The sequence below is a fragment of the Gymnogyps californianus genome, chromosome 19 (assembly GCF_018139145.2).
Source record: "Gymnogyps californianus isolate 813 chromosome 19, ASM1813914v2, whole genome shotgun sequence".
Classification (NCBI taxonomy): Eukaryota; Metazoa; Chordata; class Aves; order Accipitriformes; family Cathartidae; genus Gymnogyps; species Gymnogyps californianus.
Window position 1 is genome coordinate 667264 of NC_059489.1, and position 60948 is coordinate 728211.

The 60948-nt window shown below is 59.0% G+C and overlaps 1 protein-coding gene across 1 annotated transcript; it reads left to right on the top strand.

Moving 5' to 3' along the window:
• The first annotated feature begins 50809 nt into the window (after positions 1–50809).
• ENPP7 (ectonucleotide pyrophosphatase/phosphodiesterase 7) lies at positions 50810–56078 on the top strand. Its single transcript, XM_050908624.1, has 5 exons — positions 50810–51050; positions 52991–53136; positions 53981–54601; positions 55226–55439; positions 55990–56078. Exons 1-5 carry the CDS (start codon positions 50810–50812, stop codon positions 56076–56078), a joined length of 1311 nt encoding a protein of 436 aa, XP_050764581.1.
• Positions 56079–60948: the final 4870 nt, after the last annotated feature.

The window sequence follows — 60948 nt, forward strand, 5'->3', positions numbered from 1 at the left end:
GGGGCGGCCACGGCCACGGCCCCCGGGCATGGGAGATGGGCACAGAGCCCTCCGGCAGTGCCGGGTCCCAGCAGCCCCCCAGCCCTTGGCTGCACCCCCAGTCCCAACAGATGGCTCTGGCCTGCCCTCTGCACCGGGGTCCCTCCATGCTCAGCATCCCGCCGTCCGGGCGCAGGCTGCGCATCGGCTTCAGCCAAGACAGGACTGGGCTGTCCCGATGGGTTTAGGTGCAACCCAAGGAACCGAAGGCAGCAGAAACACCCTCACTCCACTGGCTGCAGTCGCTGCGGGCCCCGAGAGCACACTGCTCCAGGCTGCGTGCAAACACATCAAAAAGCGGTCTCAGCCCCCAAAACCCACTGTAGCGGGGAGAGGGCTGGCAGCGAGGGACGCAGAGGCAGCATTAGCCAATGCGGCAGGCGAGGACGCCAGAGCCTGCAGTGCCGGCCGCGCAGGGTCTCCCGGTGGGCAGCGGGGCATAGGCAGGGCTGCTCCGGCAGCAGCTCAGCAGCACAGGGCAGTGCTCCCATAGCCGCCCGTCCCTGTAAAGCACGCTGCGTGTTTTCCCTTCACTCTGTAATTAGATCCCGGGTTCTCCTCTAAGGACAGAGTCTCATTGACCGCAATGCTTTACTGGTCCTGCCTCCCTCCTCTGACCTACCCTGTCTCCACCACGATTTATGCTCCACATTAGCAGTCTACCAGAGCTGCTTCCCGCGTTGCCGGGGCGAGGTGGCATTGCAGCTGGCTGAGCTGCACCGAGCCCCACCAGTAACCCCAAACCCCATTGAACAGCGTGGGGTGACGCCTGCCCCAGGCACAAACCCCTCCACAGACACGAACCCAGGACATTTCTGCCCAAAATTGAAATGTGGGGGACATGGGGCCAGCGGGGAAAGGCTGAGCGAGCACTTCCAGCAGCAGGGATGCTCCAGGCTGTGCCAGAGGGAACCTGCCCGGGAGAACCGTGCAGGGGACTGGGTGCTCCGGCTGATTTCTGCCTGTAGCGGAGGGAGCAGAGGGGCACCTCCACCATGAAATCACCCCCCAGCAGCTCAATTGCCGCCTTCCCTGCTGGGACAGCCACGCTCCTGCACAGCAAACTAACAAACAGGCTCGTTTTCTCCACTCCGCTCCTAATCGCAGGGCTCTGGCTCTAAGCCTCTAATCCAACGTGCAGCATCTCACTCAATAAATCACCCCGTAAAGGCAAAGCGGCCAAGAGCTATCGGCAGCTGTCAGGAGCCTGCGGGCAGAACCCACCCGCCAGAGCTCGCGACCTCTCCCTTCGCCCCGACAAACGGCTGCTGGGCCACCGGCGCCGCAGCCAGGGATTGCGGCAACGCTGCGCAGCGCAGGCAAGGCCGGGGTATGGAGGCATCCCCAGGGCACAGCGGCATGGGGGGGGGAAGCAGCATCCCTCCCTCCTTGAGCTCGCCCTCTGGAGCCAGCGCAGCCCCGGAGTCGCTCTCTCCCTGTCAGGAGCGTGCCTGTATGATCTTGCTCTCTCTCCTATTTACATGTAAGCTGGGCTGACAACTCCTCTTCATCACAGTGCCAGAGTCTTCCTCGGAGGCCATGCATCTCAAGCAGGACAGCACCATAAATATTGCATAGGAGGTGTTTCTAATCTAGTTATGGGTTCAGCCTCTCATGCTCTTCCATCAGGGAGCCTTGGATTGAAATTGAAGTGTATTAGTATAATTTTATCAGGTTTTATTAAGCCTAGGGTCTTACGTTTTTGATATATAGTTTTAATTAAGTTTTAAGTCAAAGAATGCAGTCGCTCATATTTTATCTTGCCATGTCACATCAGAGGGAGGCAGTTAATCAGCACGTACAAAAACTTCCCATCGCCAGTGATGAACGTTCATGAACTTTGCCTGCAGAGACCATCTTCCCTCCATCGCTCACAGCGGGAGCCCGCAGCCTAACCCACCCCTCTGCCCAGCTCCAGCTCCCCCCTCCCCACACCTGCCCTCCAACGCCAGCACTCCTGCGGGACCGCACGCAGGCAGGGAGGGAAAAGCCTCTGGACAAAGAGGGGAAGACGGAAGGTGGCCCGGAGGCAGCTGGCACTGGGGGCTGCTCCCGGTCGGGCTCAGCAGCAGCAGCTGCCGCTGCCAGCGGGAGAGCGGGCAGCAAACCAAGAGCAGGTACTGGCAAGGCTGGGAGAGGCACCGCCTGCCCACACTGCCACCCCGCCGGGTCCTGCAAGGGGATGGAGCCAAGGGCGATGCTCCAGTTGAGCCCGCTACCCAAAGCTCCCCCCCAGCCCCAGCTCCCACTTCCCCACCGACAGCAGATGGGCAAACCCAGCGTGCAGGGCCGTGCACGGCCGCCCACCGCGCTTACCTGACAGCCAGCCCGTGCACCGCAGTGGCGGGGGGCTGGGGGGAGCGACAGCCAGGAGCAGCTCTGGGGTCGGGTGCTCATCTCTCAGTCAAACCCCTCCGGACCTACAGCACCCCCAGGGCTCTGATGGCCAAGGGGACCCTGCCCCACAGCGCAGCCGTGGACCGAAGGCCACCATCTCAAACCACGCAGCTTTTTGTGCTCAATTTGCTCCGGCCGCAGGCAGGCTGCCTCCTCGGCGTGCGCATGCCAGCCAGCCCTGCCCAGGAAATCAGAAACTGGGAATTTCCCCCCCAGCAGAGCAGCACGGCACCAGTCGCCGGCAGCAAGCACAGAGCCGGACCCGCTCCTTCCAGGCAAGCCCCTTCCCAGCAGGAGCCCTCTCCGGTTTTACAGCTGGGCCCTCCCCAAGTATCCGTACGTCAGTCTGGGGAGAGTTCAGCCATGCACCCATCCCAGCTCCGGGCTGGCTCCCAGTGCCATGATGAATGGTCACCTCTCCCTTGGCACAAACATGGGGCTCCGGGCTGAGCCACGCACTGGAGCCAGGGGCCAAGCCCGGATGGTTCCCTCCAACACGGGAAAAGGGAATCCCAGTCCTCAGCCGTGGGGACTGCCTCGAGCCCACAGCAGGCACCCAGCAGGCGCAACAGCCCCCCAGGGACGGTACAAACCCCGGCAGCTGCCAGCCCCAGCACGTCAGCGCTGCCCGGGCTCCCAGGAGCATCGCCAGCCGGGTGCACTTCTCTCTGGAAAGAGCGGTTTGGGGACATGAGGTCTGTGCCTATCTGCCAGCGAGGGCGGCAGATGGCATCGCAGCTTGCACTGCCACTGCCCTCGCCCTCCATGGCTCCCTGGCCCGGGGAGGGCTGCTTCTCTCCAAGGACCCGAGGCTACGGTGGCAGCAGATCGCTCACGGGTCCTTGGGAAAGGCTGATTCATCCCCGCTGGAAGGAGCTGCAGACGCAAGGCAGAGCAGAGGCTTCCCACCCACCGCTCCGCCTGGGCACCACGACGTGCCTGGCTGCAAGCGCGCCCTCCCCACATGCAGCTGGGGCGACACGGCCCCGGGCGCTCGCTCCACATCGGCCCCCGTGCGCCTTCCCTCGGGTGGGAGCCAACGCGGCCAAGCCAACCTTCCCCCGGCCAAGCTCGGGTCTCCAGAGACCTGACCCAGAGCATCTCCGCACCCCTCAGCAGCACCAGCTCAGGCAGCAGAGCTGGGGGGGACAGGAGCTTTGGGGGGACACACACCCCGCACACACACGTGCCAAGCTTCGCCTTAGCTGGGGGCAGAGACCTCAGAGGATTTCGGAGGACACAGACAGCGACAGTCCGGAAACATTTCAAGTCCTGGAGCTTCTCTCGCACGAGAAGCGAAGGAGCCGAGTGCAGACCTGTCTCTCCAAGTTGAGGTGCTTAAAAATTTATCATCGAACTTGCAGAAATGAACTCAATTAAAAACCATTTTAATAGTATTACATTAAAAAAAAATAACTCATATTTCCCACGTCAAAGTTCCTGTCTGTAAGAGCAGCAGAAACCTCCAAGCATAGCATTACAAATGATGGGGTACGCGCTCTGCCAGTAAAAGCCCATGCCACCGGCCGGTGCGTGCCCTGCCACGCTCCGCTGGCAATGGAAAGACCGAAGGAGCAACGCAGCCACGTAACGCAGTGAGCACAGCCCACGGAGCCCCAGCGAGCCCCACGTCCCACGCAGTTTTGCTCCCGGTTTGCTCGAGCAGCAGGGTCGGAGGAAGGACCGAGCCACCAGCAACAGCAGCAGCACGGGGGGAGCTCACCCTGACCCTCCCGAGGGGCTGCGACGAAGCGAGGACCATTAACGTGGTGGGGAGGGTGTGAGGGGGGCAGGGGGTGCCCACTGCCGGAGCAGCCCAAGACACCGGCCCCGCTCCACCACGGGATGCCCAGGCAGGTCACGCGAGCGGGGACGGGTCTGGGCACCGATCCTGCCTCGCACACTGACCCCGCAGCTACAGCCCGGTCCCCGCAGCAGCACGTCCCCCGCTGCAGGCACAGGCAGTTTCTGTCGATTTTAGGCTGCTCGTGGAGAGCTCTGCTTTCTACCGGAGGAGGAGGGAACCAAGAGAACCCCGGCTGCTGGGCTGCTGCCGCTGCTCACCGTGATTTCAGTCGCTGCTTCCCCAACTACACGGCCCCCATCTCTCAGTGCCCCCGTGCCCAGACCTCTATTGCCGCTGCCCTTTCCTGACCCCCAGCCCAGGCTGGCGCTGGCCCGTGTCCCCGAGCCCCACGGGGCTGGCACCGGCCATGAGACCCCCGCAGCACATCCACGTGCAGAAGGAACAAGGTGGCCCCAGGGAGGGGGTAAGGGACCGCAGGGGCTCTCAGCCCTCGAGCAGAGCCCGCTCCCCTGCGACCTGCTCCAGCATCCCGCTACCTCCCTGGATAACCACCTCTTGTCCTGGGAAACGGCCAAGCGGTGCTTGTGGCTGGCTCGGCAGCACGCGGCTACGACGCCATCAGCAACGACAGCAACTTCTTTCTGAAGAGGAGGGAGGGAATCCCAGGATGAGCAGGAATGGTTCTGCTCATCAGCTGCAAGACTGATAGACTCGGGGGGTGGGGAGCGTATTTTGCATTTCCTTCCTTCTCCTTTGCAAAGAAACAGAGATTTGGGGTTGGATTTGAATTTCATCCAGAAGAAAAGAATTTTCTTTGAAAAGAAAGCAGTCGGATTGCTTAACTCTCTCTGTCCCCACATTCCCATTAAAATGGGATTTGAGGCAAAGAGGGAGCATCAAGTCAAGCGGCCCCACTCCTGCTGAATCACCAGGAGTGGGGGTTCCCCTGGGGCTGCACCATCCCGGCACTGGGGCAGTTGCTCACCCCTCCGCACCCCGCTGGCACCGGGACCCCGACCACAGCGGAGCCGCCTCTCGCCGAACAAGGGGGGCTCAGGGCAAACAAGCAGCAGCCGCGGCGGGGGGAGACGGGCCACATCCCAGAGGAACCGTGTTCCTAAACCCAGCCCGTGGCAGAGGGAGGCTGGGCCGCGCTCCGACCCGCAGCTGCTGCGAGGCACAAGGTGCCGACAGAGCCGCATCCAGGCTGGAGAAGGATTCCCGGGGAGCCCAGGGTGCAGCCTGCTCACGGGCTCCTGACCCTGCAGCGGCTGCAAGCACATTGCCAGCCCTGGGCAGGGCTGCCTGGGGTGCCAGGCTCGTGGGGTGCCAGGCTCCCGCGGTGCCTTTGCATCAGCCCCCCTTTTTCAAAAAAAAAAAAAAAAAAAAAAAAAAGGCAAACTCGGGTGCTTTGCTGGGATGGAGGAGCCCTTTCCACTCCAGCACAGTTAGCCTTGTTTCCTCGCTGCTGGTGCCACAGCCCCTTCCCCTCAGCACAGGCACCTCAGCCCCTTGCTGGACAGGCAGGAGCATCCCTGCCTGCACCCTGCTGCCTGTGCCTGTGCAGCGGGAAGGCCACTTCAGACGGTGCTCAGCTCCAAGGCACCGCACCAGCAAAGGCCGGAGAGGCGGTGGGGAGCAGGGCTTCCCACACACATGGGCTGCAGGCATCGCTGCCCGGGGGCTCCTGCCTCCCCCATGTGCCAGGGACGCCGCTGCCCCGCTGCACCCCGCTCCTCGCAGTGCAGGGAACACCCAAGCCCTTGCACCCGCTGCAGCAGCACGCTGTGCAGCATGCCAGCTGCCCGCCCTGCATCCCCTCCACCCACACCAGCGCCGGGCAGGCACAGCGGTGCTGCCGGGAGGGCCACGGGCGCCTGTGCCGAGGCTGCAGATAAATTTTAACTGGGCAGCAAGAGAGCAGGGGAGAGCGAGCTGGAGAGCGAGCGCACTGCGTGTCATTTCAATGCGTGTATTTATATCCTTCACCGACGCAGCATCCCTTTGTAAAGCCACGGAGCGTGTATAGTCAGGGCTGTCAGTTCAGCGGCATGTTACAAGTGTTTGATATGGAGATTTTGGCAGTGGGAATGGATGTACCTCGCTGAGAGGTTTATGTAAAATGACAGCTTCTGGAAAATGAAGCACTCAGATATTAAAAAAAAAAAAAAAGTGCAAACAAAAGGGAAGAGAGGCCTTCCGCTCGGCGAGTCCAAAACGAATTTCTCCTCCCCGCCGGCCCGCAAGCATCTCCCCACCGCAGCCAGAGGCAGCGCGCAGGCAGCGCGCAGGCAGCGCACCAGCTGCACCAGCCCCACCAGCTCAGCTCCGCTGGTTCAGGCTTCGCACCCGCACTCCCCCGCCTCAGACCGCTGCCCCATTTCCATTTCATCACTCCTCCTCTCCCCCTTGTTTACGGGGCTGAGCCTTTTATCGCTGGCTGCGCGTGGGCGCGCGCGGGCGGGCGGGAGGAGGGTGCCTGGAGAGCGCTGCTGTCAGCAGGCCCGGGGAGATGCTCTGCAACTCCTGCCACCGCAGGGCTCGAAAGCGGGGGATGCTGCGCAAACAGAGCGAGGCAGCGGCCGGTCCCCCCTCCCGCCGTGGCAGGTCCCCCCATGCCGGGGGGACAGATGCTGAGCTCCAGTTGAAGAGCAACTCCAACACCCATGAGGGAGTCTCTGCTGGCAGACACGGCTGGAGGAAGCCCAGCCGAGGCTGGAAGCACCGCAGGAGGAGCGGATGGGATCCCACCCCTGGGGCAGGTCCGGACCCAGGTTTCCTGGGGAGCAGGGGGGTTTGCTCCCCTATCGACTCCCACCAGCCCAGGCACCCACCACCCACCTCGCCTCAACCGGGTCCAGCACCCTGCAGCGGCGGGAGTGAGGGAGGGAGCCAGCCCCCCCGGGCAGGGTTGTCTCAGCTGGGAAGGAAAGCGGTGGCAGCACCCAGCTCTGCGGCGAGGCCAGAGCCCGGCTTGTACCTCCAAAGCCGCGTCTGCCCCAGCGTGCTCTGCCGCAGCCAGCTCACTCCTTCAGCTTTACACCCTCCTCCACCACCTCCGGCCCGGCGGGGATGCGTGCCCATGGCCAGGGTGGAAGCAATTCCTGCTGCAGCTATAATGATCCATAAAGAAGCTGACTTGTTTCTTACCTCTCCGAAATGAAGGATGGTGATTACGCTACATCCCAGTCCACAAAACTTAATCCAAATTGATGGCCTCCCAGAGATTGCTTCTCCTGCCTATCACCCAATCCAATACCCAACTCTCCCCTACCCACGTCTACTCAGTAGCAAAACGTCGGAGTAACTCACGCAGGCTCTGGACGGAAAGGCCATTTATCCTGGAGTGAAAGGCTCCTAGATGAGACATTAAATTAATGGCGCATTAGGGAGAGGTGGCAGCGCCAGCCTTGCCTTCCTACGGGCCCCAAGCAGCAGGGCAGGGGTCTGCTCAGACCCCTTTGGGAAGAAGCCCCTCTGCAACCCCCAGGCTGCTCCTCAGGGTCTTTGCAGCAGATCCAGAGGACGGGAGAGGACCAGGATGCCCCCAAAGCCCGTCTGCCTAAACCCCACCATACACCCCAAATTCTAAGTCACATCTCAGGATAAATGCAGCTCCAGACACACACAAGACCATCACCACTTTGCACAAAGGCTAAAGCAGAAGGAAACAGCAGACCTCAAGTTCTGACCTGGGTTGCGGTCTGAAGCATCCCCCTAACCCTGCGGCTGCCCCCGCACGGAGCAAGCTCAGGAGCAAAAGAACATCTACGGGCTTTGAAGGCTGCAGCAAGTTTCCTCACTAACCACCCGTCAGAGCGGATCACTGCAGGGAAGAGCAAAGCCCTTGCAACAGCACACGCTCTGCAGAGATCCTGGTTATGGCCACAGCCATGCACTTATGCGCCAAGCCAAGCAGTGTCCATGAGGAGCTTTCATTTCTAACAGCCATGCCAGAGACCTCAAAACTCAGTGCCCAGCTACCCCTGGAGCAGGACAAACCAGCCGGCCGCACTGGCCACGCAGCAGGATACAGCCACACGGGATGCCAGCGTGGGTCTGGAGAGCAGCACCGCTGCGTCCACGCACACCTCGGGCTCCAAACCCTGTTTGTCTGCTCAGGCGGTAGCAGAGCCACCACACAGCACCCCGGGGCAGAGTCCCTGCCCCACGCTCCCCCCACACAGTACGGATACGACCCAGCTCCCACCCCGATGGAGAACGTCTCCCCGGTGCCAAGCGATCCACCCCCGAGCAGGAGCCCAGACCCCCCCCGTCAGGGCTGCAGCCCCCGCTCCCCTCCCCGGGCCAGGGTGCGGAGGCACCAACACGCATTGGGAGCAGCGCTGCAAGGCAGGGCGCAGCTCTGGCCAGCTATAAATATCCAGGAGCAGAAGTGACAACAAAGGCTACAGCTGAACTGTGCACCACGTACCACGGGAACACAGCACAGCCACCAAACTTAACTGCCCGGTATTTCCCCGCGCACTTGAGTGAGACCTAGGAGAAAACACTCTCGGATGTCCCATCCGTTGGCAGGATCCGCTGGCACACGTGCGTTTGTCCCTCCGGCGCAGCTGGCTCCTTGGCTACCCGAGCAGCGGGGCTCGCCGGTGACCCGGCAGGCGAGGCAGCGGGGGAGCCTTGGCCACGGGCACCGGGACACAAACCCCCGGGAGGTGGCAGCTCTTTCCCTGGCAGCACCAGGCTCAGGCCACCTGGCTCCCGCAGCTCTAAGCATCGTCATTACCGAGAGCCCCCCGCTGACCTCGGGCATCGCTGAGCAGGAGCCCAGGCGTCCCCAGCTGCCAGCAGCCCCCTCCCCTCGGCCAGCTCTCCCTCGCGCCGGCCAGGCAGCGTGGGCTCCCCCAGCCCCGACCTCAGGCAGGCGAGCTGATGAACACTCACACATCAGCCCTCCCTTTTGCTGCTTAAGATATCCTCATTTCTACTGCACCACAGGTGTGCGCGGCACTTGGAGCCAGAGAAGCCGCCGAGCTCCCTGCCAGGAGAGCTTCCTTTCTAATTAGACAGATAACAGCAAATCATGACAACAGACCACCGTGGGGAATGGCAGGGACTGCTGCTCCACGGACAGCGGGAGCTCTGGGGCCTTTCTGACAGCTCCTCCACTTGCTCCACACTCACTCCCCGCAGCCGGCCGTGGGAACGCAGCGGCAGCCCCCACGGCAGCCACAGCCCCAGAGGAAAAACCAGCAGGAGGAGGAGGGAGAGAGGGGAGCTGCTGGAGGGCAGTGGGGTCACTTCACCAGCTCCCCACCTCAGCCCTTCTCCCCAGGCACCGCAACATGCTCAGCAGCTCCCTGGGCACAGACGAGAAGTCCCATCCACGCTCCCAAAGAGGCAGGTGGGAGGGAAACGCGCTCCGTGCAGGATGAGGCCAAAGCCACAGCTGTGCCACGGGCACTGGTCTGCCCTGCAGAGCACTGCGAGCCACTGCAAGCCCTGCTTGCGTGCGCGGGGAGCACCCCCGGCAGACAGCACCCACTGCAAGTGCCGGGGCAGGGGGTCTGCAGAGCCGGCACACCTCGCCCCAGGGAGGGACACCCCAGCCCGGGTCTCCCCGCCGCTCTGGCACCGACCCAGCACCCATCGCAACCCAAGGGAAACTTCTGTGGGGAGCAGCCGAGGAGCCCCACACCCCTTGGGGCTTGCACAGAGCCGGAGAGTCACCAGGGGAGCCCGGGCAGCCTGACTCACCGGCTGCACGCTCGGCGCTGGCTGCCATCGCTCCCACCGCCGCGGTGGGTGGGCGGCCATGCCGGGAGGGGATGAGCAGGGGTGCGGGAGGAGGCGGGGGGGCTGCAGGGAGGGTGTCCCCGGAGGAACAAGGAAAACAAACCCAAATCCAAGGGATATGCAGGGAGCCGCCCTGGCCAAGGAGCGAGCGCAGCCACGAACGTGCCAACGGGAGGATCCCGGGCAAATCCAAGAGGACCCGAGCGCCGCTCCGCTCCCTCGTCCTCCCCCAAATTCTCCTCAAAACCAGACGTCCCCTCGCAGTGCAAGGCTTCGGTGTGTGCACGCGCATGTGTTTTCATCCCAGTCTTTAAATGAGGTCTTTGCTGAGAATTTACAATTCCCTCGTGGCCTCAATCTTGCAAAGATTGCTTTTTTAACACTGTTGGGCTTTAATTCTAATAAGCCTCCTCTTTATTACGGAACCAGGTCACATTGCCTTGACACTGCAAGAAAATCTTTCATCAGGAAGGAAAACGAAGAAGGGAAAAGAGAAATAAAGAAAGGGAGGGGAGGGAGGAGGAAGAAAGGGGAGACAAACAAATAAAAGCTGCTCACTTCATCCGGGGGACTTTTTGAACCAGGCAAACAGCCAGCGGGCCAGCAGCGGGGCTGCCGGGGAGAGGTGCCTTCCCGCAGCGCCGCTCGCACCCCCGAACGAGCAGAATTATTTCTGGTGCGGCTTCACCTCCCACGCACCCTCCCACCCTCCGCTGCTTAAAAATGCCGAGAGGAGCAGGAGGGGAAGCTTGACAAAACTTTGACAGACATAATGAGGACAGAGTTCAGCCCTGCCCCGGACAGATGGCCGTTATCACCAGCCCGGCGCAGGGCTCCTCGTTACCTGGCCGGCACCGCGGGGATGGGAAGCGGCGCAGTGGATCGGAGCGGCAGCGCCAAGCACCCGCGAGACCCAAATGCCCCTGCCAGCAGAAATCAAAGCCTTTCACTGGCAGGAGAAGGCAGCACGGCTTCTCCTTCCCATCAAACAACTGCTCGAACATTGATTTTCCCTTCCGGAGGCTCCCCACCCTCCAGCATCCCTCCCAGTGCCCAGCCCCTGGGCTGGCTGGGGACGGTTGCTGCCTCCTCAGCTCCCCAACTCCTTGGGTTCGCCTGGCTCAAGATGTGTTATCACAAAACATCTCCTGTCGGTGCCTTATGTCATGGCCATTGCCATGGAAACAGGCTGATCTCATACCCCACCTCAGCTCCCTGCGCCTGCATCTGCGGCCTCCCGGCACAGGATCAGGAGAGAGCTCGTTTGGGGGTCATTAAACCCCCTGCCTCCGTCAGCTCCCGGACAATGAGCCTATTAGCCAAAACGCAGAGTGAGCCAGGACTCTGGGGTGCCGGTCCCTGCTCCCAGTGCCTCCCGCCACCTTCCCCATCCCGCTCGGGGCCGGGCAGGCAGCCCCGGAGCCCCCCCGCACCCCGCGGGAGCCTTGTGTCACACAGCGGGGAACATCCCAGGCTGTGCCGACGCACAGCGGTGCGCGTCCGTGGCACATCACAGGAATCCCGCGTGCTGGCGAGCCAGTTAATCACTGTCACCGACAGCTTGCTGCTGCCCATGGCGGAGCAGCCCTCTTCCCCTGCCTGCACCGGGCACGGTGGGGGCTGCGCAGTGATGGGGGGACCCACGGTGGCATGTCCTCTGCAAGAGGAGTGCCCGACCAGCATGTCCCTGGTCCCTAGTCTGCTTCGGGGGACGGCTGCAAGGGTGTTCCTGCACACGACAGGCTGCAGGCACTGCAGCGTCCCACGACACCCGCTCACGGGGCTGCCAGGGCCATGAGGGACACCAAGAAAGCAAAGCAGAAGCCGGAGGCCACCTGCACTGGCCAGGCCACCACGGCACAGCCACCCTGGGCCATCCCAGCAGCCCTGATCTGGGGTGCCCACAGCCACACCTGCACAAAGCCACCAGTGTCCTCCACACCGTGCCCCTGGCAGCAGCCAAACCCAGCAGCCGGTCCCAGCGCAGGAGGAGACTTCAAAACCAGGCTCCCAGCACTGGTACGAGGGCAGGGGCCCGCAGCTCTGCTCAGCAGAGGCACTGCGGCAGGACGGAGCAGCTCCGCCAGCAGTGAGGTTTCCTCAGTCCCGGACAAGGAGCCAAAGCCCCAGCCCTGGTTTTGGAGGTCAGCGATCCGGATGGGGCCGTTAATGTCATTTAGCATGCAACAGCGCACGCAGAGCGACGGCCAGGCGAGGTGCATCGCTGCAGAGGCAGCTCGGGTCAGGCAGCACGAATGTCTCTTTCCCACGCTGATGGGGACCCAAACCCACCCTCCAAATTCTTCCCGCTGGGTTGTTTGTTTAGCACGGGAAAGGCAGGGCTTTACTAAGCCACACAGCTCAAGCACAGGAGCTGAAAATGCCTGTTCCAGGGTCGGCAAGGGACGAGGCTCCTGAACCGCAGCCTCTCCCCCCGCGAGAGCACAGCCAGGATTACAGCGTGGGGAGGCCAGGGCTGCTCCAAATGTAGATGTTTTAATTCTCAACGCTAGCAGCTGCACTTAAGGCAAGAGAGGCAGGGAAGCCATGCACAGGAGTAACCATGGCAACTTCACGGAAGTTAAATAAAAACTTCTTTAAAAAAAGATAACGAGGTCCCTGAATCATGCTTTATCAGCTATGTTGCTATAAAGATCGAGATACAGCCAGCTCAGGATTCCTAATTACTTCTGCAATATACTGTAGATAGCTTTATTTAAAAAAATCTGGCTATGCGTATAATTATTTAGGCCCCTCTCCATACCAGGATCTGCATATTCCATGAAGCACCTTCCCAGGCGGATCTGCCTGTGAGCCCTCCCGTGCAACGCCTGCCTGCTCGCGGCTCTGGGGGCTCCTGCGGCTGCACCCCGAGCCCTGCTCTCATGCAGGGGGCATGGGGAGAGCCCCACCGGCACTGCCGCCATGCCACGCCACGCCAGGACGCTGCCAGCACATCCTCCTGCCGCGGCGCTGCCGGAGCCTCCCGAGCACAGCGGGAGCATCCCCTGCGCCCGGCCCTGGCTGTAACACGGCTCTGGGCAACTGCAGCAGCGATGCGCTGCCGTGCAGATTACCTGGGCTGCCTGCAGAGCCCCTCGGCGCAGAGCAACGTTCTCCAGCAGCATCCACCATTCGTACGTGCTGAACATCCGTAGCCGCGCACAGAGCCCCCCGCGCAGGCAGCGCCGCAGCCCCTACCCCGCGCCTGCCGGAGAGGGGCTCGAGCACCAGGGCTGTGACACCCCAGCCTTGGGGGTCACCTTGCCAGGGCCCAGAAAGCAGCCAAAAAGCAGTGTTTGCCCCCAGTTCAGCCAGCAGCTCGCACCAGCTCGATGCCTGCCACAGCACCACGGCAGAAATTCCTTCACTGCCCAGAAACCAAACCACAAGTTGTGCGAGACCTCTAATCCCTTCTTCCTACAAAACGGACTCTCAGACAACCCCAGTAACTCCTGGAGAGCGAACAGACCTTCCCAGCCCGCAAACAGACAATGCTCGATCATATCCACAACCCGACAGCGCCGTGCCCATCAGGCGTTATGGACCCCAATGGTGTTTGGGGAAAGTTTCATTAAAACCCACGGTTTCCATCAGTCACAGCAGCAGCAAAGGCGGCTGATGGAGGATCTGCCAGAGCCCAAAGCTTTGTCAGCGCTCCCAGAGACCTGGGGCCTCCCAAACCTGTTGACATGGGACACCAGTGCCATCACCACCCACCTCCCCTCCTGCCACCGTGCAGTCTGAGCCCCTAAGAAAAGGGCACCGAAAGCTCCCCCAGCCCAGCCAGGCACGCAAACCCAAACCCCCCCAGTGAGGACCTGGATGGTGCAGCAGCTCCATCAGTCGACATCGCACCCTTTCCCAAGAGCGCACGAGACGCCCTGCTCGAGCATCCACCGAAGGGGACGGGTTTACTCTGACCATCGCCGCCTTGGAGCCACTGCTCCCTTCCTCATCCCCTGCCTGCAGGCAGCGGGGCCCTGGCAGGCAGACCCTCGCCCCGGGGCACTGCGGAGAAACAGGGCGCGGGTGGGATGGGGAGCAGGGAGAGCTCTCCGGCAGCTCCGGGGCTCGCCCTGCCCTCGGCTCCCTCCATCCACCCAGGGATGCAGAGCCGGAGAAGCCAGCCCAGCCACCCCAGGCTGCCTGCAGCGAGGACCAGCACCGCTGCCTGCCTCAGCTCCTGCCCCGCAAACGGGCAGCGCCCGGCCGCACCTTCACACAGGCGCCGATTCCAGCCAGCGCTGCCGGCCACGAGGCAGATCCCCCAGCACAGCGCCGTTAACTGATCGCACGTTATCGCGTTTCCATCTGGACTCCGGTTACCGGCTTAAAATTAATTTTTCTTTCTTACTGGCCAATTCGCAAAGACGTCACATTGAGCAAAAGGATGCCGGGTCTTCGGCTAACGAGAAGGATGCACCGCGTGCAGGTTTAAATAGTTATTTGGATTCTTTATTTTCACAGCTTATGTTAAGACTAAGTGAATTATACGTATTATTTACCATGTTTTTAAACTCATTTAATTTAAGCTGATTCTGAATGAAAATTAGAATTCAATTAAAATGTGGGGGGAAGTCAGCATTTTGGAGCAGATTATTAAGTAAAGCTACATTAAACATATTGGAAGTATAAATATCTAGGAACAAGTTCTATATTTAAAAGTGGATTTATACAGCAAAGGAAGTATCATCTGCGGTCCAGGAACTGAGGAACCAGTTATCAAGGTCAAGATTTTATCAGTCGGTCTCAGATTCTCACATCTATGTTTTACCCAGAGCTTGATTAAGAGTTTAGAAATCTGGAAAACTCTCCCTTTTTCTCTGGCTCCCTGCTTTCGAATTAATTGTTTATCGATCCGACAAGAGGAAAATATTCTCTCCCGGCTGCAGAGGAGGTGAGCCTGTTGTCAAAAGTTGTTTTATCACTTCCATAAATTCTAGTTGCAATGACTTCCCCTGGTTCAATACTCATGTTTTCTCTAAGCACCGGCCATGCACACGCCCCGCTCACTGATTCCTTGAGATGATTTTAGCAGATTACAGAGCTCAGGCCATTGCCTGGATTCCCAGTTTCAAGAAATCCTGAATCCCTCAGACTGCCCAAAGGGACCGTCAGTGGTTCCACTCAAACCCCAGTGAGTCCAGGTCCTCTTATATATTTAAATCCCTTTTTCACCCGCCTCCTGCCTGGGCAGAGCCGTGCAGCTGGGACGGCACGCCAGGCATGCGCATGCCGGGCACTGCGGCACGCCGGGCACCACGGCACGGCCAGGAGAGGAGGGAACCGGCTGGGGCTCGGCAGCCGCCATCCCCACCCGGGGCCCGGGGGGGCTGCAGGCAGCACCTCGTCTCCACCACGGCAGCGCCAGCCGAGATCGCAAGAGAGCCTTTTTTTATTTTCCCAGGTAGAAAAGCATCCCCGCAGCAGGGGCGCAGGCAGCCCGGCAGGGCCCGCATGAGCATGCGGTTCCTTCGATGCCTGGGAAAACCAACAGCAAAACGCTGGGAGAAACCAGCTTTTCCCAGCAAAGAAACCCTCCGGATCCCCTCCCTGCCACTGCAGGATCCGTCCTCGCAGCCCCTTGCCCCCCCCCCAAGCAACGAGGGACCGAGCACTGGAGCCGCTCTCCGCCTGGGAAGCTCACGGGAGCACAAACAGCTTCAGTTTCTGAGCAGTAAAGCCAAAAAATAACTAAGGGAGGAAAAAAACTCAACAGCATCATGCAGCGCTGTGCGGGGCCGCAGAGCCGCTGCGCTCCCCAGTTCCCCCCACGCTCCCCGGGCCAGGGTCCCATGCATACCAGCTATCGCACCTCCCAGCCAGCAGCACGGCTGTGTACCGCGGCTGTAAATAAAATAACAGCTCTCCTGCCACAGTGCCCTGAGGAACACGGCAAGAGCCACAGAGGGAAAACACAGCCTGAAAGGGAGCTTTGGCCAGCGGAGCTGCTGGTACCGGGATGCAGGGGGGCTTGGGCGCGGGGGTGACACGCAGAGGAGCTTAAAATTGCGCAGATCCCACTGCGCTGCCAAGGCATGCCCGCGGCCTGGGGCCGAGAGGGGAGGTCAGGAGATGCCAACAAGGGAACGGGATCAAGGCTGCCCAGCAAAGCCTGGGACGGGCACGAGGCGCTGGCAGGACAACTCGTGCCAGGCAGCGAGGGGGAGGGAGGGCGGGGGGACACGTACATGCTGGATAATGAAACATGAAAAGGGATCCCGCGCTCGTGTGCTCATTTCTACCCATTAGAAATTCAATCTTGTCTAGCCTGGAAGACACAATGATGCCTGGAGCATCTGAGTGTGAGCCGAGCAAAGGAGAGAGCTGGCTTTAGATTGGTTTATTAAAAACAAAGTTTCAAAAAAAAAAAAAATTTAATCTCAATTACTAATGGAATAACAGAGAAGAAAATTTTGCTTCCTCGTCTGGTATCTCAGCCTGTCAATTAATTTGCAAGAGTGCACATCCCAAAATACCTCAAACGATTCCAGCAGAAAGCCCTGGAACAGCTCCGACAACAGCCCCTGCCTGTACTGCGAAAGGTTAGCGAGGAAAAAAGCAGCTGCTGTCGGCAGCCCTGAGCATCCCAGCCGAGCATCCCAGCCCGGCAAGGGAAGGAGCATCCTGGTGGGAGAAGGCACCGGAGCTCTCAGCTCAGGCTGCTGCCCTGCTCGCCGGCAGGGCACGGGCACTCCCCGAGGGTCTGGGGGCAGCGAATCCCCCCGGGGCGGCCGGAGCCGACTGCCAGCAACAGCCGGGGTAGGACAGGGGCTGGGGCGGGCAGAGGAGGGTCACCGTGGGCTCTGAGCTGCTACGTGGGAGGCCTGGCAGCTCACACGCTTGAAAATATGTCTCCTTTCCACTTCATCATATTCATCGCCGATGAGCAAAAGGCGTTCAGACCCATTCGAAAGCAAGCTGCTCTGCAGGTCACCTTTCAAACCCAGCTGAGACACTGACTCACTCCACAACCTCAGGAAAGGCACCTCAGTCTCTCGTACTTTTTATTCCAGATGTGCAAAAAGGAGAAATGCCACCAACCGATCCACGCCCAGCACCTCTGCAGGCTGCTCCGCGGTGATGCCGGAGGAGCTCCAGGCTCCCGGCACCGCACGATTTCAGCTGTGCAGGTCCACGGCTGCACCATCTCCAGCTCAACCCCTCTCCACCGAGCTCAGCCTCAAGCCTCACCACCGGCTCCCCTTCCTCTTCCACAGTTGTTTGAAAAGAGCAAATCAGTCATAAGAACTAATTATTCAGTGTACTCTCACCCCATAAGGCTGTAAATTAAAAGAGAACTCAAATAAATTAAGGAACTTCCCTCATGCCTTTTATTATCTCAATAACCTTCAGAGGCATTTATCTACCGTCAGCTGATCCATTTGAAAAATTGTGACGACAAACTAATTTAGTAAATGCACACACTTAAAAACCTTTATTTATACACTGAATGAGCAAATACGGCCCATGCTGGACGAGCTGCGAGACACAAACCTGACGGGGACACTTGCATCCCCCCTGAGTGCTCCAGCCCCGCTCCCTGTGCTCCCCGCCAGCCGGGAAGACCCGGGGATCCCTCTCAAGCATCATGGCAAACGAGCTAAACCATCCCACCCAGGGTGGGAAAGAAGAAACCTGCCGTGCAGGACGGGGAGGCAAAGCATCAGCACCCAGCAGCAGCAGCAGCAGCACGGAGAGACAGGCTGGCTCCACCACCGGCGAACGCAGTGCGCAGGCTGCCCGGCCATCCCACCGCCTGGGACGTGAACACAGTAATTAAGGATGACATGTTCTAGGGATGGGAGATGGAGCAATAAGTGCAAGTGGGAAAGATGCCCTTTATTTTGAAAAGGAAGGGGAGAAAAATCCCAGCCCTTGTCATAAAGGGACTGTGTAAGTGGGGAACATATGGAGTATGCATGACTGGCCAGGTTTGGGAAAGGAAAGCTGGAGGAGCCCGTTTTCCAAAGGCAGCATCACAGGGAGCAAGGGTCAGCATCCTAAAACATCCGAAAACCTCCCAGCCTGCCCAGGTCCCTCTTGTTCAAGAGCAGCAGGAAGGGAAAGGACGGGCACCGCAGCAGCCCCGCAGCCAAGCACAGGGGTGCCCACGAGAGACGCCAGCCTCGTGCTCCCGACAGCGCTGCCTCGCGCCGAGCGGGCTGCCGGGGGAGATGTCTGTCGGTGACGGCTCCTTCCGCGCCTCCAGTTCTGGGACGTCTGTCCCCATGCTGTTCCTAAACTGCCAGGAAGGAGCGAGAGCCGCGACCACCAGGCTGGGGGGTTTCCCAGTCCCATCCTGGTCCCTCTGCGCCCCTTTGGCTACCTGGGGTTGGGCTCACGGCCACAGTAGTTCACCAGCCAGCTGGCCTGTGGGCTCCGCTGCTCCAAAACGACCCCCTCAGCTCGCTACACGAAATTTATGTCCCTGTGAGAGGATCCCACAGCCGTGCCCCAAAAGCAACTGCCTTAACCCTGCCTGGCAAAGGTTTCCCTAACGCTGCAGCAGAGCGTTGGTGTGCCCTTGTGCCAAGGCTTTCTGTGGTGCTGAACAATCCCACAGATCACTTCAAAGCAGAGGGGGGGCGGGAAAAAACCTCCTGTATTTTCTGTGAAATAACAAGCAGAGCCTCACCACGGCTCCCCAGAGCCAAGAACAAGTTCCCAACGACTGGCCAGATCTGGGCAGCCCTGCCAGCCCCAACCCGCTGCAATCATCCCTCCACAGAAATTATCAACTCCAGGCTCTTTCTCCATCTATCATCCAGAAAAACAGCCTTAATTTCTTGCTTTGTGAGGCTTTATCACGCCTCAACCATTTTAGCCTGAAACCAGAAAGCTCTTTGGGGAACAGAGTGCCTTCATCTATGTTTGCACAGCACCCAGCACAGCAAGGCCTCCAGCCTGGCTGCAGCCTTTGCGTACCGCTGGAATGCAAATAACACCAGGGCAGCAGAATACACCCTCCAAGTGCTGCAAGACGAACCACGAGCCCCAGACATCCCGGAGAACGCCGGGCAGAATTAGCAGGGGAAGAAAAGCCAGGTATTCCCCGACCTCGCAGCCTCCCGCCGTGCACAGCCACCCCGGGCTGTGCCCCCTGGGACAGAAACCCAGGTGGCAGGAGCCACCCTGCCCGAGGCCAGGCTTCTGCCGAGGCAGCGAGCGAGTTCCAAACCTTCATGAAAGGCAACCGAAAATAGCCGGTGTTGTTAATGTCATGCTTAGTGGAGTGAGAAGCTGAGAAATCCCTGCTTCCCTGCTCTCCCCCCCCCGCTCCCATCCCTCCGCCTGCACACACACAGGCGCTACCGAAGCCTCCCCAGCGCTCTCCAGGCTGCTCCAGCCAGAGGGATGGATCCGTGCCCCCGGCTCCTGCCAGCCTGCTGCCCGTCCCCACGCAGGGCCTGCCCGGTGCCTCGGCAGCACGGCTGCTCCCGGACCCCCGCACCACGTTTGTTTACTTCAGACATCTGCCTTTAAGCGTTTGGACGCGATGCTGCGTGCGGTGCAGCCTCCTGGCACGCACACCGACGGGGGACCGCCGGCATATGGGCGGCTGGATAACGGCGCCCTGCATTTACACACGCAACGCAAATAAACCGGGTGACTCCGAAAGGCCTTCTCCATCCATCCCTCCCCACGCAGCAAGCCCTTAACACGTTGGCACAGCGAGCTCATCTTGCTATAAAATTCCTGGAGACAGGCAGGAATTCAGGAGAGGAAAAACCCAGCGAAAGCTGCCTCGCTCGCCTGGCTCTGCCCGTTCACAGCGGGGCCGAGCTCTGCCCCCAAGGCTTTGCCCACTCCCCGAGGCCAGCCGAGCGGGAGCCTCTCCTCCTCCTTCACCCCATTAATCCAGACTCCACCTCACCCAACTTTTCCTTACAATTTGTCTTCACCTAGAGGGTGTGATTTTAATTAGCGCAATATTCCTGTTAACAGCAGCACCTAATTAAGACATCCGTTAAGAACCTACAACGCAAACTTAACGAGAAGTTGGGCCAGAATCCTTTCGCAGGCAAACCCAACGCTGCCGACCGGGGCTTGAAGAGACGTTGTGAACGGGCAGCCTCAGTTACCGGACCCGAGCTCAGGCTCCCCCGCCGGCACCGCCCGCCCGCCCCCAAACTTCGTCCCGGAGCGCACCGGGGCTGCTGCGCGGCGCTGGGGAAGGCGCTGCCGCCGAGGGCTCCCCCCCGCGCCCCGCTCCGCCAGCCTTCCCCCGCGATGCGCTCCGGCAGCGCTGCCCGGGGGCTCCCGGTAGACAACACACACCACCACCACCCCCCCTCAAAGGGCCGCCCCGGCGGAACTTCGCCGCTCCCCCCCGCCGAGATCCCGGGGCACGATCGGGGCGAGCGACCCCCGCCCGCAGCCCCCCCCCCCCCCGCCCCGCAGCATTCCCGCTCCCCTCCCCGGTGCTGCCGGGCGGGTGTGCCGCGGTGCCGCCGCCCCCCCCTCCCCCCGGTAACTCACGCGCTCAGAGGTCCCCGCCGCGGCGGCGGAGGCGCAGGGCAGCCGCGGGTCCCCGCCCGCCGAGCGGCATCTCCCGAGCAAGCGGCGACACCGGGGCAGCCCGGCGGCAGGAGGCGGCGCGGCAGCGGGCTGGGCTCGCCTCGCCGGGCCGCCTCGCACGCGGCTGCGCCCGCGCCGCCGCCGCCGCCCCGGAGCCGCCGAGCGAGCGAGCGAGCGCGCCCGCCCCCGGCCGCCGCCGAGCGCCGCGGGGGGGGAGGGGGGGGGGGAGCACGTGCGGCCGCCCCCGCCCCGCCCCGCGGCTGCCGCCCCCCGTCCGGCATCCCCTCCCCCTGCGCCCCCCCCCCCCCCCGCCGCCGTGGGGCTGGCGGGGCCCGGAGGGGAGACCCGAGCGGGGGGCGGAGGGGGGTACGCCCGAGGCCGGATCCCACCTCCCGCTCCCACCCGCTGCTGCGCTCGGGACCCGCTCCCCCCCGGGACCTGCTCCCCCCCCCCGCGCTCCCCCCGGGGTCCCCCTCTCAGGACCCGCTCCCACCCCACACTCCCACCGAAGCGAGGGGCTCACAGCGCGGCCCCCCCCCCCCCCCCCCCGGCGAGGCGTCTCCCAGCCCGGCAGCGTGCTCGGTGGGCGCTCAGCACATGCTCCCACCTCTGATCTGGAAACAGAGCCATTTTTTTTTTCCTCCCTGTTTCTCCCCCGAAAATGAACGTATTGCAGCCGTGACGAACGGGGAGTTTATTCCCGCAGCGAGGCTGCGCTTGCCGCTGCCTGCGAGTGGGCAGGGAGCTGCCCCAAGGGCCTGCTCTCCATTTTTCCGTGCGTTCAGCAGTGCCAGCCCATGCGGACCCGCAGGCGGGCAAGGAGCAGACCCCCCGGCCGCTCTGCGCCTGAGCGCAGCACTGATTCCATTGCTGGGTGGGATGCCCGAGGGCTCGGTGGGATGCCCGGGCCCACCTCAGCCCCCCGGCAGGACGGCAGTGAGGAAGGAGGTTTCTGTTCCTCATTGCAAACACTGGGAAAACCAAGGCGGTGCAGGAAACCCATGGGATGTGGGTTTGCAGCATACCCCGGATTCACTAAGCCCCTTACCCTTCCTTCTTTTTAAATCTAATTTAAGGACCTCTGGGCAGTGATCCGGGCACTCCCACAGCGGCTGGAAGCAAGAGTCCTTCCTTGAGCGTTATGCAAGAGCAGACCTCTGGCGTTCCCGGCTCTCTCCCATTCTCCTGCTGTTTACCTCCTCCCCCGGGAAGCCGGCTGAATGCGGTGCAGACCTGCATTATCAGATTTTGCAAACCACAGGCTGTCAGAGGTCCTGCTCTTCTGCCCTTTCTCCTTGGCTCGCTAGCGGGAGATGCCAGCTCTCTGAAATAGCCCTGAGCGGGGGCTGCCCTGGCAGCACGGGTCCCTTGCACCCCAGCCCTTCCCCGAGCCCAGGGGACGTTACGCAGCACAGCGGCAGCAGCTCCTCGCAGACCTGCTGGGGTGACTGGATGGGGCTCAGTACCTTTTTCTGGCTCAGATGATCTATTTGTGGTTCCCAATAGTTAAGACTGTGGTGAACCTCCCTAAGTTATATTTCCTGAGAACTATCTGGAATACCTGCAGCCTGTTTAAGCCGTCATTTACTCCCTATGAACTTAGCCCAGGGTCCGTCTATGAGACATTACCAGTATCCTGCAGAGTCCACGCGCAGCCCCCTGAAAACGGGCACCGCTCCCCCCCTTCCCCTCCTCACACAGTTTTACTTTCCTCCCAAGGGCTTTGAGGAACACTCTGGAGAAAATCATCAGGGTTATATAGAGCCGTAACGTGAATGAGGACTATAAAATGCACCAAATGCACCTCATACATCTCATCATCCATTTTGTATGATAAACGTGTATATTTTTAGCCCTCCAGGATGCAGTAAGCACCCGAACCCGAGCCTCGCTGCCCTGTCAGAGCGGCAGCAGCCCTTGTTCTCACGACCTGCCAGACAAAGGCAGCGCTCAGCCAGGATGGCTCCTCACTATGCCCCGCTGTGCTGTTTTCTCACGGTTCATTGAGGCTGAAGATGCTTTAGGCAGCAGATTTGGAGAACGAGGAACCGGGAACACGGGAGAGCGCAGCTCTGCAAAATTTTCTCTGCATTTCAAGCCTCCGAGCCGGGTCCCTGTTGACATCTGTTCCTAGAAATGCAAACTGGTACCCGCTCCGGAGGTGCAGCCTTGCAAACCGGGAGGTGTGCGTGCGCTAAGCGGAGCGGAGGAGAGGCGGTGATGCTCGGGATTGCTAGGCAACCCCGCGCTGCCCAGCGGGAAAAGGCCTGAGCCGAGCAGCGCGCCCAGCCGAGGCTCGCACCCGTGCCGGGGCTCCCGGGCAGGGAAACCCACCGAGAGAGGAACCCACCAGGGGAATCTGCCCATGGGTCTCCAGGAGGGCAACCCTCTGAACCCAGCCGCCGGAGAGGAGGAGGAGGAGCAGACGGGGGATAATGGCAGAGAATGCGTGAGAGCGACGGTGGAGGGAAGAGAAGCAGTTAGAAAAAGCACAAGTCAACAAACCCCTGCCTTTTGGCAAGGCTGTTATGTGAACCAGAGGGAACAAGTATTAATCTGGAAAAAATACTTGGTTTTCTTTTTTTTCTTAGCTTATTTCACAGTCTATTTGCCATTTAGGGCCTTCGTTTGAAGTCAGAGTTGTTAAATTACTGCTGCTTTTTTGTTTTTATCCTTAACAATGACGAGGTTTTCCTTCTCATAACCATGGCTGGAGTAAAGAGATGACAAGACCTGTTGCGGCTCTGTCTTGGGTTTTTCCTGAACGCAGGTGCTGTGAACGTGGAACACAGCAAAACCCCAGCCCCTGGGGATCCCCTCAGTCCCCAGGGCTGAGCGCCTTGTCCCCGTTATTCCCTCTGCAGAGCCCCAGCAAGGACAGGGCCAAGCAGCCAGTCCCGGATCTGCAGAAATCACCTCTGCAAAGCAACAGATGCCATTCGGTATCGGGAAGAGACGTGAGGCGAGGAGGCGGCAGCCCCTCTGAGTCCTCCACAACGGCTCGAGCTCTCGGGGACCCTCGACTTCGAGGTGCCCAAACGAGGTCCAGCCCCTCCTCATGACTCTGCCCGAAAAGGAGACGTTTGCAGCCTGTTCAGCTCTGACACGGCACCGGCAGCTCAAGCCTGGCCCTGCCGGGAGGTTCACCCGCACCCGCCGGCGCCGGCACCCGTCCTACCTGCGCAGGTGGTGCGGCAGCATGGAGCCCTGTGCCTGCCGGCGGGCACAGTGCCAGCTGGAGCTTTCCCCAGAGAGCCGCCAGAACACCGGGTACCTGCACCGTCCTTGGCTGCGATGGAGACGGTGGGATGACACGGCAGGACCCAGATTTTTTTTTGGCAAGTGTCAGATGCCCTGACCCAAAAAACCCGAAGCGGAACGTGCAATACCCGGCGAGGAGCTGAATGCACGTCTGGTCATGAACACGCTCAGCCTGCAAAGCACTCTCCAGCACTGGAGAGAGGAGAAGGGAGAGCCATACTAATGTGCTCTGAAATAATGCTTTTTTAAATATAATTTATGATAGATTTCATAGCTAAGTTATGCAACATAATGAGCAAATCTAAAATGTAATTGTCACTGCACATTAACAGCAAAATCCTGAACCTCTATTACACTAACAAACTTATTAAATCAGTGAACATTGCATTGCATCAGTCAATTACTAAAACAATGCCAAGATCAGTAGAACAATCTGATATCCATTACGGGGGAGAAGGAGCGAGGGCATGCAACCAGGGCTGCCCGCAGCACAGCGTGTTTTAAAACATTACATGTATTTACATCTTTGATGCAATGCTTCACCTGTTGGGTGTTTTGCAGCCACTTCCCCTGTTCCAGCAGAGGGAGAATAAAGAGCCTGAAGCCATCTCTGTGCTCGGACCCCGAGTCCCTGCCCGCGAGCAGGAGGCTGAGGAGGGAAGCGCCGCCAGCCTCACTGCTGGGATTTCCCCAGTGCCAAGCGATCGACTCCACAGCATTAGCAGTGCCCAGTGTCAGAAAACACCGTGCAAAAAGGCAAGTCCTGTAAAAAGCAAAGGACACACCGCAGCGGGTGCTGCTGAGCTACTCGGATGCCCGGCTCCCCGCTCCCAGACACTGCGGGTCAGGCCCCATCGCTGCCTCTGCCCCCAGCTCTGCCCCAGCCGGGGGCAAAAGGCTTATTCCCGGCTGCCCACCCCGAGCACCTTCCCAGAGCATCCCTGGAGCAGAGCCGTGGTGAACCGCAAGCGGATACGAAATGGCTGGGATTCAGGCATCACGTCGCTGCCGCTCTCCAAGGAGCCAACGTTGGCCGGAGCCTGCAGGTCTGTGCCCGTGGGCAGAGCGAGGTCTGAGCTCATTCCTGGCTCCAGGACCACGGCCACCCGCTGCGGCACATATTTTCAGGGAAGGGCATTTCCTCCAACAGCAGGAGAGGGCACACAAAGGCTGGCAGGGGTTTCGCCCTGCAGCCCCCGGGCTCTTGCCTCCCCTTTCGACTCCATGAAATCCCGTCAACACCGATGCTACATCCTTACGAGACTGTTAAACATGAGGTAAGGTGAGCTTGAGTAACCCTGGAAAGATATCCATGCAAACATCTACAGCGAAGTGTGCCTTGCACCTCGGTGAAGTGCTTTGACAGAGCACTAATTATGCAAATTAATCATCGGTAAATCAGGTACTTGTTTATTTATTTATTTTGCGTTTTGCACAGCAAGCAGGCAGGGGGAGCGCCGGGAGAGAAGAGCTGCTCTATTTTGGCTGAGAAGAAATGTTTGGTAACGTGTTGTGTGATCCGACCTCCCCATGTTCTTTTTCAGATTAAATTCTGAATCGATTTGCTGGTATCATACCACTCATAGCCCTCAGTGTGTCACGGCAGCTAATGAACCATGCCAGGGACACATTTATAACCCGCTATTAGCTGCTTCCATCAGGAAGGGATTTTTTTGTTTTCCCCTCTTTGCTCTGAGGTTCTCAAAGTTAAAAAACCAAACCAAACACCAAAAAAAACCCCAAACCCCAAAATCATCATCAGCAAACATTTCTACTGAAAGTCAAGCACTTGTGTGATTTCCATCCCTCCCCCCTTGGGACCTAGCTCTCAAGTGGCCACAGAAAAGGCCCTGGACAAGTCGCCCAAACCCCGCTGATTTTCCCCAGCCCCGGCTTGCGCGGAGCAGGTTCCTCCCCTTCCCCAGACCTTCACCCTCCAGGCAGAGAAGCTCACGCTGTCTTCCGAGCAAAGCTGTACCGACACCATCTACAAAACCTGCCTCAAACAGCATCCCAGAGCCTAGCTGCTGGGAGCTGGACCGGAGAGGAAGGGGCTTCAGCACCCAGTCCCCCTCCTCACCACCGCTGCAGCTGGAGCTGGGATCCTGCTCCGAAGGAGCTCCGGCACAGAGCGGGGAGATGGCGGTAGGAACAGAAATGCAGTGGCGACCAAGGGGCCACTCGCCTCTGGCAGCAATTGCAGCGCGCAGGCTGCAGGGAGGCAGCACTTCAAACAGGAGCCGAGTTCCCCTCCGCTCCAAACACAGCGCTTCAGGATCGCAGAGACAACTCTATCGGGGGAACAAGAGCTAATTAAATTTACTGGGATCACTGAAGAGGAAATTATTTAATATTCTGCATGGAATTTAATATCTGAAAGCATGAATGGCCTTGTTTCATCGGAGATCTGTTCCTTCCCAACATCTGACTTGACTTTTTGCAGCCAGCCCCACCACCAAGGGACGGGCAGGGATGGGGGAGGACGCTGCCTGTGAGGAACCGCGCTGCCGGAGCCAGAGAGAAACAAACAGCGGGAGAGCAGAGCATCGCCAGAGCCGCGGCCACATCCTCGGGTGCTCCCAATGGAGCAGCAGCTCCGCGATCCAGAGGAGAGCAGCTTCCCGAGGGGCTCTGCTGGCTCTTCTGCGGGAGGACCCTCCCGCTCCCATCCGCAGCCGCTTCCACGCGGGGCTGCCGCTCCTCTGGTGAGCACCCGCATCTGCGTGGGGCCTTCACCTTACGACCTTACATACTGTCATCTAGTCCCATTTTAACAGCCAAAATGTTACAACATCTTAAATCCCTCCAGTCTGCTCCTCTGTCCAAAGAGGAGCCTGGGCAGGGCGCACCAGGATCCAGGGACAGGAGGACTTTGCCACAGCAAACCTTGGCTGTGCATCCCTCTGGTGCTGCTTACCCGGATCAGCCTCTCCACACCAAGCACCTTTTGTGCTGCAGGAGGATCCCACCGTTTCGTTTTCATGCACTCCGTGCTTGCAGCTCTTCAGCTTCCCCTGGTTGCAAAGAATCTCCTAGTCCCAAGGGCTGGCAGCCACCTCTGCACCCTCTCCAGGCTGTGTCCCTGCAGCAGCGGAATGCCAGCCGGGAGCTGGGATGCCATCAGGCCGCCTTCCCGCCCATGCAGGGTGGTAGCTGGGACACCGCAGGAACGATGCCCTCGGCACAGCGAGTTTCCCTGCTGCAGCTCAGCCACGCTGCCTGCAGCCGCTCATCTCGAACCGCTCTGTTCTTGTCCTCACAACCCGACTCCTTCCTTGGCTGGTTAATGATTTTCTAGAAGGAAAATGTCAGACTCTGCTACTGTTAAGAAAAATCCAGGGATTGCTTCCCGGATGGCTCCCCAAACGCTGGCTGCCGGTCCCCTCCAGCCGATGGATGGGGACCGGGTCTCTGCTGGGATGGGCACAGCCTGTTTTGCCTCCCCCAGAGCCAGCAGCAGGGGGGACCCCTCCAGCCCCCCAAGCCTCACTTCGGGGTGGGGGACCCCATCTGCCCCAGCTCCCATCCAGCCAAGCCGTTGCCTATAATCCACCTTCCCTCAGGGCCAAACCCAGCTCCAGGAAAGGTGCCGCTCAGCAGCCCCGGTGCTGTGGGTCCCTCCTGTGACTCTGCCCCAGAGGTGGGCTCAGACCCTCGGCAGAGCCAGCGTCTCTTTTCGGTGGAGCAGGAGCCGCCGGGGCTGGCACAGAGCTGCACCAAGCAAACCCCCCGGCCCCGCAGCCGCAGGGTCTCCGGCCTCCAGGGCAGAGCCCAAGGACGTGCCAGCCTCGTACTGGAGACCCCAGAGCTCCTGCCCCTCTGGCTCCGTTTCCTTCTCCTCTTTCTGCCCTGATAACATCTCTTTCTCTCTCACACACATGAAAGTGATTATAAGTAGCAATAATTTTGCTCCTGTATTTATGTCACCAATATCTTCAGCTAATTCCTGTAACTGCCAGCATGGAAGCACTAATACCTCTGCAAAAGACAAAGCAATTATTTCTAAACATAGCTCCCTTTCCTTGCATTGTCACCATCCAAATCACCAAAACCCTGGTCTGTTGTCAGCATCTTTCTCTAACTAGCAGGGGGAAAAAAAGATTTTTTTTTTATTTTCAAAAAAAAACCATATCCAGTGGCATCAAGCAAGCAAACAAAGAGCGCACCCGTACCCTCGCCTTCCCCGGCCCTGCAGCACCCCAGCCCGCGCTCGGTCAGAGTAAGTCAACGTGGGGAGTGACATGAGTCCTGGCCCGCAGCTGGAGGGAGGCACAGGCATCGCCCAGGGACAGCCCGGGACGGGGACATCGCCCTGACGAGGGCTGAGACTCTCCAGTGCCTCGGTCAGGAGAGCTCTGGAGCCGCCCCTCGCCTTGCAGCACCCGTCTCTGCAGCAAACGGCATCTGGGTGACAGGGACCCAGCTGGGCTCAGCAGCCCCTTGAAGAGGTGCCCGTTTTCAGAGGAGGGACAACCAAAACGCCGAGCACAGAGGCTGGGGGCTGGTTCTCCCACAGGCCCCAGCGCATCAGCTCCTGTTCAGCCACCCAACTTCTCTGCTTCTGCAGAGAAACCCCCTGCTCTTCCCCAGGTGACGGGAACATGCCACCGCTTGACCCAGACACAGGCACATTAGCGGTGCTCCCAGCGTCTCTGTCTGGATGGAGACACACTGTCTGCCTCGGGACCCTCTGCAGCACTAGACCTTATTATCCTATGGGTCTGCTCGCAAGAAATTAAAATGAGCCATAAAATGACAAGTAAAGTGAAATAAGGAATGTAAAGAGCAGGGAGAATGTAAATCGTGTCATTAGCATATGTACAGCACTTGCAAAGCACCCATTCCCCACCAGATCAGTGCAGCCCCCAAGGAGGGAGGGCTCCCATACTGCCCCAAGATGGGGCAACGGCTCTTCTGCATGGGGGTCCTGGGGGTCCCCTGCCCCGGCCTGGGGGTGCTCCCCTGGCCCCCTCTCCCAGGTGCCCACGCTATGGAGCCATAAGGGGTTCAGGGCCCTTGAACAAGACGTGGTACCCCCAGCCCTGCAGATCCCTCCAGGTTTGCACAAAGCCCCCAGACCCACGGGGCCAGCCCCCGCTCCCGGCCGGGCACGCCAGCCCCGCCAGCCCCCAGTCCAGAAGGACACGGGGAGGGGGAAGCAGCCGCAGAATTAATGAGCAGACGCAGGCTCCCCACCAAGGGCTGAAATGAGCTGGTACCTGGAGGCAGCAGCACACCTGGGTGACCTACATACCCATCGCTGATGGAATATTTAACGGGCTCTTTTCAATGGATTGTGCATGAAAAACCTCCGGGCTCTTGCACGCAGCGAAAGGTGCATAACGATGCCGCCGTCTCCGGAGACAGGCCCTGCTGCCTGGCCTCGGCTTTCAGAGAGGTTTAAGGGAACAGATGGAGGCTGAGCAGGGAGATAACAGGAACAGTAGCTACACCACGGCACTTGGCTTTTGGCTGGATGCTGATCAGCATCGCAAATGCTCATACAGCTCCCAAAGCTGGGGCTCAACATGCGAGGGGCTCGCAGCCGTGGGCAGGGCACCGGGGTCTTGCTTTGACTGCTTCCCATCCCTGCGGGGAACCAGGAGGGACGTCCCCCGCGTCACCCACTGCCTGGAGCTGCCCAGGCACCTCCGTCCCCGGCTGCTCCGTGGGAAAGAATCAGGGATGCTCCCGAGCCACCCACACTACGGTCCGGGTCCCAGGTGATGGAGCCGACTCCAGAGAGCGGGCAGCGGGCACTGCAGGGTGCGGTGGTGCCGTACGGCTGCGTTACACCCGCAGCCTCCGTCCCAATTCCTCAGCTGGGAGAGCAGCCTCCCCGGGAGGGGACCCCGACCAAGGGACGCACCAGAGACAAGGGAGAGAGGCCAGCTTCCTATAAACTGCCCTTAAAAATGTTTTCATAACATTTCATATCCAACCTACAGTAGCACCTCCAGTAATTAACAGCTAAGTTTTAATTAAACATTGATTAGCAACTAATTAGTCTAATGATTAGTCACCTGAAGGAGACAAAGCAAAATACTGGAGCTGCCAAGATAGGAGTGGGAGAAGGCAAATGATGAAAGATGAGAGGCAGCTTAAATTCCTTCTCTGCTTCCCTCTGGGCCAAACGTTTTCTCATATTTTGGTCCTTTACAAAGGAAGCCTTCGATGTGAATTTTCCTAATTGTGGCAAGTCTGATAGGGTCTCAGGTGAGTGATGTGGAGGGGACTGATTTCTTTCATCTTTCCAATCAGATCTCAGCCTGTTAATGGCAGCTAAAGAGCCTGTCCCTGCTAGAGGAGACTCAGTCTTTGTCACTGTAATGAAGTCGGGGGGACTTCTGTGCCTTTGGTCCTGCAGCACCCCGAGGAGAACGCTGCCGGGCGTGCGGGGAGCACACAGGCAGCGCTTCCCCCTGCCTGCGACAGCCTCACCTGCCTCGGACACAGCTTCGTTCTCGGTTTTTCCCAGACAGAGACCTGGTTTGTTATCCCCTGCCTGGTGGAGGGGTCTCCTATCACTCTGCTCTCCCCTCCCGACACAGCTGAGCCTGCCCCTGCACCACAATGAGCAGGACTCCGTCAGATCGAGCTTATGGGAGACCAGGACGGACCCCGGGCTCTGGGACGGAGGAAGAAAACACCCCGGCAGGCGAAGGCAGAGCCCTTGGCAGTGGTTGGCAGGGCACGGCACACCCGGGCCGGTTCCCAACCTCCTCTCAAGGGATCTGGGCTGGAGACCTGCTCCCTTCTGCTCGCACGGGTCACGTCCTGGTGCAAGCCCCTCGCCTGGCCAGGCACGTGCTGCTTCGCGGTGCCAAGCTCCATGGGTTTGATACTCAAGCCCGTGTCTCCCCGGCAGCCCCGGTACCTCTGCACAAATCGCAGCCGTGCCTCCAGGCTGCTGAGCACGCACAACACCCGGCACTTCACGCAGGACACCAAGTTCATGTCACACCGAAAACCAGATTCACGATACTGAGCCCTAAACGGCTGCGGCTTTGCACTTACAAGGAGCAGCAGAGTCGGGCCAGGTCCTGAAAAGCAGCTTCTCCACTTGCCGAGGGCCGCTCTGCAGCGGGTGTTTAACCCTGTCGTCCTGAGCAGCCTCTCCGGGCGATGACTCCTCGGCGTGCTCCCACACGGACGCGGCTCCGCTCCCGGTGCTGGCTGTGGGGAGGGCTGCCTGCCTCGGCACCTCCTCGGCTCCAGTCACTTACCAGGGCGTTGCTGTTATGAGGATGTTTATTATTTTGCCGTTCCCTTTTGTGAGATAATCCTATTTACCTACATTACTTATGCCTCAGAAAAATCACTTCTGGCTGAGGGTTATGAAAGCACTTACAGCCGAGCGCTCCCCCAGCGCAGCCGCTCCTGAGCTCCCGGCCCCCCCGGCTCCCTCCCCAGGGTGAGGGCTCCCGGCTCCTCTTGCCGAGCATCCCCAGGTGAGCCCGGCAGCTCTGCAGCCTCACAAGCAGCCCCTGCCCCTCCCTCCTCCTACCCCAAGTCTCTGCGCCCTTCTGCAAGTTTGAGCCTTTTTGAGTCTCCCCCCCCCTTTTTGTTTCCTTCCTCCCCCTGCCCTTCCCCGGCTCCTCTCTGGAGTTTTACGGGAAGGTGAAACAATAATGCAGGTGTGTGTAAGGAGGCTGCAAATGGCATGAGGGTCAGAGCAGAGCCTGTGCTGGGCCAGACTTATCTCAGGAAAGGCTGGAGAGGGATGGGGAGGCCATTGCACCACGGTGCTGCCCGAGGAGCCCGACGGCATCGGTCCCGCTGCCCAAGCGCAATAAAATCCCCAAGGGAGATAACTCAACGGCAGAGGCCAGGCAGGCTGGTGGTGTGCTCGGGTGGGACAGGCTCGGCAAGGGACATCCCGGGATGCGTGGTCAGAGGGACTAAGCGTGATTCAGGAGCCACCCATGTGTCCCTGGGCAGCGGTGGGACCCACAGCCCAGCCTGGTCAGTGGGACCTGAGCAGGAACCCCTGAGCCCCGGGGCAGGGCTGGGACCCACAGTGGGGGATGCAAAGGGTTAAACGCCGTACCCTCATCCCTTGCCTCCCTGCATCCACTTGCAGAGCTGCAGGTATATTGATTGCTTCACACATCTCATCAGACTCCGATCGGTACAAATCAATGGGGTTAGGTCAGGGAGAGAGGCAGCTGAGTGGATACCGATACCCTCCTCCGCCTCCTCCTCCTCCTCCTCTCGCCGGGAATGGCACCCGCTGGGAAGCCCCCGCAGCTTCCCCGGCTCCTGCACAGGCGTATTCTGAGCCTCCTTGGGTCTCTTTGCAAAGGAGCTTCTCAGTTCCCTAGGAGAGGTGGAGAAGAGGCAGAGACCAGCAGCAGCGGGCAAGGGCCTGGCAGCTGCCTTGTCCTGGAGGGAGGGACAGGGCTGGGCTGCCTGCAGGGACTGGCCATCCTGCAAACTGGGAGACCTGGGAACACCAGCCGCAGCCAGGAGATGACCAGCCATGCTGGGAAGAGTCCTCGCCGCCTGCACACCCCCCCGGTCTCCCTGTCCTGCCTGCACTCACCCAGGCGATCCCAGATACGCCCAGATCACAGGCATGAGCTTCATCCAGCTGGATGCATGAGATCTGTTAGCAGCAGGGAGACAGCAGCTCTGTCTGCGGCTGTTTCATGCTGCTCTACAAAGCAATCTGCTACTTGGGCTCCTCTGTTCTTCCCTCTTATGCAACTGCACAATATGTAGAGGAAAAAAATCCCCTAGATGCTAATTTATCTGAGGAGCTCGAGCAGGTTTGCACAAGGCAGCAGTTTCAGCGGGAAGGGAACAGCCATGTCTGAAACGCTGCTTCAGAAACGTGCCCTCCCTCCCAGGGACTCCTGCCCTCCCCAGCTCCCCACAGGGATGCCTGCCTCCTGCTCTGCCTGATGGGCTGCCTGCACCCTGGCTCAGCACTCTCTGCGCAGGGCTCCAGCTCTGCTCACCCACTTGGAGAAGCAAACTGGGGGTGGAGGGTGCAGTGGGATCACACATCAAACCGACTGCCTGTCCCGGGGCTTTAGGCACTTCCAAGGTGGCAATCCCCAGGGACGTGCAGGGGAGACCCCAGCAGCCGGCCCTGACCTCAGCACCTCTCCCAGGCTGGGACTGGGCTGCGCACGTGAGCCCAGGCACTTGAGGGAGCTCACCCGTGAATTATGTCAGGCTCCGCTGCTGTGGCAGGGGCAGAAGAGCTCGGGGCAGGCAGGCAGGCAGGCAGTTGGTCCGTCCCCCCCAGCCGCTGCCCCCCGCACCCTTCCTCCCACCCGGGGAGCACAGCCTGAGCCCACCAGCAGCACCTCGTAGCCGGGCTGCTCTCCTTTCGTGGGGACCTTTGGCAATTATAGGTTTAGTGGTGCAAAACATAGTTTAATAGCAGCTGGGGCTGGTGGGATTGATTTCTTGTTTTGTTTTAAGTGCAGCTAATCTAATAGATAATTTATTTAAATTGATAGGGCAGAGAGAAATTACATTTCTATCTTCTCTGAATAGATATTACTGCGTCTGGTGACCCAGGTGAGCTGAAGAGCCGGGCTAAGGGCCCTAACATGCCTTGGAATAGCTGCCTTGATCAGCTTGTAATATATTTCAATTCATTACCGCCATTTTAGCAAACAACTAGTATAGATTTTTTGTTACAACAGCTCTTAACGTGTTAGTCGTGTGTAAACCGGTACCTGCCTTAGCCGCTTACAGTAAAGCTTTCCCTCCAGAAAACTGACCCACCAAAACCAGCCCACCAGGAAGGGGTTGGGGGTCCCCAGCCGCCTCCCCGCAGCCCCCCAGCCGGCCAGAAAAAGGGGGCGAGCCATCCCTCGGTGCGGGCAGCCCAGCCCGGGGGCTCGTCCTGCCGCCAGAACCCGATCCCGGCCAGAGGCTGTAATTAAAGCATTTCTGGGGACGTGCTCTGCCGACTCTCGGAGCCGATCGGCAGTTCACATGCCAGAGCAGCGTTCTGCAGCTGAGCAGTGGGAGGAGGGAGCACGCCTGGGCTGCAAATTTTGCTTTTACGCCTTTGGGAATCGCCTTTAGTGCTCTCTACACGATCTCTAGCTGTGCTGGAGCACGCAGGCTCCCCCACAACAGGCACCAGCAAAAACCTCTGAGAGTTTTCCCAGCGCAGGGGAGAAATGCTCAGGACAAGCAGGGAAGGACGGGCTCACTTCCAGGCTGCAGCCTTCTCTCAGGAGGGGAATTTGGAGGTGTCGGGGGCACGGGTGACGGCTGGCACGGGCACAGGTTCCTGCTGTGCCAGGGCTGCTCCCCGTCGGGGCATTCACAGCACCGGGGCGTTTCTCTGCCGGTGCCACCGTGGGAATGGAGGTGGGCAGCGGGCGATGGGCAAGAGGGCAAACGGACGACAGCTTCCGTGGCTCACTGGAGCACTTCATGGTCTGTCCAGGTTTGTCAAGCAGGCGATTAAAAAGGCACGATCTGAGCCCAGAGCGAAGGGCAGGAGCAGCAGCAGAAGGGGGGAACCGGCAAGGGCAAAGCCAGCCCCTGCCTGGGTGCCATGGAGGCAGCACACTGGGCTGGGCGTGGGGATACAGCCCTCGCTTATCTATGTGATAACACCCGCTTCTCCTGGCAGAAAGGCAATGCCTGACCTGCCCACCCCTCTGTACCGTGCCCCCCGCCCCCCCAGGCAGAGCAGAGGCCCCCAGGCTGCACGGCCAGCACCCATGGGGCCAGCACCCACGGGGCCAGCACCACGCTCCCACCCCTGCCGTGCTCCTGCAGCGCTGCCGCAGCCGCAGCCTTTGCCTCTCACGTCCCAGCTCTCCCTCCCCGCGATAACTCCAATAACGAGTAAATCGCTATTATTCTGTACCCAGCTCTTCTGATCCATCCTGATGAGGACCTTCCCCTTGCCTCCTCAAAGTCACCAGGCAGAGGGACGCATCCTGCAGGCACAGAGCCCTGGGGGAAGGGGTCAGGCTCGGGGGGGGGGGGGCTGTGGGGGGAACACGTCCCTCTGGATGCCCCAGGAAGCCCTGCAAGCTGTATCTGTGACCCCAATAAGAGGTAATAAATAAGAGGGAGGCTGGTGGCAGGGGCAGAAGGGAGCAGCGGGGCCGAGGCGGGTGGTTAAGCCCTTGGTGGAGGCTCCTCGGCCGCTTTGCTCGGTAGGAAGAGGGGAGACGCGTGCGGCGGCCGCCCTGCCCTCGCCGCCCGGGCTGCTGCACCGCCAGCACTCCTGCAGAGACTCCCCGGCCTCGCTCGGCCATCGGCTTCCTGTAAGAGTCAGCACCGTGCCAGATTTATAGCGGATGCTGCTCAGTATTTCATGCCTGCTGCAGGCAATCCCACCGCTGCCACTGCGGCTGCACGGAAAGCACTTTGTAGATTTGATTATGCGATAAGGGGCATCAGAAATGCAACTTGTTGCCTATTTCCCAGAGTAATTAATTTCATCTGTATTGAACAAATGACATAATTTGAGGATTTCTGGGTTATGGATTAAGTAAAGACCAGATGAGAGCATCCTCATTGGCTTGGAGATTAATTAACAGCGCGAGGTGAAGTGAGCTCTCTCCTCTGCAGGATTGCTTTGCTGGTGCATTTTTAATCCACCTGCCCAGCACCGCGGCTGCCCCCGAGGGCACCACGCCGCCTGCCACGGGGCAGCAGCACTGCCTATCGATCGGGGCACGGGAGCCCCGGCCAGGACTCGTTCCCATACCAGGACATTGGGGGTGCCAGTGAATAAAGCCAAACTTTAAGGCTTCCTTGAGGCTTCCCGCTCCCCTGCCCGGGTTAGCACTGCCTGGTCTAATCATCTGTTCTGGCCAAGTGACAGGCAGGGCAGAGAGAGCCCTTGCTGCCAGGCAAAGCATGGTGAGTGCACACAAGGGCTCGGTCACAATGCAGCCAAGGGGTCAGCGCGCAGCCCCACCCCGGGACCCCTTTGCCTGGTGCACCCCGAGCCCGCTCGCCCGCCTGGTGTGGCTGGATCCTCGGCCCTTACATCTCACAGATTGCATTACTCAGAAAAATACAAACCCCACATGAATCTCAAGCTCACTTAGAAACATTGAGAGACGGACTGCAGCTGCGTACAGAGGACAGACTTAAAGGTAAGGGATGGGGGGAGGAGGGTGGGGATCACTGCAGGGACCCTGACACATCGCACCTTCCCCAGACTGCTGCAGGCATGGCTCCTCGCCTCCCAACAGGCTCCCTCCTCTCCCAACAGGGCAGGGCTAAGACCCTGGATGTGCCGGCCAGGGTCTCTGGAAGTAATGGGGATAGCGTGGACCGCAGCAGAGCTCCGGGGAAGCTGGCTGCTCCTTCATCCCATCCCGATCCCCAGCACCCTGCCTGGGCATTGCAGCCACACTTTGCTTTTTGTAACCATGCCCGTGGGGCTGTCACTGCAGCCTGCTGCTCCTGCCCCGGGGAGACGTCCTGCCATGCTCCTTCTCCTCCTCCCTGCCCTGCTCCATCTCCTCCTCCCTGCCCTGCTCCTGGGGCACAGACTCAGACCAGGGATCTCCCCACATACACCTCAGCCTCGCTGAAAATTTTCTGAGTGGGGTCAGAAAAACAGGGCTCCGTGCAGCGTTTATTCATGAGCCAGGCATTTTATTTAATGTGCCTTGCGATGCAGGATCAAAGATCCAGAGCAGCACCTAATTAATTATTTTTCTCTTCTTCTGTACCATCCCCTAGTTGAGCACTGAGTCCCAGAATGTAAAAGCCTCCCTTTCAATGACTCTGCATAATGAGATGGATTTGGACTCCAGCAAATTTGTTCAGTTTTATGGAGTATTATATGAAAATGCTGTGAAATTAAGTTCTGTCTTTGCTATCACGCCATGGCCATCAGAGCGCTTTTATGTATGGCACTGAGACTAAAAGATGGGAAAGTGAGTCCTTGCTGCAGTAATGTGGCAAACGGGGAGAGGGAGGAGCCGTGCAATGAAGATGACATGGTGGAGGGTGAGACTGGGGGAGATAATGAAGGAAACAAGAAAGCAATGCAGATGAAGAGAGTTGCAAGCTAAGAGCCTGGAACTGGAGCAGCAGCAGCCATGAGGCTCTGGCAATGGGGAGGGTGGGGAGGATGGGGAGGGCTCCCTTCTCCCAGTTTTCCCTCTGCAAAGTGCTCCCGCAGCCCCGCTCATGGCACGAGGGAGGCAAATGCCGCCGTCCCGGGAGACACGGGCAGAGTCCCTGAGGGAGGGCGGTCAGGTTGAGTCGTGCCCCAGCACACCCCTGCACGGCCTCGCACTCGGCCATCCTGGCTCCTGCCGCCCCAGCGCAGGCACTCGCACGCTCAGCAGTGTCAGGACACGTCTGGAAACACCACCTTAGTAGAACCACGGTGTTTAAGGCAAAAGAGAGCACCGTGGGGAGGAGCTGCCCCAGCCCCGGGGTGTTCCCAGCACAGACCCTTCCCTTCTGGGAAGCGTTTCACCCCTCGGTGCCAGGAAAGGTGCCCGGCACAGGAGGTGCCATTTCAGCTTGGAGGCAGGGAGAGCCCCCACGTCCCTTCCTGAGCCAGCTCCCTTCGCTGCCTGCCGATCCCTTCCTGTTCTTTCTCCCCCCTCCATCTCTTCCCATCCCCAGCCTTTCGCCTCCTCTTTACATCAGCTCTGCTCCCCTGCATTTACCCCGGAGTGATCTATTTTTTCCCTTGGCAACTTTATAACCCGTTTCCTTGCCTGACAGCAATTAAGTAGATGCTTCACTTCCAATCCCATGGCCCATAAACATTGGAAAAAGAAAATGTTATAAAGAAGAAAACAATCAAATCTGCACACAGATGCATGCACATGTCTACAGAGAGACAGAGGGACAAATGTGGAGGACAGGGTGAAGCTGGGGAAGATGTCTGAGCCCCTTCACTTGTGCAGAGGCTGGAGACATCCTCACACACACGCCGCAGCCTCCCCACCTCCAAACGTGCCAGCGAAGGGGAGAGATTTCTATAATGCATGAAAAGGCGAGTTGCATCCATCAATCCCCGCAGCTCATCAGCCCAAGGCCTCCCGTGCCCAGGGCCGGCTCTCACGCTGCTGCCCCTCTCCTGCCCCACCGTTTGTCTCGCAGAGCTCCAGCAGTCACGGGAAAATAAAATGGCCACCCCCCCATCCCCAAAAAAAAGAGGGAGCAGCACCCTCCCCATGATGTATGGGATTTTTTTGGTGCCTGACAGACCCTGAGCCTCAGGGGACCAGCATTGATAAATCACACCTTTCAGTTCACCGTGAACATCTTCACTTTGCCGGGCTGGTCGGCGGCTGACACGTCAAATCGCGGCACCAGCCCCAGCACCAGCGTGACGGGGGGGAGCGGCGGCTGCCCACAGAGCCCCGGCCGCCTCCCGAGAGCTGCTCCCGCATCGGCGCAGCGAGAGGCTCTCTGATGTACGAACCGCTGGGAACATGGAGCCCTGTGCTGAGGAAACTCAAGCAGACACACTTTCTAATTTCCATGACAACTGTAATGGGGTGTTTGCTGGTTTGGGAGCGCCGGGGTGTGCAGGAACGCGCTCATTAGGCACAGAGCAAGATCAGCCGCTGCTGCGAAGCCACCCCGAGCAGGCAGCGATGCCCCGTGCACAGGTCTCTGCTCACCCTGCACCCCGAGCCAGCGGGCAGGAGCCCCGCTTCCCGCAGACCCTGCCCGCACAGCCCCAGTGTGGGGCTGCCCAGCCGGGGAGGCAGCGGGACTGACCCCGGGGAGCGCAGACCGGGGCTGCTTCCCACTCCGTGGTAGCCCAAGGAGCCACTGCACATCATCTCCCACCACGGGACGTGCCCTGTGCACTGAAGGAAGGGTCCGGGGAGCCTGGGGTGACAGGAGCCCCTGCCCAGACGAACGGAGGCAGGAACGCTGCCTGCGGTCGGGGCAGGGCAGGAAAGGGATGGGAACCAGACCTGAGCGATGGCTCCAGGGACGCGGGGCTGCTGGCTGCAGAGGGGCCGCGCCGGGTGCACCATCCTGCACCGCTGCCCTGGGAGAGGGACTGAGGAATACCGGTGCAGAGGCAAACGTAGCTTGGCTACAGTGAGCTCCTTTCCCATCCCCGGAGGAGCTTAAGCAAAAACTAAGAAACCACCAGCAACCAGTTAGCAAGAGAGCATGAAATCCAGGCGATTACTGAAAAGCTTTGGACATGGCTGTGAATCCCATGGCTGCCAACAGTACCCGAAGCTATTAAGAGAAAAATCAAGATGTGGACAGAATTAGATTGGCCATAGGTAAAAAACGGCTCAATTATTTCTAGCGCCAGAACCACAGAAGGACATTTCCCTCTGTTCCTGATCCACAACCTCCCACTAATTAGCAGACCTAGCAGAGAGAAAAATGCTCCAAGCTCCAGAAAGAGCAACAGCTAGAGACCCAACGCACCGCACGCATTTGTATGCGCTGCATAAGCTGGGCACAGAGCACCGCCCGGGGCCAGACTACACTGCTCTGGTAGGGACTGGCCATGGGAGGTGTTCGAGTTGATTTTTGCCCTTTGGGGAGGGCAGGCTGCCAGCCAGAGCCAGCCCTTCCCACAGCCGGGCTCCTCGGTGAGGACGACTGTCCCAGCTCGGAAGAGGGATGTCCTGCTCCAGCTGCTGTGCCCGCGCTGGCTCCTTTCCCTGCTCAGACCATGGCCCGGCATCCTTGCCCTTGTGCATGCTGTGACACGGGGTAATAACAGGCTGTGGGAGCAGAGGATTCGGAGGAAGACACAGGGATCCATCACGTTGGGATCAAGAAGTCTTGAGCCTGGAAGAGGCACTGAGCGGGACGGCAGAGCGGAGCTGACCTGCGAGGGGGGACACAGGCCTGGGCAAAGCTCGGAGCAGAATCCAGCCCCAGCCCAGTGCTCTTTGGGGACAGGCTGGAGGGCAGAGATAACGGCAGGCACTAGCTCCCGAGCCTCTCCTCTCTCCTTTTACGCAGGGATCTTTTAAAACAACCGATGCATAAAATGGAAAAAAAGTTACCAGGAGGCCCTGCCCCCTCCCCGACAAACTTGGGAACATGCTGTCATCAAGAAAAATGATGCTGGCAAGAGAGAAATCCGCTGGGGTTGCTGGCAATTTCCCAGGCTCCAGCCCCAATGAGTGTTTATCAATAATTTCAGGATCTGCCTGTCGCAGCCGCTGACTGGGAGTGCAGGCAGGGAGAGCGCGGGCAGGCGGGTGAGAGCACAGCCATGGGCAGGGGAGAAACGATGAAAAGAGAAATCAATTAACAGCTCCTCAGGAACAGGGATTTGCCAGCATTACAGGGAAAGGTCTGTTCACTTGGCTGTAACAGGGAAACACTTAAACGGTCCTCGGTGACGCAAAGGCACGTCCCAAGCCGGGGCTAGCTGACGCCATGGCCAGCTAAGCTGCGGGCAGGGCCAGGGATGTCACAGCAGGTTACTGCAGGAGAGGGAACGACAGAGCAGCAACGGCTGCGTGCACTGAGCTGCCCATAGCCTGGCCCTGGCTACACGCCGCAGGTCAGAGCCGCTTCAGGCTCCCTCTCTGCTCCCCAGCTCCTCCCCACGTGTCCAAGCCTTCCACCCTGGGAGAGGAAGAGGAGGCCAGGCTGGCTGCAGGTCACGCCACGAGCTGCGGCCACCTGCCAGGCAGCCGCCTCTCACCACTCTACCTGGCCGTCAACAGCAGAGCACTCCTTGTGCTGGGCCTTGCGCCTGCATCGCCACACTTAATCGCTGCTAATGCATCCGTCTTCCCTGAACTTGTCTAATTGCTTTCTGAACCAGGGGCTGTGGGGCCCCCAACCGCCCTGCGGTGCCGAGTTCCACAGCGGAATTAAGCACTGCATGAAGAAAAGAAAAACCTTTGCCTCATTTGTGTTTTAAACCTGTTGCCTGATTGTTTCATTTGGTGCCACCTATTTATGAGAAATAGTGAATATCCGTTTCCTATTATTCACCTTTATACCGCTCCCGAATTTATAGAACTCTATTGTATATCACCTCTATTGTCTCTCTTCTAACCAAGAGAGTCCTAATTTATTAGTTTCTTCTCAAACAGAAGCTGTTCCGTGCCTTTGATCAGCCTTGTCATCCTTTTCTTTACCTTTTCTAGTTCAACTACCTCCCTTTTGTGATTGGGCAACCAAAACCGCACACAGCATTTGCACTGCGACACAGCGTATTATACCTTGGCATAATGCTGCTGCCTGGTTTGTTTTCAGTCTCTTTCCTAATAACTACTAACAAGCAATTTGCCGTGTTTGACTGACACCGGGCTCGGAGATGACATTTTCATAGAACTACCCTCAGCAACTGCAAGGTCCCTATTCCTGAGTAGGAAATATTAAATTAAAGGCCAGCTTCATGGTTTTGTAGTTAAGGATGTGTTCTCATCTCTATTACTTGGACTCGGCAACATTCATCTGCCATTTTGCCACCCAGCCACTCACACTGTAAGATTCTCCCACAACCCCGCCCGCGCAGCTTTAGATTTAAACTGTCCCAACTATTACTGATAACGGCCAGCAAAGGCGGTTGGTGCAGGCAGACAGGATATTAAATTCACAGCTCCCTAGCCCAGCTCTCCTGGGTGGGCGACACGACTTCAGGTACATCCCCATGTCCTCCTCCCAACGCATTTGGTTTAACTTCTTGTTTCTTTATAGGCAGTGAGATCCCAGAGGCTCAGATCACATGAGGACAATGACGACACACGTATAAGGGAACAGGGTCCTTTGATTTATTTTTTTCCCCCCTTACCGCAGTGATGTCCTCGGCATGGCTTTTTCCTGCCATTTGCAGTTTCTCCTCCCTCTGAGGTGACTTTACACCTCTACCAGAGAGAAGAAAAAGCCCAAGCATCCCATGAACCTTTGGCCAGCGCTGCAGAGCTCGGTCAAGCCTTTCCAGCAGGGACGGCTGCCGTGGGCTGGGGGGGGGGGGAGGCCGCTCCGCCCGCCCCCCCGCGACCTCCTCTCCTTCGGGGGGGTGGGGGGAATAGAGGGAAGGTCAGGCCGCTGGGCACGTATCGATAGCACCGGGCGAATCCATAGGGAGCGACACACAGGCCGTGAGAGCACGCGGAGGCGGTGTTGAAGGCTGGGGAGCACGGCGGGGGATCTCACCAGGAAGGGGCGCGGCGGGAGCGCGCAGCGGGAGCGCGCGGCGGCCCCGGGCGCCGCCGCCGCCGTCAGCACCGCGGACAGCGCCGGGCGCCGCCGGACCCACGGGCGGGCGGGAGCGCGCCCCACGCCGCACCCATCCCACTGCTGGGAGCCAGACCGACACCCACCCACCCCCCAATCTGGGCACGGCACACCCCACAACCAGGAGTCAGACCCCCACGGTGAGGCGCCAGGGAGCCAGATCCCCCCCGGGCACTGTGCACCCCACGCCGGGTACGGCACACCCTACGCACGGGAGCTGGAGCCCCACGGTGGGCACGGCACGGCCCACAGCCAGGCCCCTGACACGGGTCCTCCCATAGCACCCGCTGTGGGGAGAGCCCCCCCGTTACCCAAGCGCCAGTCCCCGGCAGGGAACGCTGTGGATGCGCAGCCGGATGCCTTCATACGCGGGGAGAACGCGCTCACCCTCCGACACACGCACATCCACTCAGAAAAATATCCGCCCCTTCTGGCATTCTCAAGCTCCTAAAATTCTTTATCCTGTTAAGAGCTGTTGAGGACCGCCCGGCCTGCTGCCCACAGTGGGAAGCGTCCCTCAGCATCCCCGTGCCTCAGGCTGGCCTCCCAGGGACCAGCCATTTAGCTGCTGTAGCGAATTTTGTTCCGAGCAGTTGGCCCAGCATCCTAGCTGGGACCAGACTGGGAGTGCTCAGTCCTGCACTCCCTCTGCTAAGCTTCAGATGTCCCTTCTGAAAGGAACATTTCTTAATTGTTATTAATACTCTGCATCATGTCAGATCTTCTCATGTATTTATGCTCCCTCGCTAAGCACCTTCCCTGTCTGTCCCTCGTCCAGCAGCAAGGTGATCCCGCAGGCTGGGCCTGTGCTACTGGGTGTTCCTGAGCCATGGTCCTGGTGTAGCTGTAATGGATTGGTGACACCGTTATATTTACGGGTATTTCTAGAGAAAGAAAAAGGCTACTGGGTGTTCATATGTTCTTGTTGTATTATTTAAGAGAAGCCATTTGAGAGCACAGGAGAAGCAGTGTCTGCTCCCAAAAGGAGGAAAAATAATGGAGGGGAATATTTGCAAAAAGCTCAGTTAAGTAAATATTTTATGCCCAATAATGTTATGGCTTTTGAATGATGCATGCAAGAGAGTTGAAAGGAGGTGAGGCACGGAGCGAGGCAACATACAGCGCGTGCAGAGTGTGAAGGTGTTTGCAGGGGGCAGGCAAAGGAGAATGCAGCGCCTTGGCTGGTGCCTCTCACCCTGGCTGGGTGGCTGCCGGCAGGGACAGTGCAGCAGGGCAGGGCTATCCCAGTTGCTGGATTGACAATGCCGTTTTGCTGCAGAAAAGTTAGAGTGACCCTTGCAGGGAGATGGTTCTGCCCTAAGTGGGTGACACCAGCTGACGTGCTGACCCATTTCCTCCCCTTCCCTTGCTACCAGCCCCAGGGAGTAATCGCGAGAGAAACCTGCATCCCTCTGACCAAGCCTGCATCAGGCAGGAGCCCTCTTGCTCTCAAGAGTCTCTATGCAGTCTGTAAGACACATCCAGAACACTCCTTGTAAGAGCTGCACCCTAGACAGCCAAGATACTCCAGAAAGGCAATACAACCACTCCAGAAAGGCAGGGCAGCCCTGCATGTGGTGGGCTCTGGCAAGCTGGAGGGATGCTGCAGTGAGGAGCAGGGAGGGAGGCACCACCAGGTTGGAAAGGAATTTAGTGCCAGGTCCCTGGCAGCTCAGTGGAGGCGTTAGCGAGACGCAGCAGGAGCCGTGCAGAGGCAGAGTACAGGACAGGTTGTCCCAGGAGGCTCACAGCCCTCTTGAAGCACTGGGAACTGTGGCTGCCTCGTTGCTTTGCTTGGGAGAAAATCAGACCTGCAAGGAGGGCATGGGAGCAGGGACCAAGGGGCAAAGAACTGGAAGACAGAAGGCAGAGGGATTGTCCTGGCCCAGGAGGAAGAGGCAGGCAGGGAAAGCAGAAGGAAGGCCAGTCAGGCAGAGGGAGAGGGCAGGGGTGGTGACCAAGGGGAGGAGAGCAGGGCCAGCACAGAGGAGGGACACTTCTCTGACCAGAGGAATTCTCCTGGCAGACAGAAGCACAGGGTGAGCATCTGGCACAAGGTAAGCACAGAAAGGAGTAAAATACCATTAAGGGTAATAAGAAATGTACTTAATCAATGAGCTCTGCGGCTGAGGATCAATGGGAGGCAGACATAGCCATTAGCTAAGAAAGCTGAGAAAGAGCCCCGGGCTCTGATGGAGCGGTCGATGCCGGGTTTAACTGAGCAGCAGAGGAAGGGTCCCAGGTGGAGAGCAGAGCCAGGCTGCAGCCACGAGACAGGGCTGACCCTGCTCTGCTCCTCGGGGCTCAGACCCCCAACAGGGAGCAGAAAGAAGGGCCCAGGCCACGGCCCGCTGAAAAGCCTAGTGCTGAGTCCCGAGAAGCACCATGGACTCTGGACCAGACATGAGCATTCAGCAACAGTGATAAGGGTGTGAGAGGGAATGGGACCGCTGCTGGCCGGGAAGAGAAGGGACTCGAGCCCCTTGTCATCATCCAGGGACATCACTTGGCTGTGGAGAGCAAGAGCCAGGGTGTTAGCCACGGGCCTTTCTCCTGTAGACCAAAGGCTGCAGTGAACTTCAGGTGTTGGTCCATGCTGTGGGACCCAGCCCGGGGCGGGGGGGAGCTATGGGCATTCTGGGGAGATCACTCCGAGCAGAAGAGACATGCAAAGCCTCACTCGCACCCATGCTGCCTGGCTGACAGCTGGCTCCTCGGAGAAGCACTGGCTGCAGAGCAGTTTTCCTCACTGCTCTTGTCCCTTTGCCTCTCTCCTCACCTTTAGCGCCGTGCTGGATTGCTCCCCAAGGGCCACCACATGGAGGAAGTGCAAACGAGATGGCGAAGAGGTCACCCTCCCAAGAAGGTGTTGCACCAGCCCAGGTAAACAGAGCTGCTGCTGAGTCAGGGCTTGCCCAGGCCCCGACCTTGAGAGATGCCCTAATGCTCCCCCGACCCAGCGCGCTTGGAGCCCGTCCGGGTGGTGCCGGTGCTCAGCTGAGTCACCGCACACGGGGCTTCCTCAGGAAAGTCTTGATTTTCAACCCATGAGCACATTCAGCTGCTCAGGAAGGCAGACAGCCCCAGGCAGCGAGGGGGCACAACCTCCGGGTCTCACTGACAGTGCTGCCGCTGACTCAGCCCTGGTGCCAAGACCCTGCCACGCTCCTGCCCTGGGCTCCATCAAACACCCAGCCCGACCCCAGCGCTGAACTCCAGCTCCGTGCTCCCTTCACGTTTCCTCCAAGGCTGTCGCCCTCAGTCCCGACCCCTGCTACTCCCCTTCCCACACTTGCTGAAACCTGATGGCCAGAGCCTGATCAGACCCAAGCCAGCAGAGAGAAGCACCACTGATCTCCGTGCAGGGGAGTCTTCGGGGACCAGGCACATAGCTAGTGATGTCTCAAGAGCATTACAGCCTGGAGTTGTGCTTAAGGCAGAGTTTCTGTACGTGCCTGTGAAGAGAAGGAGTAAAGTGGCTGTCCCCTGAGGTCCCTCCCAGGGGGTGGGCTCCCTTCTCCCACCGGAGCTGAAATCATAGCCCTGATCCCAGGAGGCTGCTCCTGGCCCTCCTGGAGCACGGGATGTGCTCCATCCCTACACATCACTGGATTCTGTCACCGTGGGCTGTGCAAGACACACTCCTGTCACCGTCCCCCTTCCCAGACCCTGCAGCCCAGCGGGGACAGCTGCCCTGTGACCCAGGCATGGACTGGGGGGTCCCAGTCCTGTGTCACCTCTCAGAGTCGAGCACTGACCGTGGGTAGATCTGACCGGCTCAGCCCCCTCCTCACATCTCCCTCTCTCCCACATGTTCCTCCGGACCCAACGCGGCCATCTTCAGCAGCAAGCGGGCAGCACAAGGCCCATCCCGGCTGGCAACAGCAAACCGGGCAAACACCCAGACGGGGGGGACAGGACGGGACGGGGAGGGCCCCCACCTCCTCTCCCACCGCCCACCTACCCTTCACAGGCGCTCCCGGCGGGGTGGGGAGGGCTCACCCCCTCAGTGGTCCGTCGTCCCCCCCGGCCCAGCGCAGGGCCCGCCGCTGCTGCCCCGCAGCCTCCCGGGGACCCCCCGCGCCCCCCCGGACCCCCGCGCCCCCCCCCCCCGCCCGCCCGCGGCTGAACAGCGCCACCTGGCGGCCGAGCCCGGCGCACGGCCGCGCTGCTGCTGGGGGGGGCGGGGGGGGGAAGCGGCGCGGGGGTCCCGGGAAGAGCCCCCCCCAAACCGGAGCTCTCCGTCCCCGGCCGCACGGCAGGGTGCAACGCCGAGCGCCACGGCCCTGCGGCTGAAGCCGCGTCCCGCCCCAGCCGCTCGCCGCACAGGCCCGGGGAAAGGCGCGATTTGGGGGGATCCCCGCAGCCACCGCCCCCGCTCTTTCAGCCCCGACGGCAAGCGGGTCCAGCTCCGCGGTCAGACCTGCCGTGACACCGCAGACCACGGCTCCCGCACCGGTCCCCCGCAGCCCTGGGGCTCTCAGGAGCACCGAGAGCAGTTTCACAGGGGTAAGACCCAAACTCCTGCCTCCCGGTACAGGCATCCAGGCCCTGCCTGAGGAGCTCCCCTGCAGCAACCAAAGGCTCTTTTCCAACCTCCTTGCCTCTTTTCCAGCCCTTACAAGCTGCTTGGCTGGAGCACCCTCCTCCCTCCATCTGCCTCAGGGCTCAGGCCAAGTCCGGGGCTGCTCCTGGCTTTTGGTTTCATGCAGCACACTGTCACCGCTGCTCCGCTCCTGACTTTGAGGCCATTATCAGGATTTTCTTCACCTGCATCCCAGTTCCTTGGCCATGCCTGGGATAAAGCAGCTTGAACACCCACAGACAGCATTGACTCTCCCTGGATGGCAGTGGGTGTGAGCAAAACTGGGTGTCTGCTCTGCCTGGGAACAGCCTTCTCTCCAAGAGCTGCCCTCAGCCACTCACCTACACCCTATGGGGAGCAGAACAGGGTCTGCTCCACACCCATCAGCTCCACCCAACTGTCCCAGGTGCATCCAGTCCCCCGCAGCTTCCACAGACTCCACAGCTCCATCCAACACTCAGTAGCTCCATGTATCTCCCCTCACAGTCACTCCAGACCCACTCAGCTGCAGAGCTGCTCCTGGTTCTGCTCACCGGGGCAGCATTACAACTTTAACCACAGGGTCCTGGCACTAGATACTTCAGTGACACTAATGAGCTTACCTAGGCCCTTGGTACTCAGGCAATCATGTGCTGGGAGCCAAGAGGAGCACTGCAGACATTTACCCTGCGTCTGAGCCGCACCAAACTGATGAAGGAGGCAGACTTAGTGTAAAGAGCAAACCAGGGCATTTCCAGCTGCTTTGTTCAATTCTCTCCTCACCCTCCTGGCCACCTTCTCTCTCCCCTTTTCCCTTCCTTCGCCCTCTTTCCAACAGGCTGCATACGCAATGCCTTAACCATGAGGACAGTGCAACTGATCTACAGAGCAGAGCTACTCCAGGCAGGACAGCGAGGCGAACAAAAGAAAAACACCTAATTGCTTTCCATCCGCTCATCCTCTGCGTTATGTCCAAGCGCACCGTTTCCAGCCTGCCGCAATCCTGCCCTCCAACACCCCAGCAAGCACCTGGGAGAGGGCTCTTCCCTGGGGAGCGGAGAAGGCTGCAGCTCAGCCTTTCTCCGGGGCAAGCAGCCGCCCACCCACCCAGAGACCCCGCACGCATCCTTACCTCTCCTGAGGCGGCTCAGACCCGGGTCTCTGCCGTCCTTCCACTTCCCAGCACTTCTTCCCTCTGTGCTCAGGCAGAGCAGCACCAAAAGGGCTCTTGGGGGCGGGGGGGCTTTTATAAAGCGTCCCCAATCCTGCTGCCCCCAGCCTGCCACTCTCACCTGTGGAGCCCTGCCCAGGCAGCGCCCAGCTCGTCAGGCCCATCGCCAGGGAGCAGCTCCGGCCATGCCGGTAACGGATCCCCATGGAGCCGAGTGACCGCTCGCGTGGGACAAAGTGTGACATTCCTGACTGAAATTCAAGGGGCACCCCTGAGAAATTTGCAATTTGATTTTCCCTTTAAAAATAAAAAATAAAGGAGAAAAAACCGCCCGGCCCCTGCCTGCCTGACCAAACTGCTCCCCCCAGCACAGACCCCCGGCAGCTGCCCAGCGCTGCCTGCACGCATTCGCACGCCGCAGGGAAGCTGCGGTTTTGCCGAAGGGGTGCTCAGCGCATCACTTTTTCCAAAGGCTAGAAACAGGCTGGGCCCCCGAGCAGCATGTTTCAGACAGACAGAGCAGTTCCACTGGCAGATGACTTCTCTGTGCTCATGATTTCTATTTTCTAGCCCCTTCATCTGTCTTCACTGAGTTAATTGGTACACAAGCGTGGGAAGGACAGTCTCAGCCTCAACATGCCTTTGCAGGGACTATCTTCCCCAATTAGGTGCTGGGACTGACAACTCGCGCCCTCAGAGCATAGCTCATTGCACGTTCTCGTGAGTGCTTCCAAAGATGCAGGATCAGTGCCGTCAGCAAGGGGCCCGTGATCCAGAGGGTGCTGAGCAGGGACCTGGTGGCCCCAGAGCAGCCACGGCCCCTCGGGCACATCTCCTCGTAGGACAAGCACCTGGGGTGCTGTTAGTGCAAGATCAACTGCATCAGCCTTTTTAACTGGAGATCGACAGTGTCCCCAGGCAGGGTGGCCAAAGGTGATGTTCTTTATCTGTGTCTCATGCTCCTCAGATACCAAATATCAAAATGTGCCTCGAGACACTCCTGTAATTAAATATTCCTCTGAGATTAGAGCAGTGCTTTCTTCTCTCTAGCCTTTTCCCTCCCAGCAGAGCCGATGAACACGATAACTTATCAGGACCTTCCCCTGTGCCGTTAGCAATGGCACGGCAACTTATTGACCCACCTCAGAACAACACGCTGAATATCCAGGACCTTCCCTGAGCTTGGTAAGCGATAACATCTTTATCATATGAGCCCTTTAAACCCTCAGTGCCTGCCAGACCCCTCTCTGTCCTCGCTGAAAGGACAATATCAGATCCAGGGCAGCAAACGCTGATAACAAAATAGTTCCTTGAGTGAACTGCAGTGCTGGGGCTGGCAGAGCGGGTTGCCCAGCCAGCAGCTCCTCTCCTGGTGCTCTCCGCTGCCCAGACACACGGCAGCTACTGGAACGGACAGACACGACCCCAGCAGAACGACCACTCTGCTCCAGCCTGGCCAAACCCAGGGTGCACAGACACGCCGGTCACACCAGCAGCCTCCGGCTTCACAGCACCCAGCACAGCCCAGCACAGCCCCACAGAGCCCAGCAGAGCCCAGTACAGCCCAGCACAGCCCCACAGAGCCCAGCAGAGCCCGGTACAGCCCAGCACAGCCCCACAGAGCCCAGCACAGCCCCGCAGAGCCCTGCAGAGCCCAGCAGCCCCGGCTCCCAGCGAAGGGATTTCCCCTTGGGCTGCCATCAGACCAACACCCATGCCCTCCGTTAGCAGGAGGAGAGGTTGGCTCGGGGCTCAGAGCGGGCTCCGTCCCAGCGCAGCTCAGGCTCATTCCCACCATCTGCAAAAGAAGCGCCCAAGGCTGCGCTCCTGGCTTCTGTCGGCCGTGAGGTCCCTGGTGGGACCGCTCGCACCTCTCGCAGTGTCCTTGCACGATTATCCCATGTCACACCTGGGAAACACAAGCACAGGGAAGAGGCGACTGAGACATCAATGCACCCTGAGGAATCGGTCCAGACGGGAATACTTGGGGATGCTCAGGTCTGCAAAGAGACCGTCATTGGCCAGGAAGGACAAACCATGGCATGCGCGTGTGGCTCATCTGCCCAGCTCACCCCTGGGGAAGAAATGCCAAGGAATGACCCCAGACAGTGCTGGGGAAAACAGTGGAGACAGCTCTGCTTGGCGAGGGAGGGGCTGGCTGGGCGATTAGGAAGCAAAGCACCAAGGAATAAGTCTGGAACCTGAGCAGAGGAGATCAGCAAAGACACAAAGGCTGTGAGTTCAGACCCTGGGGAACGAAGTCAACCTCTGTTATATAAGTTTACAAAAGCCTTAAACTCAGTTTTGCTGAGAAATGAGTCGTCAGCAATGATTAAACCCCAGAGAAGTCATAAACCCAGCAGATATTGATAAAATGGGACGGTGAAACGGTGAAGCTCAGCAGTGCACGAGCGGATGAGGGTCACCCGCGGTGAGCAGCAGAGCCCAAGCCCCAGGAGCTGGGCTGGTGGGACACGGGGGCTTCAGAGCCGGGCTCACCCTCTGGAGCATCTCTGGGGGCTGTTGGCATGGCCAGGATCCAGGAAAGAGCCTCCTTCCCCAGCACGTAGCTCCACAAAGCCACACTCGAGGACCTCGGGTAAATCCAGGCTCCCTTCCGAGCCTCTGAGCACCCCTCTCGAGGTGGATGAGCGGCCCTGGGAGGTGGATGAGTTGCCTTTTGAAGCTGAACTGCTGACCAAAGAGCAGGGCACTCAAAGCCAGGAGTGTGGAAAGGAGACCGCCACGGGCTGCAGGGAGCCAGCACGGGGTGAAGGCCGGCGGCTGGGGCACGGGGTGGTGGGGAGGCAGGTTTCGCACGGGCTGCCTGCAGAAAGCAGCCTCCTGCCACGCGAGCAGTTCTTCCCATTCGTGAGTACTGACATAGCACCCGACGCCACTGATGGAGGAGGCAGATTTGGTGTTTGACACAGAAGGAAACCTAAGCTAATCTACTTCAGCTAGACAAAAAACAGAGGGGCTCATTCTGATACGAAGTGCTGGCTGAAGCCGTGCACCTGATCAGCAACTGCAAGATTAGATAAGAACTGAACTTAGTCCCATCCCGCATGTATTAATGTGAGCTCTCTGGATGTCTGGGCTATTCCAGTTCAAGGGCATGAAGATGTTCCCTTCCCTGGGGTTCCTATTTGCTGCCCTCTCTTTAGCAAGATGTATCCCCGTGCAGCAGGTACCCAACCGCAGCAAAGTCCTCCTGGTGTCCTTTGACGGCTTTCGGTGGAACTACGACCAGGACGTGGACACCCCCAACCTCGACGCTATGGCTGCGGAGGGAGTGAAGGCGCGGTACATGACTCCCGCCTTTATCACCATCACCAGCCCGTGCCACTTCACGCTGCTGACCGGTGAGTCCCCACCAGCCCCGAGCCAGGCGGAGCAGCACAGGGTGCAGGCTGGGGAAGGGCAAATTTAAGGCTTGTGCATCAGTGAAGGACACCGAGTCAAGCAGCCATCCAGCCTCAGCAGCATGCTGAGCTTTAGGATAGCTGTATTTTGGACATACAGCGAGAGACAAGGCAATAGTTGCAGAAAGTGAGAGAACTGAACCTGTATTTATCAGAGGTAAATAGCACCAGATGGCGTAGGAATTATGCGGCCGCCACCTAGACCTTGGTAGGAATTAGGCGGAGGCCCCTCGAACAGGGCTCATCCCTAAGTTCCGCTTTAATAACAGATCAGATCAACTCTTGTGTGTGTATTTATTCCTAATGCATGCGATCTGCAGCTCGAGCTGGGTGCCTGTCGGTTGTTACTGGACTTACAGTCTCTATAGGTCACCTGATTTCCCGATGGCACTTCTGCTCATCCAACCCTGTTCGTGGAGTCTGGGATCTTCTCTTCTCCTGGTTCGCTCTTGCAGCCTCCAGGCACCCTTTCTGTTTGTGTCTTGAGGCATTTCCTTCTCTATTGTTACAAGATAGCCTCTAGTTAAAGTTTATTTACTTACACTTCTTTACCTACCGGAGTCACAAAACAAAGATTAAAATACAGCTCATGCAGCCTAAGGCTTCATTTATTTTAGTCACTAGTGCTAAGCTCTGGCACAAATTACTCTCTCACTACAGTGTCCTCCCTTTGTTTTTATTAGCATACCTGCATTGTTTATATTATATAGGCGCTGAGTATCGATAGCCTCTAATCTGTGTATGTATTTGAGTACAACACATGCTACAACATTGCAAACACACAAATATCATTACAAAGGCACAGGCACAAAATAATATTCCATACAATATTCTCCTAATCCAGATTCCCCAGTCAGCGAGAAACAAGGCAATAGCTGCAGAAAGGGATAGAACTGAACCTGTATTTATCAAAGGTAAATAGCACCAGGCCAACCCGATAGCCTCCTTTGATAAGATAAATGATTTTTTAGACAAGGGAGATGCACTAAATTTAATCTTTCTGGAGTTCAGTAATGTATTTGATACAGTGCCACAAGGGAAATCATTAGTTAAGATGGAGGAGATGAAGATTAGTACAAAATCTCTAACGTGGGGAAGTAACAGGCTACAGGGAAGAGGACGGCAGGTGATGCTGAGAGCAGATTGTCACGCTGGAGGGAGGGCAACAGGGGCATTCCTGAAGAATCGATTTTGGACCCAATCTTATTTAAGATTTTAATTAATATCCTTGGCATAAAAGAGTGGAACATGCTAATGAAATCTGCTGATGAGAAAAGGCAAGGAGGCATTGTCAATACAAGGGAGGACGAGGATATCGTGCAGAAGTAACTGTGCAGTCTTCAGGACCAGAATAATAAAAACAGCGTGACAGGTAGTAGTACAAAGTGCCAGTCTTTCATTTCTAACAGGAATTTCTGCTGCATGCTGACCTCACGGGTTGTGAACAACAGAGATAGCGAAACACCAAAGCAATTAGTTAAATGCAGGACAACGGGGAACCCCGCCTGTGCCGAGAAGGGCAGGAGCAATTGCAGGCAGCACCGAAGGGCAGGAGCAATTGCAGGCAGCACCGGCACCTCCAGGGGCAAGGGTGCCCCGGCTCGGGGTCCGGGTGAGGCCTGTCTGGGATCAGCCCACCCGCGTGAGGAGCAGGCATCCCCCCAGCATCTCATTCCCTGCCCTGGGAACCCCACTTTGTACGAGGCAGGGGGAGGAAGGAGGCAAAGCAGAGGCAAAGGGAGAGCTGGGATGGGGTACGAGAGGCAGCAGCTCCCCGCTGACCCGGAGCCGGCCCATTGCCCAGCGTGGGGGCGAGACACCCCCCCCCCCCCCCCAGCCGCAGCCTGGCTCACCCCCGCTTCCTCTGTCTCTCCTGACAGGGAGATACCTGGAAAACCACGGGGTGATCCACAACATGTGGTTCAACACCAGCACGGGTCAGAAGCTGCCCTACCACGGCACGCAAGGTGTGGACAGCTGGTGGGACAACGGCAGCCTGCCCATCTGGATCACCGCTCAGAGACAGGCAAGTGCGGCAGCCTGCTCGCACGCACAGACAGATCCTGCCTGCAATCATGTCGTAAAAGCCACAGGCAAGCCACGATCTCTAGTGGCCATGAGCTAACATCCTCACTGCGAACGACAGGCTAATTAGACCAGCAAAAAAATGGAATCCCCAGACACTGGCAGGAATAATTATGATCATTCTATTAAAAATAGCAAAAAATAATAGATGCATTTCAGCTTTATTAAGACATTAATAAAACAGGTTATCCTCTTCCTGTTTAAAGAAACCTCAGCCCGTTCCTTAGGGAGCATCATGAGCCCAGGGGTTTCGTACGCTCCAAGGCACATTCCTCATTTGCGCAGCCTCACCCAGGACGTTTTGGGCGGCAGCGTCAGGGGCCGGTCCCCCCTTCACTGGGGACTGCAGCAAGGCTTTCCTAGATCCCAGTAGGCTTTGAATCTCGCTTCAAGACAGGACCCGAGACCTGGCCCAAGACACGTACCTTTGCCTGTATTTACCTGCCAAATTGGCTCCACTGACTTCAGGGTGAGTGCTCGTATGATTGGAGTAAAACACACCTTAATGTCTTGATGCTCAAGAGCCGGAGGATGCATGCAAGGTACAAATGAGTGACTGTTTCCAAAGTTATAACTGGTGTTAAACCAACGTGCAGGAGTTCTGGGAAGGGCAGTGCTTCAATTAATCACTTTTAATTGGCAATGAGCAAGAAAACCTCATTAGAGGCAGAGGTAGACATTAGGGGGCTGAATGAACGAAGCGCATTAGTAGGTGGTTGCACTGACAGATGGAGGGATGCTGCAGAGTGAGTTCAGGTGAGTTTATGCAATGTCTCCACTAACAGGGTTTAAAGACAGGCTCTGTCTATTTCCCTGGAGGAAGAGCAAAGTATCAAGGGGAAGAAGTGAATATGAAGTTGGTGGAGCCTGTCTTGTTCAACTACAGCAATGAAACCAACTGGAGAGAGAACATCGACACCGTCATGGAATGGTTCACGGTGAACAACCTCGACTTCATCGCCCTCTACTTCGGTGAGCCGGACTCAGCAGGACACAAGTACGGCCCTGAATCCACGCAGAGGAAAAACATGATCAAGCAGGTGGACAGAACCATCGGTTACTTGAGGCAGCGTATCCAGGAAAGTGGCCTGGAATCAAAGCTCAACCTCATCATCACATCTGACCACGGCATGGAGACTGTCATAAAGACCAACGAGATTCACATCGCGACATTTGAGAACTTCACGTTCGAAGACATTCAGTTTGAACTCTTAGATTACGGACCAAACGGGCTACTGGTGCCAAGAGAAGGAAAATTAGAGCGTGTGTATTCAGTCCTGAAAAATGCCCACCCAAACTTACATGTGTACAAGAAAGCAGACTTTCCGAGGAGATTCCGCTACGCCAACCATTCCCGGATCACCCCGCTCCTGTTGTACAGCGATCCAGGATATGTGATCCATGGGGTAAGATGTATGCACAGACATATCTTACTGTCTTTGGGGGATCTGCCTCTCTCCTCCTGTCCTTCTCATAGCACTGCAGTACCTGCCTGGCTTTACGCCTTCATGTTGATTGGGCTCTCTGCAAACAGATGGAAGTTCCAGCTCTTTGTGTAAAGACCGTCTCTGCTGTTCAGACAAAAAAGGGTCCAGAAGTCTCGGAGCAGGACTTGCATGAACACAGAGTATCAGTTGCAGGATCCTCTCCTAGCCGGGCATTAAGGGAAGGCCCAAAGCCAAGGCCAGCAGGCAGCCTCCCATTGTGAAGCTCCTCAGTACAACAAAATTTGGATGAGCTGACATTTAGGGAGGGAACTTGCAAGGCGTAATTTTTTGAGACCTGTGCCTAGGCAGCACCCTCCAGCTTCTGCAAAGTTTAACATTATTAGATCAACTTCAAAAACCCAGAGAAACCAAACAGGCTGTTAAACCCTGCGGCTGCGGAACATGGCACGCGAGAGCCACGTGCAGGAGAGGTGGAGGCACCCAGCAGTGCGGCTGCTTCGGTGCCCGCTGCCTCCCGGAGGCTGTGCTGGGGGGGGGGGTGCTGAAGGGTTTGGGCACTCGCATCCTCTCCCTCCCTTCCAGAGATACAAGCTCCAGTTCAACAAAGGGGAACACGGTTTTGACAACGAGGCCATGAACATGAAAACCATCTTCCGCGCCGTGGGGCCGGCCTTCAAGCAGGGGCTGGTGGTCGAGCCCTTCGAAAGCGTCAACGTCTACGCCCTCCTCTGCGAGCTGCTGGGCATCACCCCCGAGCCCCACGACGGCTCCCTGGAGGCCACGAAGCCCATGCTGCGTGAGTCCGCCGGCACCGGCCGCGCTCCGCCGCAACCGGCACCGGGAACGCTCCGCCAGGATTCCCGCGGGAACAGCGACACCTGGCGGCAGCCGCCCGCCGCCCCCTCCCGCTCCCGCCACCGCCACCCGGTTCCGGGGCACCGGCGGGGACCGGGCATCGGCTCCGGCCCCGGGCCCCCTCCCCGTCGCCGCATGCTGATGGCCGCTGTGCTCCCCCCCCCCCCCCCCCCCCCCCCCCTGCAGCGCGCAGCTTGCAGCCCCCCCCCCGGACTCGGGAACCGGGAAAGGCTTCGCTTTAAAGGTGTAAAAATGTCCCCGACCCCAACGCAAAGCTCCGTGCAGCCCTCAGCGGGGAGCAGCAGGAGATGCACAGAGGGCTGAGGCCAGCAAAGCATCATCCCCGGGGGAGCAGAGTGGGGGGCTGTGGGGGACGAATTCCCCGCACACGCTCCCCCGTATCGCAGCCTGCCGGGGGGCCGGGGCTGCTGCTCACCGCGGCGGGGGCCGGGCACCCAGCTAACGCTGAACTCCTCCTCTGGGCATTGCAGGTTCAAGTGCTCCTCTCCCTCCTGCCAAGAAGCTGCCGGTGATGCTGGGAATCGCTCTTGTTCTGGGATGCTGGGGAGGAATATACTAAACCCCCCCCCCATCAGAGGTAACTAAGGACATCCAGAAAACCCCGTGGAAGTGCTCTTGTCCAGGCGGGCACGTGCCCCGTTTGTTCTTGGTCTCTTCGGGTTTTGTCCGTCTGTGAAACCCCGTGCTGCGTGCCGCCCACCAGCCGCTCTCCACAGGGCACAGCAGACCCTTTGCACCTCAAGCAGAGGGACTCTGGATTTTTGCTGCCCGGGTCAGCACTGACACCACCCAGGGCATTTGCTGGGCTAGAAAGAAGGGCTGGACATCCCTCCAGCCTCCTGCCTGCCACCACCTCACCGTCCCTCTGCTCTCCGGCCTCTGTGTGCCGCGGGGTCCGGGCAGGAGGGCAGTTGTGTGAGCATCACGAAGGAGGGGTGAATGCTTCGTTGCTTGTGGCTCTGCGTGTGCCTGTGTGTGGCTGCAAGAGAAATAAGGACATAAGTTTGTTGCTTGCCTTCACTGTGCATGCGTGCCTGGAGACCCATCAGGACAAGTAATTCCCAATCTAATTTCCTGGCACTTCCAGCACGGCGGACACCCAGCCGATATCCACAGGCTGAATATACGTGAAATAAGTAACAGCAGCGCTGTGCTTTCCTGTCTTGGCAGCCTCCGAATTCCAGGCAGCTCTACCAGAAATGTGTGGCGAGATGAGGAAGGACATGGCTCATGAAGACAACCAGCTCTGGTCTCAGAGAACCGCACAGAGTTCCTAAAACCTCCCCAAAGTACTGATGCACACTCCTCCAGAATGACTGAGTCCCAGGGGGGAGATGCCTCTCCCAAGCTTTGGGGTGCACACTGGGATGCACTGCTGTGGAAGCTGGCACCGATGTACAGTCTGACCTTGACAAGGTCACGCCGTGTCTGCATTACCCCAACTTCCCCGTCTGCTCGAGGCAGACCAACTCCAACTCAGTTTGGCCCAGGGACAGCTAATACACGTTGAGGATCTAAAGCAATTAAAAGTATTTGTTCTGAGTGCGCCAGGAGCCTCCTGTCAATGGTGCTGGGCTCTGGCACAGAGTGGAGAGCCTTGACACGCTGAAGAGACAGCGAGGTGAGGCTCGTTTCTGCTGGCTGCAGGGCTGGGCTGGCTGCGGCAGCAGTGTTGGGAGAACCAGCTCTGCTCCGGCCAAGGCAGCCACCCGGCCCGGGAGCCTGAGAGGGATCCCAAAGTCAATCAGTGTTTCCAGCCCCTGCGCCGAGAGCCCTGGGTGCCCTCAGTGCCATTCTGCTTGTCTTTCTGTCCCTTATGGCTGTGGACAAAAATGGGAACCACCACCTACACATCCCTGAGCTCAAAACCCGCAGACAGGACAGGCCCCGGCTGCGCTCCTCCATAGCAGCACTCGTGAGACTTAACCCATCTGCAGCCCTGATTCAGCTCCTGGGAGCTCTGGGAGGAGGCATTAATCCTTGATGTATTTTGGAGAGACAGAGGATGTGGCAGGACCCCCCCCAGCTCAAAGCAAACACCCAGCCCCGCAGTTCCTGAGCCCAGGGCCATGCAGAGCCTGTGCCGGCTTGTGCCGCCCGTCCGGTACCCCCTCGGCAGCGGGGCTGATGCACCCTGGATGCAAAAGGCCCTCATACGAAGCCGAACTTCTCTCTGCAGGAAGCAGCCCAGGATCCCTCAGCCAGGCTGGGGCTTAGGGGACAGGGAGCAGGACACCCCCCGTCCCGCAGCCCTGGTCCCGGCCCTTCCAGCATGGCATTAGCGTGGCAGCTGCCCCAGACCCCATCCCAGATGCCGAAGTGCCTCTCCCCAACCCTGTGCCTCATCTCAGGGGCTCGATAAACATCTGTTGCCATAGAGACTTGCTCACGCTGCCTTCCCTGCATCAGCTTCACCCAACGAGATGAAACAAGAGACGCAGGCTCCACTCGGAAAAACAGGAAGAAAATGTTTGGCTTGAAACCGTGCTGGGGGTGGGGGTCAGACCGGCAGCACGCAGCGCAAACAGCCCGGCAGCAAACAACGGGGAGGCTCCGAAAGGGGAGCCGCACGGGCCGCTGCTGCAAATATTATTTGAAATAATATTAATAATAATAGTGCATAGCAACTTTCCCAGTGATCCTGCTGGCGACCTTGGGGACCTTCCGCACAGGTCAGCACTACCATGCCCGTTCTACAGACAGAGGCAGCCAGCTTGGTTGTGAAGCTGCTATCCCAGAGATCCCGGCTCTCAGAGCCTGCAGAGCTCATAACCCAACACTGCCAGGCTCCGCACGCCCCCGTGCCGGGGGTCCTCAGGGTGCCCGGCAGTCGGCTGCGGCAGGTACAGAGCAGGATGCTCGTAGGGCTGGTCCCAGTCTAGTTCCCAGACCCACGCAGGCAACGCAGAGTTCACGGTGACCAACCTCCCGACGGGAATCCTTACCTAACAGCTGATTTTTGCCTCAGCTGTGAACGGGAATTTGGCTCCTGATTCAACAGGCAGAGTTTCAGTGAGACAGGGCTCTGTCGGAAAAGTCTCCCGTGAGGGAGATACTGTTCTGGCTGAAGACTGACCCCGGCCATACCCTGCTAGGAAGATTTCCATTGCCCCTGAAATCACACCGTTTGCCATTAGACATACCCTGGAGCAGCTACTTTCACTCGGAGCGGGGGGAAAGCAAAAAGAAAGCATTGAACAGGGTACTTCTCTAGTCCAGCCGTATTTACAGCGCAGAGCATCCTCCGAACTTTGTGTCTCTGAGCACCGCAGGAACCGGGTGGATCCCACCCCCCCCCGGCCAGAGACCCGGCCCTGCTTCTCCGCCCTCCCCCCCAGCCCCTCTCCCTGTGCCCCCCCTCCCCTCGCCCCTCGCCCTCTCCCACCTGCGGCTCCCCTGGGCGCCCACCCACCCACACACACGTCTGAGAAAATCTGCCGGGACCGGCCTTTGCTCCCGCTGCTCCAGCCGACGCCGCCCGGGCCGGGGCCGGGGCCGGGGCCGCTCCAGCCCTCGTCTCCCGGCTCCACTCCGCCGGTCCGGCGTGGCTGAGCCGCGGGCGGGCGGCCCGAGCGGGTGTCCCGGTGCAGTACCGGCAGCCGGCGGGCGGTGGCTCCCGAGCCGCGCTCACCGCCCGGTGCCCCCCCCCCCGCCCCGCGAGAACCCGGCACCGGCGGGCGGGGGGGCAGCTCATGATAAAACCCCGTCCAGGAGCATCTCGTTGCCCGTCGGTGCCCGGAGTTACCGGCCGCTCCCGGCATTTGCCCCGGGGCCATAAACTCCCGCCAGGTCTCGGCGTGAAAGGCCTCGGTGGCTTCCACGGGGGGGAATCCGCTCTTCGGTGCTGCTCAGTGATAACACAAAGCTGAAGCTCTCAGCGGCACATGCCTGGGACCCACCTCCGGCAGCTGCTGAGCCCAGGGTGCTCCCCAGCACTCGGCACCCATTGGAGCTCTGGCTGCACCAGAACATGCAGGCTTGCTCCGAGTAATGCCCTGGTGATTCATGTCACACGCTTACTTAAATCTTCCAGCCCTTTCCTCCCCTCTGACAATACAGCCCTGGAATGACGGATGCTTCAAAGTCCCAGGCCAGACGGGTGAGGCAGATCCTTCGCCCCGTGGCTGTGAGGAGGTGTAACCCCACAGACACGCAGAGCTGTGACAGCCTAAACCGGCTGCTGACCCCCTGCTCCCCAGCCCAGGAACAGTCTCCAGCCCAGCCTCTCCCCAGGCAAACCCCGGAATCCAGAACACACTTGTCAAATTTTGCGTGTCCTTCTTCGAGTCTTTCCCAGCCCTTCCCGTTGCATCTCACACCTTGTACACTTTCACCACGCGACATTTCCACCAGACATTTACCCGACAGACAAAGCCCTGCCTGGCCTTGCCGGCAAACCCGGCACTGGTTTGTGCCAGTGGATGCAGTGGCTGCCTGATGCCCGGCTGGGCTCAGCCGAGATCCCTGCTCCGCCGAATGCTGCATCTCCCCCCGCCCTCCCATCCCCAAGTAATTCATTCCCCACCGCCCCCCTCCCCGGGGCTGGGGGTCACACAGCAGGGAGAGCCCTGCTGTGCACTGCAGCCCAATTTGCTATGCATTTCCACACCATTTGCTTCCCTTTCTTTTTCCTGCACTAGAAAGATGCTTGCTACCCAGGGGTCCCAACTGCTCCAAGATGGTAACGTAACAACAAACATATACATACACGTATTTATTTATGGCATACACACAGTTTGCAGGAAAACTGCTGCCTCTTGAAACGCCCGGTCTGGGAGTGGCACGTGCCCCTACGATTCCCGCACACAGCCACGGGGCCCGGACATGACATGCTCTCTGGTCATCCCATCCTGCAAGCTGCACAGTCCCATACCGGGCTGCGCTCGGCTGCGGTGCCCAAATGACATGCAGATCTCTGTGCTTCAATTGGCTGATGCCTTGGGAAAACAACCACCGTTTGCCCACAACAAACATGGCTACCGTGGCCCAGCCGCTGCCCGGGCTGGCCCCAGCTTCATCCTTTGAAGTCAGGAATATTACGCGCACTTGGCACCCCCTCAGAAAACCCCATCACTGTTAACCCTGACCCAGGAAAGCCCCGAGCCCGCAGCGCCGGAGCGAAGCGCAGGGCACCCCTGCCAATGCTCCTTCTTCCTGACGGGTCCAGGCACAAAGACAGAGGCCAAGTGCCCCGTGGAAAGAGCCACGGCCCTGACCCCCACCCTGTGCCTCCCCGGCCAGGGCTCTTTGCTCCGCAAGCCCCCGGGGAGCAGCCCTGTCCCTCGCTGCTGGTACAAAGCCCGACTCGATGGGCTCTTGCTCCTGCCTGGTGCCCGGCCCTGCCACGCTCGCTCCTGCAGCCCTGCTCGACGTGCCTGCTCCAAACCCTCTGACCCGCCAGAGGCACCATCGATTTCATCGGGAAGGTC

Coding starts and splice junctions, on each gene's coding strand:
- ENPP7 (XM_050908624.1), top strand. CDS start 50,810: ATGTTCCCTTCCCTGGGGTTCCTATTTGCTGCCCTCTCTTTAGCAAGA. Junction 51,051..52,990: donor CCACTTCACGCTGCTGACCG/GTGAGTCCCCAC, acceptor CTCTCCTGACAG/GGAGATACCTGGAAAACCAC. Junction 54,602..55,225: donor CAGGATATGTGATCCATGGG/GTAAGATGTATG, acceptor CCTCCCTTCCAG/AGATACAAGCTCCAGTTCAA.